At 42.6% G+C, this 70,305-nt stretch overlaps 4 protein-coding genes and 1 long non-coding RNA gene across 8 annotated transcripts in view; 3 read left to right on the top strand and 2 right to left on the bottom strand.

Moving 5' to 3' along the window:
• LOC123036324 overlaps positions 1 to 5,532 on the bottom strand; it is a 14,304-nt gene extending 8,772 nt beyond the window's left edge. Inside the window, exons 1-2 of the long non-coding RNA XR_006417115.1 lie at positions 5,465 to 5,532; positions 1,724 to 1,848 (exon numbers count right to left, since the gene is read on the bottom strand). This is a non-coding gene — a long non-coding RNA (uncharacterized LOC123036324). The remainder of the gene's footprint in view (positions 1 to 1,723; positions 1,849 to 5,464) is intronic.
• Positions 5,533 to 5,650: 118 nt separating this feature from the next.
• Positions 5,651 to 7,460, top strand: LOC123036296 (MIEF1 upstream open reading frame protein-like). 2 transcript variants are annotated; one of them, XM_044455442.1, is made up of 2 exons: positions 5,651 to 5,774; positions 7,223 to 7,460. In XM_044455442.1, exon 2 carries the CDS (start codon positions 7,248 to 7,250, stop codon positions 7,458 to 7,460), a length of 213 nt encoding a protein of 70 aa, XP_044311377.1. In that variant the 5' UTR covers positions 5,651 to 5,774; positions 7,223 to 7,247. The 2 variants fall into 2 exon arrangements, with proteins under 2 accessions (XP_044311377.1, XP_044311376.1); XM_044455441.1 differs by lacking the exon at positions 5,651 to 5,774 and adding an exon at positions 5,790 to 5,942.
• Positions 7,461 to 7,485: 25 nt separating this feature from the next.
• On the top strand, positions 7,486 to 17,137 carry LOC123036295 (mitochondrial dynamics protein MID51). 3 transcript variants are annotated; one of them, XM_044455440.1, is made up of 6 exons: positions 7,486 to 7,619; positions 8,850 to 8,998; positions 9,122 to 9,302; positions 11,538 to 11,800; positions 13,251 to 13,361; positions 13,621 to 13,770. In XM_044455440.1, the coding sequence occupies exons 2-6, from the start codon at positions 8,855 to 8,857 to the stop codon at positions 13,633 to 13,635; spliced, it is 714 nt and encodes a 237-aa protein (XP_044311375.1). In that variant the 5' UTR covers positions 7,486 to 7,619; positions 8,850 to 8,854; the 3' UTR covers positions 13,636 to 13,770. The 3 variants fall into 3 exon arrangements, with proteins under 3 accessions (XP_044311375.1, XP_044311372.1, XP_044311374.1); XM_044455437.1 differs by having other exon boundaries at positions 13,251 to 17,137; XM_044455439.1 differs by lacking the exon at positions 8,850 to 8,998 and having other exon boundaries at positions 7,519 to 7,619; positions 13,251 to 17,137.
• A 9,824-nt stretch (positions 17,138 to 26,961) lies between these two features.
• Positions 26,962 to 30,084, top strand: ATF4 (activating transcription factor 4). The gene is made up of 3 exons (XM_044455205.1): positions 26,962 to 27,325; positions 28,697 to 29,002; positions 29,172 to 30,084. Exons 2-3 carry the CDS (start codon positions 28,795 to 28,797, stop codon positions 30,011 to 30,013), a joined length of 1,050 nt encoding a protein of 349 aa, XP_044311140.1. The 5' UTR covers positions 26,962 to 27,325; positions 28,697 to 28,794; the 3' UTR covers positions 30,014 to 30,084.
• Positions 30,085 to 32,128: 2,044 nt separating this feature from the next.
• Positions 32,129 to 37,503, bottom strand: RPS19BP1 (ribosomal protein S19 binding protein 1). The gene is made up of 4 exons (XM_044455206.1): positions 37,317 to 37,503; positions 36,816 to 36,959; positions 35,137 to 35,234; positions 32,129 to 33,179 (listed from the first exon to the last, which is right to left on the bottom strand). The coding sequence occupies exons 1-4, from the start codon at positions 37,366 to 37,368 to the stop codon at positions 33,039 to 33,041; spliced, it is 435 nt and encodes a 144-aa protein (XP_044311141.1). The 5' UTR covers positions 37,369 to 37,503; the 3' UTR covers positions 32,129 to 33,038.
• Between the last annotated feature and the right edge of the window lie 32,802 nt (positions 37,504 to 70,305).

Genomic DNA, 70,305 nt, shown 5'->3' on the forward strand with positions numbered 1-70,305 from the left:
GTAAAAGATTTTCATGATATAGAAATATTTATCATTATCACCTGCTAAAGCAGCTCTCCCCAACCTAGCACCCTCCAGATGTAGGATTCTAATTCCTATCTAGACATTAAAAGATCTCAAATGTGAAATTACAATCCACCAACAAAAAATATGTAGCATGTCTCAAAATCAGTCTCTATATTGGAGGATTGGAGAATAGCCAGTGTAACACACATTTTTGAAAAATGGATCCAAATAAATTGATTGAAAGCATTATGAAAGAGGAAATTAGCAGACATACAGAAGGACAAGACTTGCTGAAATTATAATCAACATGGCTTGCACAAGCATAGATCCTGTCTCATTAACCGTTTAGGGTTCTTTTAAAGTGTGTGAATAGGCACGATCCAATAGACATTGTTTGGACTTCCAAAAGGCTTTTCTTTTAAGTGAAGTCCCTCACCAAAATCTGCTAACTAAATTAGCAGTTACAGAATAAAAGGAAAGGTTCTCTTATCTATCAGTAACTGGTTAAAGAAGAGAAAGCAAAGAAAGGGAATGAACAGCAAATTCTCCAGATGGATGGATGTAAACAACAGGGACCCACAGGAATCTGTACTGGGCCAATGCTTTTCAACATACTCAAAAACAACCTGGAATTTGGAGTGAACAGTGAAGTGGCCAGGTTTGCCAGTGACACCAAATGATTTAGGGAGGTTAAAGGGGTGGGGGGATTGCAGGGAGCTCTAAAAGGCTCTCTCCAAACTATAAGAATGGGCATCAAAATAGCAGGTGCAGTTTAATGTAAGCAAGTATAAAGTGTTACACATTCAGGCAAAAAAAAAATAAAAATAAAAATCTTTTTTAGTATAAACTGATGGGTTCTAAGCTAGCAGTGACTGACCAAGAAAGGGATTTGGGGGTCATGGTGGACATCTCAATGAAAATGTTGATCCAATGTCTGGCTGTTGTAAAAAGGGCGAAGTCCATGGCAAGTGTAATTAAAAAGGGAATTGAAAATGTAACTACTGAGATCATACTCCCATTACAGTGTGACCATACTTAGACCATAGTGTACAGTTTGGGTCAATGAACCCAAAAAAGGATATTACAGAGTTGGAAAAAGTGCAGAAAAGCGCAATTAAAAAGATGAAGGGGTGGAGAAACTCCCCTAAGAGGAAAGTTTGGGACAGCCGAAAGTGTTTAGCTTAGAAAAAGTTGAGCAAGGGGAAACATGATCGAGGTGTATAAAATTATGCAAGCTGTGGAGAAAGTGGAGAGGGAGACTTTCCCCCCTCTCATACAATGCTAGAGCCCAGGCTCATCCCATGAAGCTGATTGGTGAGAGATTCAGGACAGATAAAAGGAACTAGTTCTTCATACAGTGGGACTATGGAATTCACTTTCACAAGATGCAATGATAGTCACCATTCTGAATGGCTTTACAGAGGACTGGTGAATAAGGAGGCTATCAATAGCTACTAATCCTGATAAGTATATGTTACCCCCAATATCAGAGGCAGTATGCCTATGGACATCTGTTGCTGGGGTACATGGGCAGGAGGGTGCTGTTGCTCTCATGTCCTGCTTGTGGGTGTCCTGTGGGCAGCTGGTTGGCCACTGGGAGAACAGATTGCTGGACAAGATGGATCTTAGTCTGATCCAACACAGCTCCTCTTATATTTTATACCCCAGCTTTCTTTCTTTTCTTCAACCATACAGTTGGGCAGAAGGAGGGACATACTATTCTTGCTGTGATCCCCTCTTCCAGAAGCCACGCTGGCCAGGATTTATAAGAGCTGCAGTCCAACATATCTGGAGGGCACCAGGTTAGAGAATACTGTGGTAAAGTGAACAACTGAACACCAGCTGAAAAAAGAAAGTTAAGAAACCTAATTAGAGAAAATTAATGTACCCAAACTGCAAACACAAAGCATACCTTCACCCCTTGGCCAAAACTTCATTTATTGGTTTGGGATATCAAAATACAAACATGGTTCAAACTATACATCAGAAAGATCAGTAGACTTTTCAGTTATTTACCTGCTTCTTGGAACTTAACGCAAGGTAAGTGTAAATAGATTCTATGCATCCTTTTGACAGTTAAAAGGCTAATATTAGCAAATTGGAAGGACAACTTTGACAACATTTTACTGAAGATTTAAAATTTTGAATGAGATAATAATGGACAAATAGGCATAATGGACAAATATATCTTGTGTGGTTTTTTTGAACTTTATGCATAATTATACCCAATAATAGTTTATATTGTCATATATAAATGCATGGCAGTACATTGTATTGGTATCTGTTGCAATAAATATATTCAAACCTTATGCTACAGAACTGTAAATTTTAGTTGTATGTTTTTAAAATTTTAAAATTTTTGTTTCAATTTATTGAGATTCTTAATAAAAATTAATGGGGAAAAGAGAGAAAATGAGCAAAAGGCGTCTTTACATGAGGTTTTTAGAAGCCACTTTACCAAGGCTTCTTGTTCTGGAGTCTTTGTGGGATTAAAATCAGTTCCTTTACGTGTGTTTTCCCTTCTTTTTCTACATTTCATTACATATTTACAAGGTGGCAGCGTGATGCAGTGATACTGCACACATAAACAAGGACCTCATTCCAGTTCCTTTTACCATTTCCAAATGATGCATGTTCCTCAACTGAAAAAAAAGCAGTGAAATGGTCACAAAGAATGGGAGAAGTACTGGAAGATGGCAATGTCATATAAAGTACCTGCAAACTGCCTTGATGAGGAATCGGGAGCCCACAATAAATCCTTGGGCGGAGAAGCTCAAAAAAACTCTGTGTTTTCAGTCGTGTACAGTGTAGCACTGGTACACAGAGGAAAAAAAAATCTGTTGCATATGCTTGAAATGTATTTACATGAGCCATGATCCAGGAATTAGATGCTGTATTTTGGGAGTTCTGATTCCTACAAGCTACAAAATGCTTACATTGAGGCAACATACTCTCCTCCACCCATCCCTTTAGCCTACACTGCAGATGGGGAAAACAAATACAGTGTTTCTTTTTAACTTCCTGACATAATGTGCATTTGAACCACTTTGAACATTATTGTTAATGATGCATTATTTTAAGGTCAGCTCAAGAGTTTCTTCATTCTAAACTCCTTCCTATACCTCCTACTCAGCGCTAAAGCAGGAGCACTAGCATTTGTCATGAAAGATGCTCTCATTAGCCTGGGAAAGTGTGTTGTGTTATAAAACACAGGAAGCCATGAACCTGAAACTATCTCTCAGAAAGGCAAATGAAGCTGCCTACACTTTGTTCCTTTACATACTTTTTTTGTAAATTATGTTTTATAGATCTTTGATACTAGTTAAATCTTGTATATCATTCATTAAAAACCTCTTGCATATCATTAATAATTCAGAATATGCAAGCATGGAGGAGACCAGGATACACACCAGACTTCTCTACATGAGGCTTTTAGCCATCACTTTACCAAGGTCTCTTCTTCCAGATTCTTTGCAGGATTATGGTTGGCTCCTACATATTTTCTCCTCATCCCCATTTTTTATTTCCCTTTCTATATGTTCCATTATACAAGCAGAAGGTGGTGGTGCAGCATAGTGGAACTAGAAAAATACACATGCTTCTAGTTGCAGTTCATTCCATCATTTTCAGATAATACTACACTTTCCTTGCACTAAAAAGCCATGAAAATGTTTGGAAAGCATGAGAGAGGCCCTGGAAGATGACAATGCTGTGTAAAGAACCTGCAGATTACCATGGGTGAAGAATCACAAATGTAAGGATAAATACCTTCTTACATGAAGAAGCCCTTTGACTCTGGCACTGTTTCGTATGAACTTGAGTTTGTCCTATCAACACTGGAAATACTTTTAATTGCTTAGTGTTTCAGTCCTAAACACAGAAACTGGAACTGAGTTCCGTTAAACTGAATGAAATTTATTCCCATGTATACATGATTGTGACAGAGCTATGTGCTCACATGAACAAGCAGCATTAACTACTTTTTTCTAAGAGGAGCGCCTCCTGCAAGCTCCATACACCCCTTGTGTTGAATAACACATTCCCTTCAAAGGTATCATGCTTGATTCTGGATTCCAAGCAAAACTTTCAGAGGCGATGGGCTATTTCAGATTTTCCATAAGCCTGCACTCTATAAAACGATGTAATTTTCCTCTCTAGGGAACTCACAAACAAGCCCTGGAAAGGGTTTGGAGGTGGGCAAAGACTGGCTCATGCTCTGGCAAAATTGGCATTTAAGAAACTTGGAGTAGGGTGAGATATACATTCTTTTAAAGAAAGGAAATCTATTAATTCCATTTTCTCAGTGAAACAAGCTGGAATTCAACCATGTTCAAGGTATGTTATTCTGAGCTGTTTGCATGAACATGACCTTTCCCATAAACTAAAGGGCCAGCAAATATACAAGAGTATAACCAAGGCAGGTTTACAAGAATTGAGTGCAATCCTATGACTTTAGACAGAAAATGTGCAGCTCCCAGCATGCCCCAGGCAGCATGACTGGGAATGGTAGGATTTCCTAACATGCACAGAGCTGAACTCTTTTCTAGATTAGTTCCGGGATTGTCCACAACAATTGCCACCGTCACCACTTTATTTTCTTTATTTAAAAATCTGTATGCCATCCATTACTGTTGTCTCTGGACAGCTTACAACATTATTTCAGACTACAATAAAATAAGATAATTAACTATTCCACACTGAGCATCATTTAAAATAAATTAAATTACTATGTGTTAAAATATTGGGCAAATAAAAAGGTACCAATGTAAATTATAACTCCTGTGAAATGAGCACTGAGAAAGGCGAGCAGCCTTTGGTTTCTTGAATCAGCCAGAACTTGGATGCCCTGTCAGCCTCTCGTTCATTTCCAGAAGGAGTGTACGAGACGGTTCCGCTAAACTACTTCTCCCAACAGGCTACAGAAAAGATGGGGCTCCTCTAGAAGGGACGCGTCGCTATCCTGTGGATTTCCATTGTGCTTCTTCTTTTCCGTTCCTTTCAGGTCAGAAAACGAGAAGTTGCCTTAAAACAGACAGGAGGAGGCGCCATTCCTCTGTCTCATCTATCTGTCAACTCCTTGCAATCCAAAGTACTGCCATCTCTATCTCTGTGGCTTCCGTTCCAGCGGCTTCAAAGAAGGCGAGGATTCTCTACAACAAATGTGACGGCCGGCTTACATTTGAAGCTAACAGAATCCGCCATATGCGGGGCGATCTCAGTGGAATTACTTAGCAAGTATAAAAGACTGAAGTACAAAGTAGGGAACTAAAGGTTTTCTGGTGCTTCGTAATAATTATGCCTTCAATCCAAAAAAATCAGGTAGACAAAGATGCACGTGGCAGGTTATAGTCCCCCTCCCCTGCCCTCAAGGGTCCTACGGTTTAAATCTTCATAACAAGCAGAAATTCAATAGCAAAGGCGCCATTATGAAAAAAAAATCTTGTCATTGAATTTCTACCTGTTAATTACGCTCTATATGCAGAAATTCAGGAGCCGCTGCCAACCCCGTTCATATGCTGGTAAAGGATCCTGGAGATAGAGCACTTCCTCTCCCCCACTTGACACCCTCAACACCTTCTCTACTAGTAACCATAGTGATTGAAGAGCTGACCCGGAAGTGAAGAGGCCATGTTGCGAGTGACCGCGGGAGCTGCACCAGGAGCGGGAAGAGGTGGGGTTGAAGCCCCCGGAGCGCAGCGCACCAGCCGCCTCTGTGAAGGAATTGAGAGCGGCAGCCGCCGAGCATCTGTCCCTGAGCCCTCCCGCCGGTGAGTCCCTAGAGCTGCGGGACTGTCCCTTCCCCGGGAGCCCCCAGCTCGGAACGCTGAGGCGGGCAGAGGCGATGGAGGGGACTTGAGTCCCCGCTGGCTTCAGCTCCGCTCCGGCCCTCTCCTCTTTCTCCTCATGGTTTCGCGTCCACTCGTTTCCTCGTTAGGGTACGTGTGGAGAGGACAGAGATACTGACTTGCTGAATGCTGCTTATGGTCTCATACACCAAAATGTAGAGGCTCCCGAGGCTTAAAAAATGCTGTGATGGAGCCCATGACCTTTTTTGTCTTCCAAAGGAACTTCCGTGACTGGAAGGAAATACATCTGCCTCAAGCTAACCAGTCATGCGATACTTTTGAGAAGATGTGTTGAGGTTTTGTATTTAGTTCTGTGGGAGATGTGTTTCTATGCTGTACAAAAAGATGCCCTTTTTGGAGCTCTAGTTTTGGGAAAGCCTTTCTTACAGTTTGTTAAACGTTCTGATATGTCAGCTGGGGTGTTCTAACCTTTGTTTTGGAGAACAAATGGTGCTTAGTTTTGCTAGAAGATGTAGTGGAAGCATAAGAACAGACTTATACTTGGCCAGGCCATTGGTCTGGCTAGCCCAATAACCAGTGGAAGTTTTTCCAGCCTGACCTTGATACCTTCTGGGTGCAAAGTAAATGCTGTTCCATTGAGTCATGATTTTCCCCTGAGACCATCATGAGAGTAAAGAAACAGCTGTGAGGCACCATTCATGATAGGAGCTAAGTGCAGCTCTCAGGTGAAAGGCTCACTTTCTCCAGGTAGTAACTCCTGGTGTGGAGGCCACCTGAGGGGGAGAGAGGAAACCACAGCCACACATTCTGTTAAGACTCTAGCTTCATGAACTGTAGAATTGCTGCCTGTAGTGCAGATATAAAGATTTTTGAGAACAGAAATTCAGGACCATGTCAACCGTATCTGAAAGGGAATTCTGCAAAAACTTTCCATTGATGGAACAGAGTTTCACCAGTTGAGATACAGAATTGCTGGGAATGTAGAACTAGGGAAGGCATAAGGGCTGGGAATAACTATGGTAGAGAAAGATAACTGAATGAATTAGAGGTGGGTAGTTAGAAGAAAGATCCAGGATTTGAAGCACTGCAAGTTGATTGGCTTGTACATAATTTGGAAACATTTGTATTTAGTATATTTCTAATCTGCTCAGTAACTAATGTTCTTTACCATAGTCAGAAAGCTGCAAAACTAATTAGCTTCTTTAAGCTGCCCTGAGATGGCTTTGTCTTGAGAGGCAACATAAAAGCACTTCTAGTAAATAAATTCGTAATTACCAGAAGTTTACATGGATATATTTCTCTTAGTAGTTACTGCACTACTCTGTGTCAGTTAAGACACAGTTTGGCCCCAATTAAGACATACATACACTATCTATTTGTATTCATCTTCTCTTTCTGTATGTCTTCAGTTCAACCTTCTTCCACATATCCTCCATGGCAGCGTGGACCCGTGAAGCAGTGCTGAACCTTTATCGCACTCTATTGCGTCAGGGAAGAGGCCTACGCTATACCGATCGTGATTTCTACTTCAGAACAATCCGGCAAGAGTTTCGCAAGAACCTGCACCTTGAGAATCTTGAAGATAAGGAGAGACAGCTGGAAAAGGGCCAGGCTTTCTTGCACAGCAAACTTGGGGGGTTGATTTAGAGGTTGCCCATTTTCTTTTGGGGCCCCAGTCTTGTTCCTTATTCTCTCTTGACTTTTGGTCCAAATGGTTAATGTCTCTGAAAGAAGGATCTTGAAAGTGCCCTCCCTACATCCCTGAAAGTATTTCCCTGTCTCCTTCACAGATGAATTAGGCTGTAGGTAGGTTACTTTTAGTTACATATGTTCTTCTAATTATTAAGTACCTTTACAAGGAGTCCTCAGATGGCCATAGCAAATGGTCATATCATTTGCCCAACTTCTGATCATCTAGTGATGCCTTAGCTTTTGTACTTTTTTTGGTAAAAAGCTGATATTTTATTATATATAAACATTTATAAACATGTATATACCCGCTGAAAAGCCATAAAGATAGTATACAACTATTTAAACCACAATCAAAATATTAAAACAGAAGAAAATTCTGTATTAAAACAGAATAGTGATAGAAACAGTGGTTTGTCAGCCAAGGTAGGCCTCCTGAAATATGGATGCTTTCAGGAGGTGCTGGAAAGTACGTGATGTTGATGCCTGCCTGACCTTTAGAATTGCATAGAAATTGTGCTGCCACACTTAAAGGCTTTTCTCTGTGTGGGCTTCAGTTGGGCCATGGGCCCATGTGGAACCAGCAGAAGCATGCCATCTTATTATGTTTCCTAAGGATTTTCCAAGGTTTAGTTACTGGTAATAAAAGTTTTATGCTAAAGTATTCTTACTTTTGATATGTTGGACCTGCCCTTTCTGTCCCCATGTTTTGTTTTTGTCCCAGTCTGGCCCTTCAATGCAGCCCCCGATGAATTCTCTCAAATGAACTGGGCACCTCTGGTGCCCTAATTTAAGCATCTAAAAGTAACTGGCCTTGCAAAGAATTATTTGCATGTGGAGAGTGTAAGAAATGAAAAATATATGTGCTGTAGAGGATGAGAAACTTCTCACTAGCTTTTGATGGAATGATTTCATTTTACACAGTCCTGTCAATTCTCATTCTGATTCCTTTTAGGCCTTGAAAATCAGTTCACCAATATGAGGTCATTCCACTTAAAACCTCAGATTATTTTGTCTTTACAAGAACATATGTTGCATTTTCCTTGGGAATTTAGTTTAGCAGTATGCAGGGCAGTGTAATGTGAAAGAGAGACTTGGCTTTGGGTGTTGCAGAGCTAGCTTCAGATCCTTATCAACCATGAAGTTCAGTGGAAGGCCTTGGGCAAATCTCAACCCAAGCTATTTCAGGTGTCTTCTAACAAATGACATAGTAATGTGTGATAATTGCTTCAGTTAATTAATTACCTTTAGTAACAACCTATAGGGAAGAGTGAGATTCAAGCTCATATCAGGAAGCACTGGCAAAAGTAATTGTGTTAATTGTGTTGTTATTCTCTTCCTATGAAGGAGCAATGGCTGGCGCTGGAGAGCGCAAAGGAAAGAAGGATGACAATGGCATTGGCACAGCCATTGATTTTGTATTGTCTAATGCCCGACTTGTACTGGGCGTGGGAGGTGCTGCCATGCTGGGTATTGCCACCTTGGCTGTGAAACGGGTAAGAGTGAACACAGTGGATGAAAGGCATAATTATGAGTATCCAAAGGTACAACAGAAGGATGCAGAAACAGAAGCTTTTGAGTGCATCCCACAGTAATTTTTCTGTTTCCTTATACTTCAGATGTATGACCGGGCAATCAGTGCTCCTGCCAGCCCCACCCGTTTGAGCCAGTCAGGAAAGAGAAGCTGGGAGGAACCAAGCTGGCTTGGATCATCATCACGGTTACTGAACCAAGATATGAAAACTAATATTAGTCGTTCTCTACAGACACTTCCCACTGATCCTTCAGCCTTTGAAACAGGTGATCCATAACCCTAATCTAACATCTCTATTTATGTAACTGGTTTTTAGAACCTAGTAAACGTGTCTTCTTAAGGACTAACACAGTTAATGAAAGGATTTTGTGTCTGGAAGAGATTCTTTAATGATAAATACTTTGTACCCAATGTATTTGTGACAAGTGCTTTTTTAGTATCTTGTTTAAAAATATTCAAGTAATGAGAGTATCTTCTTCTGAATTGCTCCCAAGGGCGTTAAAGTTCTTTTTAATACCCATTTAATATTCACCTAAATCATTCAGTTGAAACCAATTGATTTCTATTTCATTCTTCCACATTTGGAAAATAACTTAATTAGGATGAAAAAATGGCACAGAAGGGTGTGCAAACTTTCAAATTTTGGAGAGCTCTTCATTGGACTAGATGGTGTAAAAAAAAGTGGGTAGGAGAAAAGTAAATTACAGCAGGACCCCCATATCCACAGGGTTAGGTTCCAAGTCCCCCATCAGCTATAGTAGGAAATGCTGCATTTTCAGGGGTTAAGGGCCCAGGATCCGTGCAGAAGTGGAAAACCTGAAAATGTTTCTAGTTTCTTTCTGCCATTGAGAGACAACACATGAGTGAAGTTGGCTAGTATCGAGTTAAACAGTGTGATGTCCCCAAACAGAGTGTGTAGTTCTCTAGAGACATCTGCAGGATTCCCCTATAGATATTCATGGTTTTTCCACTTTCATGGGGGGTCCTGCAGCCCTAACCCCGCAAATGTGGAGAACTGGAGGTCAGCCTCAGTTAAGTGAAACTGCAATAACCGAGGCAGTGGATACTGGTCTTCAGCTTTGGTCTCAGTGACAGCAGACAGAATGAATTATTCAGATTATACCTAGTATTCAGGGACAAAAATCAGTGGCTGGCCCCGTTTTTCAAAACAGACCATCTGTAACTCAGAACTGTCTGTCTGCTTTAGGCATGATCAGAGAGAAGTAGAGAAAAATAACACTTTTTATCATGGTACAAACAGCAATTAATCTAGGTAAATTAGTCAAAAACAACTGTGCAGCATTACCACTAATACTTACTTGGTACTATTCATATCTTGGTTCCTTATATATGTTTTTCATGAGATCCCCGCATTTCATACTTCCCCATTCAGAACTATTCACCTTTGCTTTCATACCATTTTATAACATAAACCACTCTCTTAAGATTCTATTTGTCCTGGGAAGAAAAACATGTTTGCTTGGATATTTTTATCCGAAGGCAAATAGCAGCTGCGGTAGGAAAGTTTTTGTGATGAAATAGTGTAAGAGAGGGTTAACCCTCATGCGGTAGTCTGGATCAAGGCCCCAAATGCAGTCAAGCATTTTTCATTTCATCTAATTTGACTTGTAGCCTCTTTTAAAACTAGGCCAACTGCAGGAAGATGCTTTATTTGCTGTTGGAGGATAAATAGCAACAGTTTTTAATTACTACATCTATTGTATTTATTACAAAATGGGTTACTGCAAAACGTCTAGATCAGTGATAGCGAACCTTTTAGAGACCGAGTGCCCAAACTGCAACCCAAAACCCAATTATTTATCACAAAGTGCCGACACTGCAATAAAACTTGAAAACTGAGTTTTTAGTTTAGAAAAAACAACTCGCAGCCAGTCCAAGGAGAGAGAGAGCGCGAGCGCGCGCGCGTGAGCGAGCTTTGGCAGTTCACTGACTGGCCGTGCGAAAGCTCAGACAAGTCGCGACTAATGTTGTGGCTCATGACGTCATTGCCTGGCACCACTACTCCTTTCCAAGCATGCACGTGGCCTCTGTGTGCGCTGTTATCCGATGCTCGGCTTCTGGGGTGATGGTGGGGCGACTTGGCTCGCATGCTGACAGAGAGGGCTCTGCATGCATGCCATAGGTTCGCCACCACTTATCTAGATTATGGCCCCAAATATACAACCTTGGACATAGATTCAGCCAATATCATTGACATCTGCTTCCTCAAATTAAAACAAACCAAACAATCAGGATTAAGGTGTTAATGGGCTCTATTGACCCCTAAATGTTGAATAACTTGTCCTGCTTGAATTTCAGCTATGGTGTTGTACGAAATGTTTGTGTTTGTTTACATAGTTGCCAAAGTCCACTTTTCCCCCATTTCCTTCTGCTCAAAGCAGATTCAATTGAGTGCATCTGAATTGTACCTAACAAGTCATTTGCAGTGAAATATTGGGTTCTCTCTTTCTCTCTTTCACTCACTAACCCTATCCTTGTAGATTCAATAAAATCCATGAAACACAAATCATCTGCCAAGAAAAGCCAGGTGGAGCTCAAGAAGTCTCGCCTCCGGGTGTCTTTACAAGAGAAGCTGTTTGCCTATTACCGAAGAAAGGTGGCCATCCCAACAGAAGAGCAGGCCAGAGCCAAGCAGGCTGCTGTGGATATCTGTGCTGAACTACGTGGTTTCCTCCGTGCCAAGTTGCCAGACATGCCTCTGCGTGAAATGTATTTAAGTGGTAGCCTCTATGATGATTTGCAGGTAACTTGGATGGATAAGGATTCTTCTTTAGTAAGCATAATGGAGGCAGAGAATCTTTAGGCTTTCTTAACCCCTGTGATGTCCCACCATCATGCTGTTGTGGTTACACTTGTCCTGTGTTTCTCTTGTTTTCTTGAGTGATTTGCATAAGAAATTATCTACACACCCTTCCCCCACCTTTCTTTTTCAATTTTCTGTTCTTTGTGACCAGCTTCTTCATCTGTCCTTTGTCTCTTATCTTTGTTCCAGGGAAATCCAGAATCCTTTCATATGTGCACTCTCTTCCATTGTTCTGAGTATATGATGATAAGCATGGGAGCCATCCTGCATGCTACCTAGATGACCGGATGGCTTCTAGGCAAGCCATTTAGAATGGACACGTTACACTTGAATTAATCACATCATGATTATATATAACATTTTGTCTTCATAAAAGTTACATTTGAGACTGTCACTGAACACTAGTATTTCAATGCTGGTTATGCTTACTTCAGAAAAATAGGGTACTAGTTTTTGCCAAAGTCTCTCTTAAAATCATTTAAATCATCCTCTGGTTTTAGACAATTAAAACTTGTGGGAGATACATAACTAAGTGATGGCTTTGCATGCAAAAGATCCCAGATTCAATTCCTGGCATCTTCAGGTAGGGCTGCTGCAGTTACCTGGTTGCTGCTACTGGTTAGTGTAGACTGGGGGTAGAAAATGTGGCCCTCTAGATAATGTTGGACTGCAGTTTCCATCAGCCCAAGTCAGCATAACTAGTTGTGAGGGTTGATGGGAACTGCAGTCTAACAATATCTGTAGGACTACATGTTCCGTCTCTCTGGGGAAGACAATACTAAGTCAGATGAATCAGTGGTCTGACTCAGTAAAAAGACAGCTTTCTATATTCTTCCATGAAATGCCCTGAGTTACTGTGCTGCTATTAATATGAGTTCGAGCAGTTGCATATTTTTCAGTGCAGCAATTCTGGTGGGCAGCCTATGTGTTCATCAAGTTCTTAGGATTGTTCTTGACCTTTAGATAATGCTGAATATAGCGATGAACTGGAAAGAGCCTCAGAACAAGAAATACCAGGCAACCTCTCAGAGTGTAAAATCTCAGGTAAACCTCACCTACACGCAAGCTTACTCCAATCCACTAAAAACCAGGCAAAGAACACCTTGGTTCCAATTTAACAAGATGGAGCTGCTGAACTGTGGCTGCCTGTCATTATAGGCTTGTGAATGCAATGATGAACATGAGTTTATAAAAGTATAAACTGCTTTTATTTCCTATTTTTCAGTGATTTATAAGAAACAATCATATCTTTGGTACAAGCATGCTATAACAGGGCATGGAGCATCAGAGATGTTTCAGCTGAGTTTTTCTTTGCCGTCTGGTCATGGTTGGTTGGTATAATCTTTAAGGACCTTGGATGTTTAACCCCTTGCTTTTCTTTCCATGACAGGTTGTGACAGCTGATCACATCCAGCTCATTGTTCCTCTGGTACTGGAACAAAACTTGTGGTCATGCATTCCAGGGGAAGAGACTATTATGAACATCCCTGGCTTCTGCCTGGTACGTCGGGAAAATCCAGAATATTTCCCTCGTGGTAGCAGTTATTGGGATCGCTGTGTGGTGGGGGGTTACCTCTCACCCAGGGCTGTGTCTGACACCTTTGAAAAAGTAGTGGCAGGCTCCATCAACTGGCCAGCTATTGGGAGCCTCCTAGACTATGTGATCCGTCCAGCAGCACCCTTGGAATCTCTAACTTTAGAGGTCCAATATGAAAGAGACCGACACCTTCTAATAGAGTTCTTACCATCTGTGACACTAGGTGACACTGTCTTAGTGGCCAAGCCACACCGTCTGGCTCAGTATGATAATTTGTGGCGACTCAGCCTTCGGCCAGCAGAAACAGCTCGCCTGCGGGCCTTAGACCAGGCTGATTCTGGCTGCCGTTCCTTGTGCCTCAAGATCCTCAAGGCCATATGCAAGCTGAATCCTGCACTGGATCATCTTTCTGCCAGCCAGCTCACCAATGTCATACTACACCTGACTCAGGAGGAGACTGACTGGTCACAAGATGTGCTCGCAGACCGTTTTCTTCAGGCGTTAAGAGGATTGATTGGTTATTTGGAAGCGGGAGTTCTTCCCAGTGCTTTAAATCCCAAGGTGAACTTATTTTCAGAGCTTACTCCTGAAGAGGTGGATGAATTGGGCTATACCTTGTACTGTTCCCTTTCAGAACCAGAGGTCCTCCTGCGGACATAATAGCTGCCTTATGTGTGAGAATAGGGTTAGAGCTACTATCCATGACAGGTTCTCTGACACCTGCGTGAGAGATGCACACCCTGCCCCATTATTTTGGCAAGTCCGCCTCTGCTTTCCTTCATTCTTATAGAGGGGTGGGGAGGTTTTTCAGATTTCTTGGTGCTTCTGGTTCCGTTCCACTATGCTCATAGGAGCAGTCTCAAGTGGGAAGGATGATGTGAAACTGCTGCTTGGTCTAGTAAAATATTTTTGCTGGTATCCCACTGCCTATACAAACCTATTCCTTGCTTCAGCAAAAACTCACTCCCACTTTGCCAAGTGTGCAATTGGGTCAGTACATTACTGGCAATTCTTGGAATCAGTTAACTGAGTTGATTTTTCTCCACTAGTGCTCTGCCCTTGATTGACCCTTTCCTACAAAGAGATGTATGGCAGCCTGAAATAAATGTTTTAGTAGAAATATTTATAGCAGAGAATGTATGAAATCCACACATGGATTACATTTATATTATTTAGAAGAATGGGGTATGTGGGGAGTGGTCCTGAGGAGCGGGGAGAATGCGAGAGCACTTGCTTGCATATTGCACAAATTTTCATTGCAGCTGAGCTTAAGTGCAATTCCTTTGTTGGGAAACCGAGTCTGTATTATCCAGGGTATACTCTGCCAATTTGGGCTCCTTACTATGCACATGTGTCTCTTGTTGCACCCATGTTTGAAAAACTGCTAGTGCATCCCTAATATGTCTAGATGAATGTAGGAAGAGTCTGTTGCTATTGTGATTGCTTGGTCCTGTGGTAACAGCCTGAAAAAGCAGGAACTGCTAGAGTAGTGCCCTTCCTTTGATCTTTTTTGTAACACTGAGTAGGAAATCTTAGGGAATCATCTTCTCAAATATTCCAATTTTGAGCACTCTAACACTTGATGAAAATACCGTGACTGAAAAGTTTCACAAAAGATCCTTGTGGGTTAGACCTTGATTTCCTGTTTGTTGGCCAGTCAGGAATGGAAGCGTTTCCTAGGGATTAACAAAGGCAAATGTTTGGTGGGGGAAGCAAAAAAACAACAACTTTGAATGCAATATTAAAATTATGCTCTTTAAACACTTAAGGTGGTATGTTTTACACTTAATCAGTTCGACCCTGCTGCTTTTAAGGAGTCATCAGCAACAACTTTTTCTTGTTAAGTTTTATCCTTTTTATAACTGCCTGCTCCTTGAGATGGTGATACTGCCCTTAGGGAGTGGCCACTTACTCTATCTCCTGCTTTGCATGAAATTGGCAACGACTGTGAATGTGTTATCTCTCAGGAATACTTCTTTCTGTTACTTCTGCCATCACCAAAAGAAAAAGTTGTGTTCTGAGTGGTTTGATTCTGTCTAACCTGTACAACAAGTATTGCTATGTTTATATAGGTGTAGTTCTTCAAATAATGGTTCCTCTGTTTTCACATACACAATACTCACCTTTACCATTAAAGTGAAATATGGCTAATGGGATAATTTGCAGGTGTGCAGAGTCAGGAACATGTGCCCTTCCCTGCTTCTTTTCAAGGTGGTACTTATGTTAACAAGGTAAACTTTCAGCCTAGTTCCAGAGAAGAGACTTTAATCAATTTTCCTTGCTTATACAATGATCTCCTTTCACATTATCTCTCCTCACATTCTCTTACCTACTGAATGGGATTTGTTTGCACAGTAATGAAACAGTGTTGTAGTTATTTAAGGCACATCAGACTTTTAGCCAAAGACTTGGAAAGTTTTATGTGGGTGCCTGGTAATTTGTAGCCTGGAAAAACATCAGGTTTATCCCTCTAACAAAAGAGCTGAACTTTTCCAGTGCTCTTGAATTATTCTTTCTCTCTTCTCAGCCATTCTTCTAGCAGGAGTCTTCCTGCTGCCCATGCTGTCAAGCAAGTATGCAGAATATAAATGGACAGAGATCTAGTTCCAAATACATAACATAGGAGTTTTAGGAAACCTCATTTTCACCTCTTCTGTGTTCTTTCTTTTCCTCTTTTTCCATCATTCTGCAGCATGTAGAATCATACAGTATGCTAGGTGATTCTGAAATGGCATCTTAGAGTAGAAGGGGATCTAGCATTCTTGTGCCCTTCTACTTGGCATATCATTACATGTTTGTTTTAAAAACAGACCCTTTGTTATAGAAATGTATTTAATTAAAATTGTGACCATTTCTTGTTGCAATCAAGCTGCATATGTACTGAATGTATTCTTAGGCCAGTGGTTCCCAGCAGGACATTATTTTGTGTGCTTCATCTTCATCACTACAACTGTTCCTTCTAAAAAAGCAATGAACTGTCATCCTTTGAAGTTCCTTGAAAAAGGAAGCGGGCTTTCAGCATATTTCATAATAAGACAGGTGCTTGTAATTGTACAAGCAGCAGAGACATTGCCATTGGCACTGAACACAAAGTCCAAAGTTGTAATGGTTGAGTGAAACCTATGTGGGTTATCCCTCATTTCTGTGTGTGTGGGGGTGCATCTTTCACAAGTGTTCAGACACCAGGTTGTGTGGGACAACAATAGCAATCTTGCATTAATGCTACTGCGTGAGTAGAAAATCTGCTTTGAAGCATTGTTACACTGACACCCATCAGTATTCACTAAAACGCATGAGAATATATTTGGTAGTTATTGCTAGAGGGTTCAGTCATTTCAGAAACATAAGAACAAAGTAGTTCATGGCTGCTCTTCCTGACATCATATGACTGTCACAGGCCCAAAAGCACAGGGCTACTCTTGCCCCTTAAGCCTTGACAAAGCTTTGGGCTGCACAGACCGATGTGATTCTTCCCTCCACTGCAAGATGGGGACCAACTAGCTCAGTGGCCCATTTCTGTTGCTCTCCATTCATCTCCCAAATCCTATGAAATTCTTAACATGAGAATTGTGTAAATGATGATGGTTTTTCCCCAGTGTGTGTATACCCATGTTATTGAAGGAAAAGGAATGAAATGTTAAAGACTCCAGCTCTAATGTTATGTAAGGGAAGAGGAGAGTCTAGTGCATGGTCTGTGGCAGTATGTGGAAATGGTGAAATAATAAAAACTTTCCACAACAGTGTGGCTGTTTTTCGGTGTGTTCAAGGTATACAGTGATTTTTTTTTACATTCTCTGTCGGCTGGAGGGGATGTGGAATTCTCTTGTGTGCCAGTTAGATGGACTAAAATGGTGTAATTTCCTTGCTTGGTCTGCTGTTAATGTCCAGGGGAACATTCCAAGCCTTAACATGGAAAAGGCTTAAGCAGTGCTTTGGTCCATCTGCAATTACTGTATTTTTCGCTCTATAAGACGCACCTGACCATAAGACACAGCTAGTTTTTAGAGGAGGGATCCATGGAAAACTTCCTGATAATCACAGGCACATTCCCCATCACTTCCCCATGGGCTTCATTAAAAGACAGGTTGCCATTTGAAAGCACACACTGACCTGTGATTAACAGCTCTCACCTGCGCCAGAGGAGGGGGGTGGAGCAGGGCGCACCGAGCATGCGCCGGCCAGGTGTGGTGCAGCCGGGCCGGCAGCGTGTCGGCGGTGGTCTTCTGGGCGGCAGCGGCAGGTCTTCCCGGGCGGTGGGGGTGAGCAATCCGTCTCTCCGTGCAGCTGGCGGGTTAAAGCCCGCGGCTGCTGCTCCTCTGCACCGCTCCCCCTGAGTGGCACAGCTCTCACCTGCGCCGGGGGGGGGGGGGGCGGGGCAGGGGGGGGCCGAGGGTGTGCCACCCAGGTGGTGCCAATGGTGGAGGCGGGCTGGCAGCGACCCGGGTGTTGGGCGCACACACATTCTATAAGATGCACAGACATTTCCCCTTACTTTTGGGGGGGGGGAGTGCGTCTTACAGAGCGAAAAATACGGTACCAGTAAAAATTGGCAAGTTCCAAGGGGAAACTGTGGCCCCATGCTGCCACCTGTGGCTGTTGGCTTTATACCAGCATTTCACTTAGTGAAAGCCAAAACTAGAGTGACATTTCTCCTTCATGGCACTTCCATATTTCCTTTATAGAGAACTTATGTACGTTGACTCATAACATTCTTTTCTTTAATGTGGAGGCCTTTGTGTATGCTGTTCCTCCTTTCTTAGGATGCTGTACCTCCTGTAGATTTGCATTGTTACGGAATTCCCGCACCATTTCCATTGAATAGCAACCAGTTGCAAATCAAGAGACATGACATGGTATTACTGCTGTCCCAGGGGGACTGTTTATTATTTCTCTTGCTAGAATGTAGCCACCTGCCTTCTCCCTACCTTCAGGTATTCTGGGTGGATTTCTGTAGAATATCCTTACATATGCACTATGGGATTTCTATCCTGAATGTTTTCTGGGAACATGCCATATACTGATTTCATTCCCTTTCCACTTAGAGCTTTTGCCTTAAATTAACTGAAGCTCCAAGAGGGCATTTTGGTAGTTCCTATGGCAAAATACTGGTCTTAGGAGTTCTATATGCCTGCAGTTTCTTTGGAGGCTTCTAAATCTTCCTTTCTTTTTTGTGGGAATAGCTAAGGGCCATCAAAAAATTCTGGCTGGCAACATCCCTTCATGGTCCTGACAATGTTCTTTCTGGGATGAGAACATTTTTACTAGAGCAACATTCCTCAGCCTAGTACCTTCCACTTGTTTTAATTTATTAGATTTATATCCCACTTTTTACTTAAAATGAAATTAAAATGGTTTACATTATTCTCCTCTCAATCTTATCCCTACAAGAAGACCCCTGTGAAGTAGGTTGGGCTAAGAGTCTGTGACTGGCCCAGAATCACCCCATTGGCTCCATGGCCAAGCAGGGACTCTAGAACCCAGATCACCTGAGTCCCAGTCTCATCCTCTTAAACACTGGCTCTCAGTTTTGGACTTTTGCTCCCACCAGCTTCAGCTAACATGTTTCGGAATGCTAGGAGTTCCTATCCAATCATCTGGAGAGGAAGATTGAACAACTAGCAACCCTGACAAATGAGCTATGCCTCTTTCCTCTGGAAATACAAACTTGAGAATTCTTACATCAGTTGAAGGATTTGTGCTTGTACCGAGAGAAAGAAAACCTGCTATGAGAAGTGGAGAGAAAAATACATTTATTGTTGAACGAATTAGATAAAAATAGATTTCTTGAATCAGAAAAATGTGAAAGTATGTCTCAATATTTGAGTAACACTTCTGCTTTATACCATAACCTAGTTTCATGATAAACATTTGTGATGAGTATTGTTATAAAGGTGCTTCATTGATGGGATTCAATTTCCTGGAAATACCAGATTTTTAACAGTGCTCTTCTATGCCTATCTATTTAGTAGTAAATGCCTTTAATTCCAATGGGTCTTGCTCTCAGAAAAATGTACATAGGATTGCAGCTTAAAGCAAGTTTCTAGCTCTTGTTACAAAGCATGCAAAATAAATGGAAGTTGCTTACTCAAGGCTTGTATGACATGTTGCAGTTTTGCCTATGCACCTGTAGAATAGGGGAAAGGAACAACACGGCCATCCCAGGCAACTTGACAATCTGCTAGAACTGCTGTTCCCAGGGTTGTATGGACACACGTGGGCACTCAAAATTGCTACCAAAAGAAGCTAAATGATTCAGTGAGTACAGTGGTTAGAAGGCTGTGTTTGGACATAAGGCTCATCATCAAATAAACCCTGACTGCTTGCTTCCATTGGTGTGAGCCTATGACAAGCAGTAATGAAAACTGATCTCAGTTACCTGGTGCATCAAGGGTACACCTGATTGGTCACCTGTAATGACTGTATGTTCTTAAAACATAGCGTAATTTTCATTCTCCAAGGAATAGATGGGCTGCTGAGTTGGGCATCAGTAGGTTAGTAATTTCTGTCTAATAATGAAAGGCAAAGTAAGAGTGCCTTTGGGTTCAAGTGAGCTCACTTACAGCACAAGACAGAGCCTAGACCTGTAATAACAGTATTCATGACGCCTCAAAATGAAACAAAATGAGACCTAAAACAGGAAATGAAAGTCACTGCAATTTTAGGAATCCTATCACATGGATATTGTGTTAAAATGTAGAAATGTACTCAGTTGTCTCTGGGAGAGTAAGAAATAAGTTCCTGCAGAATTAGATAGCAATTGTTTCTTTGGCTGAATTTTTTCTTACCATATTCATGTTCTTAGATGATATAATTGTATGACTTACTGCCCCTTGCACTCAAATCTTTTATACTATTCTACAGTACTATATTGTATACTATTTTACAGTATTGTAGCATGCTATGCTACAAGAGGATCGAATGTTCACACCTTCTGTAGTATGAAGCACAAAATAAAAACATGGGTTGTGAAACGAAATATAGTCAGGATGTTTAGAGTTCCTCTCCACTGATCAAGAGCAAAAGATTCTAGAAGCAATACTACTCTGTTTTGCTACCATCTAGCAAAGTAGAGAGTATGGTGAAGAGAGACAGTTGATTACCTGCATATTAGAGTAATCATGTGCAGTGTGATTCTGTTCTTCAGTTTGGTTCTCAGATCCAAGCCTCTGTTCCAGTTTAGGTCAGCTGTTCATCTGACCCTAGGTTTCTTCTCGATTTGGGGCCTCTTTTCTAAACTTTTGATGAATGATATGCTATGATATCACAGTGGCCAAAGAATTTGTCACTTCACTCTTACTGCTACTGGATTCCGCACTCCTGTATCATAGAGCAGCTTTGGCCTGAAGCAGTTTAGTGCAGAGCCACCTGCTCCCAATTTGGTACTCTCCAGATGCATTGGACTACAACTCTTATCACCCTAATCCAGCAGGTCCAGGCTAGAAAGGGACGATGGGAGTTAAATTTGGAGGACAAAGCTTGGAGAACACTGCTTTGGAATCTGAATTCTGTAGTTGATGCGCGCACACAACCTTTGTGAAACTGTGTCAGCGTTCTGTAGCATGTTAAATGTTGTGCCAGTTCAGTCATGTGGGTCTTGCAAATGTGAAAAGCAACTCAATGTTTATGTATTTGGCAGGCGTGAGGGGTAGAAAAAAATGTTAAGTTGTGGGGCTAATGTTGGGCATAGAATTGGGGAGCCTCTGTTAAAATGCCTCAATTGCTTGGAGCAGCTCACTGCCTTCCTGCGTCCTGTGAAATAGTAATGCTGATGCCAAATAAATTAGGGAAATGTAACTACCCTCCCAGATTAGCTAGGAAAGTAGGTTCTCTATGGAATAATACTCAAGTAACATTTCATTTTTGTTTTTTAAATGAAAGATAGCAAAGGTATCAAAGCTGAGGTTGAATTAACTCATATTGGATGCTAATAGGGAATTTGTGTCTAGAGACTTTATGCAGTGCAAATACTAAGGCTTTATTTGCTTTGTAATACAGGACAAACCAGCTCATTTTACTTCTCCCTCTTGTGTCCAGAGCCACAATGAGCTCTTTCAAAGAGATTTATTTACTTGTGGATTGGGGGGGGGGGGGGGGGGGCAGCTGTGTGGAGAGCTACAGTTCACATTTTTATTTGCAAGTCTGGGTGTGAGGTAGGAGCCTGTTATGGCCCCTTTTATGCCAGCCAGGCACTGCTCAGTGATAACGTCCACCAGACTGCCTAGTCGATTACACATGTAGCTGTTTCTACAATCATGCACTGAACTTTTATGACACAAGCCTATGTAGGTTTGGACATTAAAAGGGCCTAAAACACACAGCACGCCCTAGCCATTTGTAGGACTTTTTCTGTTTAAATCTGTATAGAATTGTTACCTTAGTTTTTTAGATATTTTAAAATGCTTTGATTGTAGAAAGCAAATGCTTTCTGGATTATGGAAGTGCTTTGTGGAGTCTTTTTGTGGAAGAACAAATGACAAAACTGAAATAGGATGTATTTCTTAGAGTGAAAATTTTTGCACCTTTATTCCAAAGTATTTTTCTGCCTTCAAATATTGCAGATACTGACTTAAGTGGTGATAGAGGCTTGATTGCATTGTTTGATGTGTTTGAAAACCTGTGTCGGTAAAATGTGCAAAATATTCCCAATATCCTCCTGTGGCTATTTAAACTATGGGTTTGTTGATTTTTGGAGGTACAGTCATTCTTTGATTACCTAGACCAGGGGTTGGCAACCCGCGGCTCTGGAGCCGCATGTGGCTCTTGAATGCCTCTGCTGCGGCTCTGTCGATCGCATCACAGCCGCCGCAGCTCCATAGCCCGTGCTGGCACAGCGGTGCGGTGGCTAATACCGCCAATCCACGGCCCATGCCAGCGACCGCCGCTGATCTGAGGCCCGGGCTGGCAACCGCCGCCAATCCGAGGCCCATGCTGGCACAGCACTTGGATTAATTGAAGAAAAGTTTCTGAAGAAAACCAAATGTTTAATGATACTTGGGTAGATTCATTTGCTTTTACTGCTGACGAACTTATGGGGTTTGCTGTTTAATGCATGCAGTCCTTTAGCACTGACTTTGACTCTTCAGGAAGCTGTTCTATTCAAAATATATGAAAGGAGTCCTACTAGTTTAAAAATAACAGTTTTTAGTGACTGAACAAGAGCTGCAGCTAAATCATAATGAAGATATACATAGCATTAAGGTAAAAAACAATATATGCAGTGTTATCTTCATTTTAGATGTGAAAAGGGTTTTACAGCTCCCAGTGTTTTCTTATATGTGGGAAACGGGTCCAAATAGCTCTTTGAGTGTTAAAGTTTGCTGACCCCTGACCTAGACAAACCTAGTAAAGCTGCAGAGCTAAACAAATATTAATAAACTGGTAAGTCAAGGTGACTAAAACTATGGGCACAGATGTAATACAGAACATGTGATTTGATTAGGCAAAATATATTTTGGAACAGATGTGCTTGACTCTTGATGTTACTTGTCTTCTGGTACTCAGACCAAAGTTGTAGAAGTAGCAATAGGAAGAAAATTAAATCTGTCAAATTCCCACATTTGCTACAAGGCATTGATACATATGATAGTTGTGTGCTAAATAGTGTATTTCAAAACAATTACTGTAACAGGATATATGTTGCAACTGACATCTGAAGCAAACAGAACTGCTCCTTTGTCAATCTGGTACACAGACGCTGATGTAGCCATCTGGTGACCATTTTTTCCCTCTTCACTCTTGGGCAATGAGGTTCCTCTTTCTATACCTGGCTGAAGATTATATCTCACAAAGGGGAAACAGAGAATGAATAGGATTTATTAGGCAGGAAATATATGTGGCCTTAGAGATTGGGAAAGTATTTCTAATGAGCAATACTGCTCCATGGACTATGCTCCTGGCAAATGCTTAGCTGCAGTGAGCTCTGTACAGGCCAAAAGATCCAGAAGACAACTTTGAAGATTTTCATTTAGGAGCTTGTTAATTTTGAAACATCAATGTTTTTAGAATCTGCATGATTTTAATACATTATTAACAGCATGACAAAATATAACTGCAAGGAGCTTTGGTATACAGCAAGAGGTACGTCATGTCCACCAGATGTTCTGGCCACTTCTTGTAATCCTTCACAATTGGCTATGTTGGCTAGAGCTGATGGAAGTTGTAGTCCAAAATACCTGAAGGGCACCAAGTTGCATACCCTTGGTGTACACTCTTGTAAAAGTGATTCTGCCTTTTAAAATGGCAACTCATAAGAGCAATAGAACAGCTCTTTATATGTAATATAAATCAAAGGATTTTCATCCATGCCTATCCAAAGGGATTTTTAATGAGAGACTAACAAATTCTAGTCTTTGGCCTGCAACTCCCAGGTTCCCTCATCTAAACAAGCATAGGTTTGCATCCTTGCGTAAGAACTGCTAAAGGTTTTATTAGGCCTCATCTTCCCCCTCTGGCTTAACAGTCCTACTGCTTAGCCCAGCTATAATTCCAAAATGATTTTTGATAAAGATTAGGGCAGAAGCAAAGAACTGTAGAGTTGTGAGTGTGACCAGAAAGGGTAGCTTGAATCAAGAGCTGTGTTGCTAGTGATAACAAGCTTGGGACCTGGTTATCTAAAGGAATGTCTGTGTCGATATATGCCCTCCCACCCCCTGTGATCGGCAGCAGATGCCCTTCTCCGGGAACCCTCTGTGAATGTTATTAGGAGGGTGAGTACCCGGAGGAGGGCCTTCTTTGTGGTGGCGCCCCATCTATGGAAGGTGCTCCCCAGAGAGGTCCGCCTGGTGCCGTCATTATTTGCTTTTCAACACCAGGAGAAGACCTTTTTATTTAAAAGTTATTTTAACTGTTAATTTATTATTATTGTATTTATAGATTTTAATATATATAGCCAAGATGGTACCAGTTTTTAAATTATTAATTTTTTTATGAATGTTGTGAGCTGCCCTGAGGCTTTGTTGCGATGGGGGTGGCATAGAAATGTTTTAAATAAATAAATAAATAAAATAAACAGTAGAACAGGAGAGGTCAGAGGCTTGAGCCAACTTTTCCTGCCAACCATAAAGTTATCATGTTTTATTGTACCAATCAACATAGATCCTAGCATCACGAATCACTCTGCGCATGCTTAATTATAACTATTTGGTAGTGGTTTCCAAAAAACAAACCCAAGACAGCCTCTCTTGTTCATTTTTTATGGCAAACCATTTTACTGGATCATAAACTGAACAGTATGGGCTTCCTTGTTGATCCTGATTGGGAGGGTTCTCAACTAAATGTCATCTTTGCTTCATGGTAGGAAATGCAGCTGTGAATCTGTGTAGAGAACACTGGCAGAATGGGGATGGATTGCCTAACCCATAAGAGGATCAAACTTACCTTCAAGCATGCTGTTTTAGAAAGGTTTAACAATGCTTTTATTTTGAAGGAAAAGCAGCCTATCAGTAGCTGCAGTTAGGAAAAGAGAAAAAAGCTCTGTCCCCCTAACTTTGTACTATATATGATGCTGAAAAGGGGTATGTTTTGTAGAGGAAGAGTTCTCCCAGCTACGAAACTCCAAACACGTACTGAAGTGGTGCCTCCTCCAAGCTCTGTCACTTTGGGGTGGGGAAAAGTATGAAAGCAACAGAAGACAGATGACCGGGGCTATGGTGCTGTATAGACTGTAGTGAAATGCCACATGGAACAACCTCTGCTTGCTTGCTCGCTCATCCACCCTCTCAAGCCAGTCACCTTCTATTACTTGTTTGAATTCTCTTTCTGGGTGGCAGTAAAATGGTGGGCATTCACCCTACTGCACTGAATCCCAGTCAGGCATGCTGTCCAGAAAGATAGAAAGTGGGGACTGAGAGAAGGCAGCAGGTGAAGGCCATCCAAGCCTTTCTTTATCTCAGTGGCATGAACTAGGGAAATGATGGTTGCTGCTGCCCTGCCCTCTTCTTCCAAAAAACTTAGACACCCTCAGCCCTTGGGCAGTATAGAAAGGAGGTCTGGGCTCAGCAGAACCATCCAAGGAGAGAAAGAGAGCAAAAGGAGACAATAGCCACTCCTTGGCTGGAGCAGCCAGCTTATCCTTTGGTGGGTGGTGTAATGGTGAAGATAGGGCTTGTTGACCAAATGGTCCATGTCCTGGTATGCGTATGGCCAAAATACACAACAGGGGAAGCTTTTCCTTTAAAAGATTTATCATCAAGAACAACCAGCTGCCAATGAATCATTCCAGATGGCACACCTGAGCAGCCCTCAGTTGGCTCTTTTATACATTGAGAGTTGAAAGGTTACATGTAACACAGTTGACACTTTCCAATAGGTTACAGAAGTGAAAAGTTACAATGGTGTGATCTTTCCCACTTTTTGGTGTGAATTGCCCCTTGTTTGTGCTGTTATCTGTCAAGAGTCAACTAGCCTTCTCTGTAATGGTGCCTGTTTAAGTTCAAATACATTTAAGGATGCACACATGTGGATTTCTAGAAAAGAGGATTTGTGTCAATGATTGTATTATTTAACCAATGAAAGATCCCTATTGAATCCGCAAATGGAAGCCACATTTCACAGGGGAAGCAGTGATTTTATCTGCTACCATACAGAGGCCCAAAGGTGATGACAGGCAGGAACCCCAGAATTTATACTTGGAAACAAGTTGCTGCATTTGGGCAGGAATGACAGCCGCAAGTACGGTGTGGTGGCTCAGACTAGGCCCCAGGAAAGTCACTTACTTAGTCTAGCCTACTTCACAGGGTTGTTGTCAGGATAAAATGGGGAGGAAGAAGACCATGTAAATCACTTTGGCTCTCTTGTGAGATGAATGTAGTCATCTTGTATATCCCCCCCAAACCTCTTGATGGTTGATAAAAGTGGGTGATCCCTGAGGACTGCTGGTACTCATGCAGAGATGCAACTAAACAGTAGTTGTACTTGCTGCTTGACACCCACAAGCGCCACAAGTTGTGCCATCTGAATTTGATTATTGTCTGTGAGAACAGAGTTCCCACCGTTCCACTTCTAGAGTTCCCTTCGTGGACCTCAGCAGCGGACAGTGGGGAGAAGAAACTGATAAGGGAAAAAAAAAACAGCAAAATAGAAGAGAGCCTTCCCTACATTCACCCCTTACAATAATGGCGTCTTCGGGAAATGCGACCAAACAGCTCCCCGCCACCTGAGGCGGCTGCCTTTTTTAAGCAGCGTGGACGTCGCCAGTAAAATACCGCTCCACCCTTTCCATTCCTAAACAGCCTACCTACTGGAAGTGTCGCCGTCTTCGCTTTTCTAAGCCAATGGAAGCTCGCAGTCCACGTGCACAGGGAACTATCAGCCAATCGCAATGCTGATGTTCACGTGCCTCCAGTGCCGGAATCCACCGATTCTGCCTGCCGGCTTCGCAGTAATCTCAAGAAGCCAATAGGAAGCCAGACGGCCGTTTCTGCATCACGTGGCGTGACCTTAATTGAAGCGCCGAAGATCGTTTTAAGGGAAAATAACACAGTATAGTGCGTTGGATTCTTCCGCGGTCCTCTGAGTTGGATTAAGCGAATCGAGACACAAAACTCTGCGTAACTGTTCACTTGCTCTCCAGAGTTTTAGAAGTGTGTACGAGGAAATCCAATTGCTTGAATGAAACTGTTTTAATCCAGGAGATGACTGGCGGAAGGATTTCTTTCTGTGAGAAGATGGTTTTGCCGGATCTTGCTGACTATATAAAGTGAAAACACGATAGGCGACGCCCTTATTGTCTGGATACAAAAAGTGGTTGTTATAGTTGTCTGGGTTCGGTTTGCTGGGTGCGCTCTGACCGACCAAGCAGGGAGTGATTTTGACTACTGCGGCCGCCGCCATGGCATGGTAGGGGCGGTAGCGCAAGCGGCACTGGCCATTGCAGAGGCGCAGCAGCAGCGGCCGCGGCCTCGGCACCTCCAGGCATCTGCAACCATGGCGTGAGTATCGAGGAGGGCTGGGGGACAGGTATTGGACAGGGTGGATTGGGGGGGGGGGGTAAAAAACTTTTAAACAAGCTGTAGAAGCAGAAACGACAGTACGACCATATCTAGTGGTTAATGCGCTTGAGGGAAAATATACTTTGTACCCCACGTATCTATGAGGAAATTTTAAGTGTCTAAGCAGAACTGTATAGTAAGAGGGACGTGATAGCATCGGCCTGGGATGGTTCGTTTTCACCGCAGCAGGGCTACTTGGAGGAAGGGGGGCAATCAGGGCGTGGGTGTCGCAGTAGATGTGGGACTCCTCTTGGGAAAACTGGGGGCAAATTTGTTTGCTAAAGCAGATGCTCGATTAATGCGCTTCTGGGTTTCCCAGGCTAATTAGGAGGTAGACTGAATTCCCTCCATGTCTAAGACGATCCGCTGGGATTTAAAACTATTAGCCCTGTGTGCTTTTCTAGGTATAATTTAAGCAATTATTTAAGCAAAATTGTTCCTTTTTTAAAGACAGCAACTATTTTTAGTAGCAGCTTGTCAGGCGGAATTGGTCAACTAAAGCTTTTTTTTTTTTTAAAGTACAGGTTAAGTGTTAGGGAAACTACTAGATGCTAATAAAGTGATATATAGTGGCTTTAAGTTTCAGACACAGCGGGTAGGGAACACAACAGTGTGGCTACTTTTCTTATATATCTTTTTTCTGTGTTAACCGATGTGACCTAGATTGGAAGCCTTTTTTTTTTTTTTTATTTTGAGCTTCCAGGGAAGGGCTGAGAGGGCAGACCTGAGGACAGACCTTCAGGAAAACCTGGAGCTGGTTTTCTGTATAGCCACTTCTGGAATTCATTCGCTTTTATCACTGGATGTGAATTCAAGTGCTTTGGTACCCGTGTGTCTGGTGGTCAGCCTTGATTAGAAAGAGATCCTGATCATCAAGCTTAGTCTGAGTAACTGAAATGGAAACGTGGCAGGAAACAAAATGGTGGCCTGTTTATAGAGTGGAGACGTGTGGAGTGGGTAGCTCATGAAATGGCTGCTTCTGTTACTGCTAGTGAATCAGACTGACAGTGGGTGGAGCTGTAACTGGCTTTGACCATGTATGGTTCTGAGTAACTGAGTGGGTTGCCTTACGGAATTTTTCATGAAGAAGTCCTAGTTGGCGCTGTTGCACAAGAGAGCTTGTTGGCTATCATAGGCCATATCCTTTGATAGGATCTAGATGTTGTGGCAATAACTCCCTTTAAAAGATGTATCAATTTCTTGCGTTATCACCATGTATAGTCTCTCTTGTCCTGTTGTGGGGATGATCTGAATTATTGCAAAAATTACCATTTAAAATGTAACTAAAAAAATGTTTTGGTTTTTCTCCAGGTTTTTCAAGGAATCACACAGCAGCTTTGCTGTAATTGACAAAGACACCATCTATTTGTCCACACTTTTTGACGACAAAGTACTAAAACTTGGCAAAAATGAGCATCTCAAACACAAGGATGTTGTTGGGGGATATTCAGTTCCCCTTCAACCAGCCGTGCTTGGTGGCTGAGGACAGTCTGCGGCTCCTAGATGACTACCTGGAGGTGGCCGAGAACCATGGGTTCTCCAGCGAAAAGGCTAAAGTGGGCTTCTCCGATTGGCTGGCTGTGGATAGCTTAAGTAATGCCACAGACGACAGCCAGGGTAAGACTGAAGGACTTAAGAGTATTGTTTGAACTTGTGTTGCAGGGATGCAATTCTATGAAAGTAAATGTTAAGCATTAAGATAGTAAAGTGATGCATTACTAAAAGCAACATAACTTTTGAAGGGAATATAACAGGTATTTTTTCACGTGTTTTCTTTTTGTAACAGAGGATGCCTTCTCTGGCATGGATTGGATGGTGGAGAAGATGGATCTGAAGGAGTTTGACTTCGATGCACTGTTAGGCATCGATGACCTGGAAGCCACCGTCTCCCCAGATGAGCTCATGGCCACATTTGCAGACACTAGTGATCTGTTTGACACTACTATTCAACAAATTCCCAACAAAGCAACTCTGATATCAGAACCGATTATTCATTCCCCTGAGTCTCCCCCTGGGGCAGACCAGGTAGCCCCACTAACCCCTTTGTTACCACTTCCCTTCTCCCCAGGGTCACCCATCTCCTCTGCAGACCATTCTTTAAGCTTAGAACTAGGCAGTGAAGTAGATGTTCTTGAAGGAGATAGGAAAAATGAAGCCCCCTTTGACCTGATTTCCAAGTGTAAGAGGGAGGATGATGCACACTCTGACAATGATAGTGGAATATGCCTGAGCCCAGAATCTTATCCAGAGTCACCCCAGCAAAGTCCTATCGCTTCTGTTAGTTCCCTCAGTGATGGCCAGTCAGTTAATCCCTTGCATGATAGTTTCGTGCGGCCCAAACCTTACGATCGGCCTACTGAGAATGTAGTGACATTAAAAATGAAGGGAGAAAAGAGAATAGACAAGAAATTGAAGAAGATGGAGCAAAACAAGACAGCTGCTACAAGGTATCGACAGAAGAAAAGAGCAGAGCAAGAGGCTTTATCAGGGGAGTGTAGAGAACTTGAACAGAAAAATGAGACCCTGAGGGAGAAAGCAGATTCCCTGAGCAAAGAAATTCAATATTTGAAAGATCTGATTGAAGAGGTTCGCAAGGCCAAGGGTAAAAAAGTCAAAGTCTCAGAATAGGCTAGCTGCATGCATGTATATAAGAGCCAGTGCAAATTATGTATTGCTGCATAATAAATTATTTTCTAGTATTTGTGAATCCGGAGCAGTTTTTCTTTCACGTATTCAACCAAACTGTATTGTAACATCTGAAATTCAAGTAAAAATTACAGACATAAGCCATTCTGGGGCAAAACCAAGCAATGACATTTTACAAGCTTAGGAATAGTACTTCCAGACACGTTATTTCTCATTTTATGTAAGTTGCACCACAGTTCCAGATCAGCAAACTGCTTGGGGCTGGATCTGGTGAACTTCAAAGTAAATTAGAGGTACAGCCAATAGTTTGGAGAACAGACCTCCTCAAGCAGTTTCTTAAGTGTGTTCCTGGAGCTAATGACCGCATTGTAATGGAAACCTGAATCTTGGCTATGCTTTCTCTTGTTTTTTTTGTATGAACAGGTAAAAATTTTCAAGGACTTGTACTGGCTGTTAGCCCAACCAGTATGCATTTTGCAAGGCAAAGTTTTCATGCTTGGTTAAACTTAAGTCCAAATTGAGCACACACACTTCCAAATAGGTTTCCTACGGAGCTTTCACGATTTCCACTAATCTAGTGTGACAAATTAAGACTGTAGGGTCTATGTGTGAGATGTCTTTGAATTCACAAATCCTTCAGAGAATTCCATGGCCCCATGTCTAGAATGAGATTCACAAGTAAATCTAGCAGACTTGATCGGAATAGAAATGCTGGCTTTGTCACTGCACCTTCAGACTTGCAGTGTACATAATTTTCTTACGATAGAGATTTCTCAATGTACTATCTACTGCTAGTTATGGAGAAATTGGACAAGAAGCTGACATGGGATTGAAGATGACTATACTCCATGGAAATTTCAAAGTGTTAGTATGTTAAGATGTGTTTAAAAGACTCCCATATAGACTTAAAGCTCACCTAAAACTGATTGATCATTTTTGTCAGGCATCTGGTAAATGCAATTTTTAAGAATTCCCAGATACCGTGCACTGCACACTAGCAGATACGCTTTTGAAAAAACTTTAATCTTGTTGAAACCTCTACTAGTGGAAGTCCTTTTTTTCTTTCTTCAGCCTCTATTACAAAGACTACACAAAATAGGATATTCAGTGTAAAAGTAGCACCATAATTAAGGTAACATTTACACAGGCACAACTAAGTACACGAACAGGTCAACAACCACTGTGGATACATAATGTCCTTTATCTTGTGGAATGGCTTAGAAGAAAATCTTCCCACAAATTGGCTTTACAATATTTAAGTACCTCTAGATTGAAAAACATTAAAGGACAACTTGGAGCCCAAAAGATGTCAAACCATGTGAGAAACAGTTGATGCTACCAGTGATGTCTTGGTGGCATTACACCTTCAGGCACCTATAGCTTACAAAGCAGCTAGGCTCCAAACTGATTAGAAAACTGATAGCTTTATCAAAACCAGATAAATTCTTCTGGCAGAACTAAAAAGGTCAATAAAGTGAAAAAAAGATAAGCATTTATGAACTTTTATTTGCATAATAGTTTGGGAATGGTGCTGCCTTGTCCTGTGTATGCAACAGCCAAGGTCCAGCATTCCAACAGAACATTTGCCTCTGCTCCTTGTCACTCCCATCCATGCTCTCCAAATTAGTATTTTTGAGGTTGCATAGGGGGCTACTGGAGAAGAGCCTAATGCTGGGAACAATAGATGGCAAAAGAAGGAGGGGACGGCAGAGCATGAGGTGGCTGGATGGGAGTCAATGAAGCAGTCGGTGTGAGCTTAAGTGGACTCCGGGGATGGTGGAGGACAGGAAGGCCTGGAGGAATGTTGTCCATGGGGTTGCGATGGGTCGGACACGACTTCGCGACTAAGAACAAGGGGGCTACAGATGACAGAGAAATCCCATTCCACCAGTGAAAATGCATTCTGCTACAATGCACTAACAAGAAAACCTTCCCTTGAATAAGGCACACAACAATTTACTTTGCTATGGAATAGGTGGACTGCAGGAGGTACAGATGCACATATTCTAATGATCAGCTTAGTATCAGCAAGGGCCAAGAAGAAAGACTGAAATAGCTGCAAAATGTTCACATGGATTTGTTTTAGCAAAACATAGGTTAGGTTGGTGTAACTATTTTAATAATTAAATGGTACATAGTTCTACTATACCTTCTAGAAAGGACATTATAAAGGAAATTTATCCACCACCATTCAAGTACTTAATTTCTAGTAACTGCCAAAATAAACCTTGCATGTTGTCTTTAAATTGTTTGTTACAGAACAGTACACAGTGCTTTAAAAAAAATCTTGCATCTGTGCAAGAGTCAACAGTGTCCTTCCCAAGTTGCCTCAATCTGTTCACCTTCAGAAGTACTGCAGCATCAGTTCCTCCACGTACAGAAACTTGGTAAGTTTTTGAGACATTTTTTCAGATATAGTGGGGAATTATATGAAATTTTTAGATAATACCTATTTACAAACGGTACAATTGTGGAAGACAACTTCCATAGAGTCATCAATAAACTTCAGATTCCCATGTTATTTTGGCTAGTGTCATGCTATTCATTGTATACAAATGATGACTGAGGCAGAAAGATACCTGGCTTTGAATTAACCTAGTTTTCCCTCTTTTCCAGAAGGTAGGTCTGTTGCAGCAAAAGCAGTCCTATGCTTGTCCTAAGCAGCACTTTACCCCAACCCAGTATTTACAGTTGGTTCCCTTCCCCATGCCTGTAAGACCTATCCATTTACGTCATCATAATTCCTGGTGAAGTGGAAATGACTTTTACACTAGACTTTCTCTCACACAACAGAAGTATTAAAGTGGCAGAGTGTCAGTGAGCTTTCACTGTGTTTGAGAGCTCTAGACTTTCTGTCTGAAGTACAGCCTAAAATGCTGCATAAAATGAAGCAACACATGTTAAGCGGCTGCAGCTTCTTACAGTGAATGTGACTTCCAACAACTTGGAGAAAGGAAGCATTCTGATCTTTGATGCTTTCTGTATAACAAAGAGGCAGTTCCCTTGCTCAGGATCTTCCAGCTCCACCAAAATATTCTCTCTCAAATTTCTTGAAGTCTTCCTCGGTGAACACAGTACTTTCAGGCTTCTTCTTAGCTTTCTCTTGAGGATTGTCTATTGCTTTCCTCCCTCTGTTTTGAGCTAAAATCTTTAGACAAAATATAAAAGCAAATGAAACATTACACCTAAGCAGTTATACCTATCAAATCTCAATCCAACTTCTTCCAGCTCAAACATCTGTGCATACATTGCTGAAAGAACCAGGGACCAGGGTTTGTACGCAGTGCTGAAAATGGCAAGGAAGTCCTCATTTTGATCAGAGTGAGTCCCCCGGGAGTCTACACTCTATACAACTGCAAAACTTCATTTATGGTCCAGTTTTCAAAAGGGCTTCGGATTGCACCCCCAAATCTATAGCATGTCTTTGTCATGCACTCTGAAATTGGCTATGGACAGAATCACTGGGAATGGAAGAGCAAGTGGCAGTTAGCAATGCTACACTGTGTGTTGGGAGAAACATGTTGGAGGATCCCATGATTCTGCACAAGCACCATGGAAGTATGGAATCTGGTGCTGGGTGCAGAATTCAGCACCCCGAAATATGATACTTTTCCATTTTACCTGTCTAGCTGTCAAAGGAAACTTGCATGTGGATGGTTAATGCCCACCAAGATTTCAAAAGCTAGAGTAGGAGCTGGATAGATGTCAGGATCATCATCTATTATCAGATGGGACTGCCTTTCAGAACTGACCAGAGTTTACTTCTAGCAGGGTAACAATATTTAGCAAATATTTCTAAAGCCTTGATAGGCTCCATTATTGTAAAAGCAGTACGATCTGTCTACAAATGTGATTCCACTGCATTGATAATCTTTATGGGTGAAAATTAGTATACTACTACTACTACTAATATAAACCTCTGAATTCAGAGGATTTCAGCCTTCCTATAGAGTGCAGGAAAAGCACAGGGGTCAAGGTTACCTCAGTGTTTCTTCCAACCAGCCAAAGACTTAGACAGCTGATTTGGGCTGTCCAAATCTTCTGCAGCAGCTCATGAAGTACCCAGGCTGAGGTGCTGCCAGGACACATCATATTCTGCAAGAGTTTCACTCTTTCCCTCCCCCTCCACATCTCCCAGAATGCCTAAGCAGTGGAGGTTCTTTCTATACCTGCTGTGAGATTGGAAGATGGTACTCTGAATTTGGAGTTCCAGCTCCAATCTTGGGAGTGCATTTCTGAGATCTGAGCTGAGATTTCCAATTTTCCTATGGGTATATAGACTGTCTAGCTGCCATAGGATGGCACCCTTAGTTCCCTAGATTGTAGAATTTGAGTTACCTTTCTACTTATATAAGTTTTTTTTAAGTGCAATGTAAACACAGCCCTGTATTTCCAATGGGTTTCTATCAAAATATATCAATGTCCTGTTTTCATAGAAGCAGTAGTCACTTTAAGGGCTAAAGGAACCATACAGTGGGTAAGACTCTTCACAGTAATGAAGATATATCATCTTTAATATACATGGTGGTCCAAAAGTAGATAAACTGTACGGACTGGGTCATGTTTTGTCTCTTAGGTGCTCAAAATGTGCTCCATCAACATTGCAACACTTTGACACAAATTCCAGTTAGCACCAGTGCTTGCAAGAGGAACTCCTTCAGTTTGTCCACAGTGTGAGTCCTTCCATCAGTATTGTATACCTACTTTTTTGATGGTACTTTTTGGCCCACCCTGTATAAGGCAGCACAATTACCACAAGGGTTTTGCATTTAGATTATTTCCAAAGAGACAGTGATCTTAAATATTTTATCTGAAGATACCATTTGATAGTTGAGAGTTTGAAATAGTTTGGAAAGAATGGTAAAGAAAAAGGCAGTAGGAATTGCGACGTGCAGAAGAACATGGAGTCATACGAAGAACATTGTCCCTTCTCTATACACTCAAACATGTGGTCTAACCTTTTGAGGCGTCATTTGATAGCATAAGTAGAACTGCAGAACTTTCCTAGTTTTCCACATGTACCTGTGTTCACCCCACTGCCAAATATAGCAGTAGTATGCTATATTTCCCATTGTAAACTATAAAGAAATAGAAAACAGGCCCACCTTTTGAGTGATAGTGCTGTCTGCAACAAACTGATTATTCATCATGTACAGCATGTTCTCCTGAAAGTGGTCAATAGCTTGACATTTCCTATACTCCTCTGGGAAAGAACCAAAATGAAAGTGTGTGATTATGCACAAGGTGTGTTTGGGAATATTCGTTCTGGGTAAGATTCAACATTATCCCATTAATTTTTTCTGCCTTCACCAGGCCTGGCATATATACTGCCAGGCAAAATTCTTGCCCTTTAAATGGTACAGTGTGGGTTATATTCTGAATACTACACACAATTCTGTTAAGATAGTACTTTGCTGGCTGAACTAGAATTGTTTATGAGACATAATCAACTAGCTAGTTAACTCCATGCTGAGAATAAATGCAAAGTAATAATAAAACCATCTAATGTGGATAATTATTTTAGGCCTATAATGGGCTAATCACAAATTCTGTGATACAGTGTGTTGAGCAAAGGGATCAGGACAGCCATTCCCCACCTGAGGCCCTCTAGATATACTGAACTACAACTCCTACCATACCCTCCATATGGGAGTTCAAGTCCAACACATCTGGAGGGTGTCCGGTAGGGCTGCACTAGGGAATGGAGAATTACAGTTGTGAAGGAACTGACTATGCCAGATTCAGAATTGGCATAATTTGGGAGACTTTCTGGGGAACAATTGGTCCTGAATTGCGAAAGCCCATAATATGACCCAGAACAGCCTGTTTTCTCCTCACCTAATCTATGGAACAGCTGGGTCAATAATGGTGGTAGAGTTTTCTTCTGTCATACTATGGCTCTCTCCATCCACCAGCTTCCCTTTTTTACTCACACAGAAAGAAATAGAAAGTTTCCTATGGCTCCTCAGCCGTCCCTCCCTGAAACACACTTATCTAGGAGTACATCATAGGAATGCCTACTTAGAAATACAGTGCAACCCTGTGGCAGGCAAATGGAAAACACAGACAGGTGCCTGGAGATTCAATATAACCTCTTGGTATGTTAACACATACCATTCACATTTTCTTCATATATATGAAATGGAATTTTATACCAGCACTGGCTGTAGAAAAATACTATTTATGTTTTGCCTGAGGATATAGACTTCCAGTCGGATTTCTGTATCCCCAATTTGTAAGATAAGATACATTCACTGTTTATATAAACTGAGTTGCTCAAGGACAGCTGGACCTTACCACAAATGATATAGGCATCAGGGGCTTGTTGTATGCCTGAACATGAGCCCATGGGCCTGGCAGTGGCCAAAGAAAAGTATTGCTGATTGACAATACTGCACTGTTTGCTCAGAAGATTGCTTTACATGACTATGCTAACATCCAGGTGGTTGTGTGTGTGATGTCCAATATTTTGCAGTTACATTGGAATAATTCAGAATGGGTAACACTAAGGTAAGTTGCCTCTAGTGGAATTATTTACTCGTTTATACCTTTTTTGAATAATTACTTTTTTGCTTCAAACACTTCTTTGAATTGCCATTTAGAAAGCATTTTTATCTCATATACAGAAAATCAGAGCATGAAATTGTGCATCACAGAAATCTAACTACACCATATCATAAAAGAATGTTAAAATGTACACCAATGATATCTTACAATGCTGCAAATAATACTGCTGCATCTTAACTGGTGCTTTGCAGCACAATGGTACCTCCGCAACTCTCACCTAATGCAGACTTGGTGACTTTGCCTTTGACTGTGGATGTCTCTCTTTTGGACTGTGAGAACAATTTCTTCTTTTTCGTCCGTTTCAGCAACTGCTTGTTGGATTGGGCAGTGGTGGCTGCTCTTTTGGGCTGGGAAGAGGACACTGTAGTAGAGACAGAGAAGTGAGGTGAGGAGAGAGCAACTTAAAGCACAATTCTGTACATAATAAGACAGAAAAAGGCCCTGCAGCTCCCTGAATTTCCCAGTCAGCTATCTGAAAGTGCTGGAAGCTGTAGGGCTTTTTTTACGTCTCCACCTGCATAGAACTGCGTCATAAATGCATAATCCTATACATGTTTAGACAGAAGGAGGGCTAGCACCAACTGGCTGGGGAATGCTAGCAATTATAGGGCTTTTTTCTGACTACATGTGCACAGGATAGCTTCCTAATGGGTTCATCAAACTAAAAAACCACAGGATTTCGTCCCCTTTCAACCTCTCCTCCAATGCTTTCCGTTACCTCCTGTCGTCTCCAGTAGCTCGAGACCCTTTCTCAGCAGCGAAGCCGACATATTCCACGCCTCTTTTCTTTCATCCACGTGAACCTCTTTCCAGTTTCAGCTCTATGGCCCCTTCCGTGACGACCGGCACTTACGTGTCTGGTTCTCCCACACTTCCGGCGGCTAATGGAACCTCCGCTCTAGCAGTTCCGTTCCCACTCAGCGTGCCCCGTGTGTTTGAGTTGCGCGACTGAGAAGCTGCGCTGGGGAAATGAGGGCGCGATTGGCTGCCTGGTTTCTAGGAGGAGAGCGGTTGCGTCTCCGTGACTGAGGGTGCAATCCTGTGGAAGCTCACGCAGCACTTACTTGGAAGCAGATTCAGGATTGCTCTCTCAGTCAAGGCTAGCGACCTCTGGACTAAAGCTGACCGTTGGTTTTTATTTGTTTAGTAATTCCTAATTTAACCTAGTTTAAGTAAAAATCGCTTTAGAAAACCTAACATCTTCAATTAAAAAAGGGCAAAATTGATAATTAATGCTTTCTAGTGAAACCACAAATTGCATTACTCTAATCCGCAAGTGCCTCCTAATATGATAAATTTTCTAACAATGACACAATCCTATACATTTCTACTGGAAAGTTTGTGTTCAGTGGGGCTTTCCACAGTTAAGTGGGCACAGGATTACAACCTAAGACTGCAATTTTAAGCACAAAGGAGGCAAGCCCTATGCAGTACAGGAGGAGTTTCTTTTGAGCTGGCATGTATAAAATTTGCTTCCAGTTTCATATATTGGAAAGCCAATAGGACTTTAATGTGTTTTGAAATGGGACCTGTAGGTGGTGTGGATCCTCTGATAGGTGCCCCCAAGTGTCATTTGGGTGCTTTGGAGGTGTCTTTAGAGGTGCTTGCCCTGTAGCCACTTGGCTTACTCTTGGGCTGGTTTATAAACACAGAAGCCTAAAGGCGATACAATTTTGGGAAAGAACAGCTGGAAAGAGGATAATTAATACTCCCTAGTTGTGCCCCCCACCACACCAACAGTTAGGTTTTAAAAATACATTTGTATTGTGAATTTCAATATGTTACAACAAAACCCAAAATATAAATAGTCAAATTATGTAAAGGTTAGGTATGTGCTTGTAATAAACAAATCCATATATGTATATAAGGAAGTATAATTGTAAGTAAAATAAGCTTCTACTTACTTGTGCATAAGCTTCAGCAAAGGAAAGCTGAATGTCCCCATCTTTATGTGTACACAGTGTCTAAATATATCCATGTGTACATAGTGTCTAACCATCCATTCACTGATTGTAAGAGTTAAAATATCCATAATTCATTGCCTCATCGTGTGTTTATTCTTCCAATGTTGTAATACCAACTATTTAGTTGCCACAAGGACACAGAAAATCCATTTACATTGACCTTGTGTTAGATTCCAAGAAGTTAAATAAGAGTTTTCTAATATGAAATGTATCTGTATTATAACATCGCAAAGGGAAGCAGCTGTTGGGCATTGCCAAAATCAATGGATGAAAGAAACATTTGCTGTATCACACATCCAGCAGTTGGCAGACTTATGTAACAATTCATCTTGAAAAAAGCCATTTTCCAATCTCATTTGCTGTCCAAGAAACCACAGGCTGGATAGTGAAGCTCCCTGCTCCTGACTTATAATAAGGAAGTGGGGTGTTGTCTTTTAAAGGGGTCTCACAACAATAATGGTTATTGCCAACTTGGTGAAAGAAAAAAGCCTCTGGAAATTAAAACAAAGCAAAGCAAGACTTTAAGCATCCCAGTCAGGAACAGAGTGAAATCCACAGCTTGAGTACTGGGTAATGGAGTGTGCACATTTTATATTACCTCCCAAAGTGGGGGACAGAGACAGCAACACATTTATAAAAGAAGGATTGGTTATTTGTTAAAACGGGACAAAGTGTGACAGCAGGGCTGAGCATGGTTTTCAAGAGTCTGGCATATTTTATGGATGGTCCTTATGGAACAGTTCTGCTTGGGTAGCTGATCCCAAAGCTCAGTATTTACAACTGTCATTAGAGTATGATTTTTAAAAATTTCAAAAACAAGAACTTGTTGGAGTTTTGGGGTTTTCAAATGATCAAATGATTGTCTGGGAAAGATAGCAACCAAGTCCTTCCTTTAACTTGCATTAATAATGTCTTCCACAGATAAGAAATTGGGCTATTACTAGCCATAAATCCAAAGCAATGCTCTAAATGGCACCCTTGCATAGTATTAAGGTGTGCAACAATACTTTTATATGCTTAGCAGTGCAAGCCTGGATACGGTTTAGCAGAACTAAACTCTATTGTATTCACTAGCTATGCCATGTTTAGGGTGACAACCATAATCCTCTGTACTGTACCTACCAGTAGTGCTGAACCAACTGCATTTAGTACATTTTGCATGGTCTAGATCTTTTAATTGGCTGTGACAAACACAGATCATTTACCCTATCCTTCATGACTATGAGTCAGACCAGGCTTTTAGAATCAAGTACTTGAAAGCAAATGTGCTGCAGCTGCTTCCTTAACCATGTTTTTTTGGTAAATAGCTACCATTGGTTTTAATAGACGCTATTGTATGTAAATATGTGGAGAGTTACAGCATTTATGTAGTAACTTGGCCTAGAAGAGCCAAACCATATGGGGCTGCAAACCATTATTGTTTAAATGTTTATTGTTGATCAATATTTTAATTTTTTCAATTAAACTCCCCTCAAAACTGAAAAGAAACAAAAGATATGGGTACAGATGTTCATAAAATGGTTCTTTTATCATTAGTACTGAGACAGACAAGCTATTAAACTAGTTTAGCTCTTGATCTTTTCATAGCTGGGGTGATGAACCATGGGAATCTGGCCCTCCAGGTGTCACTGACAGTCACCCCCTATATAATTGCATGGTTTCCCAGCTTTTGATCAGTTTCTTCTCTATTCTAAAAGGTTTAAGTGCCTTTCTAGGCCTTGATTACTAACAATAAGGGCATTAATCTAGTTTATGCTGGTATGTTTGGTTTGTTAGCAGTCTTTTGATTTGTCTTTTGATCCTGGATCTGCCCAGAACAAGAATGTTGCCCCTGGGAACCTCTTCAAAAATGGATATGGCTTTTGATCTGAAAGAGGCTCTGTACCCATTTCATGTGTTCTTAAAAGGGTTTCCAGAAGGTAGCTATGTTAGTCTGTTGCAGCAAAAGCATCTTAAAAGTTAACAAATATATTCTTGCATAATGTTTTGTGAATAAAGTTGGCCACAAACCATGAAAGTCCTTAATCTTTAGCATTTGTGGAAACACAAGACTACTGTCTTTGTTAAAAAGTTAATCCCTTCTTAGGAAAATTTACTAAATTTTTGCAAGAAATACCAAAGAGAGTAATGAACAACTCTAGTAAATACATTCCATTGTAATTTAGACTGCGATTTTGCAATTTCCTAGGACAATAATACCTAACACCACCTCATTTTAGTTTCTGTTCCATTCCTCATTTGTTTGGTTCCAGCAAACTTGGCAGGCATATCACAGTAAACAATTGCAATAAATGGGTGACTTTGGTAGCCCTTGTCCTTAAAATGCTAATACTATCACTGTTAAGATGCTTTCTCATTGCAGTTTCTGTTCCTTAAGGAATCAATTTTATCTCAGCCTTGCTAGTGCCAGACAACATAATTTTGTGCCAGTTCTATTAAGAGTTTATTGACCAATGAGTTTGAACTAATTTTGCTAGGTAGTTTATGATTCCTTTAAATGAAAGCAGGAATGTATTTTAAACAGAGCAGAATACTTTTCAGCTCTCATGATACTTTACATGAATCAGCAGTTTAAAACAATAGCACTGCCCAAATTAGATTTAGTACTTGGAACACCTTGTAAAACTCCTCTACTTTTTCACTTCAAAGTCTTCCTCTTCTAAGCTTCATTACATTCAGTGGTGCAGCTAGCTAATTTTAGAAACTTGTAATGAAAACACAAGCCTATGCATGCTTAGACTGAAAAATGAGCTACAATTCCCACTACACCTCTGTGAGCTATGCTGGCTGGGGAATGCTGCTTGTTTTAGGCTGTTTTATGTCAATTCATGCATAGAATTTGCTCTCGAGCAGAACCTTCTACTGCCTCCATTCCATGAGTGGAAACCTGTTGATTATCTTCTGCTTGCAGAATAGAGAGTTATCATTTCTACGAAGAGGCCCTGAAATGAGTGCGAATGCTCATTTCTGAAACAGGGCAGGTCTGCAAAGCTCCCTTATGTGGATTCTGCTGGCTTGGCCGGTAAATTTCTATTTTGGTATTGATGGGTACATTGGCCATTCACAGGCAGTCTCCATTAAGCCTGACCTTAATGATATTGTGGGGAAAGGGGACTTTGGATGGCCATGTGTAGTATTTCATTTATGAAGCAAATAATTAGCAGTTCTCCTCTCCTTGTCATTCCATATTTCACAACTGATTCTACATTCTTGAAATGTTACTGCAAAGCCAACCAACCATATGCCAAAAAGAAATGCTTATTGATTGATTGTTTTAAACTCATTTGAATATAATGCTATAACTAGAAGAATAAAATGGTTTGTTTCCTCTTCCATGTTGCTAATTAACTCCCACATTAATTGGAAATAATAAATGCCATTTTGTTATAAGAAAATAATATATATGTATATACTGAAGTAAAAATAATCAACTGAACTTCTGTAGGCATGTTTATGGCTAGCTGACCTCTAACTCCAAAATGCTTAAAGTAAGAAAGGATTCAGCAATGAGCCATATCAATCCAGGTGGGCCCAGGTAGCAGACACAGGGCTGCTCAGCCAGTACCTTCACCACTTACCTTTCTCTGAAATGGCCAAGGGTGGCCCAAAAGGACCAAAGGCACAACCTATCTGCACCACTGGTAAGTGCTGACATTTCTGATATGGCTGTTTTGTTTTCCTTTCAACTTGTAGGCCTTGAAAAATGATTGAGAAATCTCTTTTTGTATGAGTTTTTTCTCCTTGTATTTCTGTGCCAAATGCAGTCAAGTTTTTTTTCAAAAAGTAATAATCTTTTAATAATTTCTTAGCATTTATGAAAGTCAGATATGCTGTTGTTTTAAATCAATTTGCATTTAAACTGCTTAAAATAAAATACAGCTACTTAGTTCCTTCATCCCTCTCATAGGTGCTGCAGAGCCTGAATAAGAAACCCAATTTACTCTGGAATCTGTACTTACAGCATTAGTTACAGTCTTACACATTTTCAGTGAAATAACATTACATTGTGTATCAACATGCAGCTCTGTCATTACTCATATTTATCTGTATTGCCAACCTGAGGCAATTTGTTCTGCAGTCGCTCTACCTATAAAGAGATATGGATCGTTGCCTTGCTGTTGTGCAGCCGTGCGCTGTAGACACTTTTGGCTTTTAACTGGTGGCATTGCTTTGAAAAATGATGCTTTCCTCCCTTGTGTTTATGGCTGGGTGGATGCAAGCAAATAGGAGGCAATTCCTTGGCTTTTGCTTTCAAATGTATCTAGCACATGGTTACTTCTGACTGTCAAGGGAAAAACCCTCTCCTGTTTATTCCAACAGTTCCTTAATTCTTATCTGGTGTTTAATTTGATCTCTATTTTCTTTAGGATTGTTTATAAATAATGAAAACTCATTAAAATGGAAGCAATCAGGCAAACCACGTAGAGTTCATGTTCATTTCTTAATATTTCTGTGTTCTGTGGAGGTAATAACACATTTAACCTATTCTCCTCTCCTGAATTAAGTTTTCTGTGTCACAACACACTGGGAAATTATTTTGTAAAAGTTACATTCAAATAAATGAGAGCTTGTGCAGGTGAACTTCTTGACTGATTGTGTCACAACTAGGCCTGTTTTCTGGTGACCCAGCCTGTTGCCTTCAGTGCCTAGTAAACGCCTTTTATTCTCCCAGGCCTTAAAATGGTTGCTGCTTATTTTATTTTTAGCAATATGTCTAAAGGTGCATTTTAATATTATGTGTTTCTATGTTTCAGCTGCTTCCTTTTAAAATTATTGTTGCTGCTGCTTTTAATTTTCATTGTTTTGTGTTTTGTCACTGATATTTTTGCATTTGGTTTTATTATGTAGCCCTGAAAGCTTCAGCTGGAGAAAGACTCATACATTGCAGACATAATAATAGCTGTCTTAATTGTTTAAAAGCATGTCACATTAACTTTTTATTCCCTTTGGCTTCTCATATGTAATATATAACCACGTGGCCCAGATTTATTTGCTGAGGATATAGGATAGGGGCCCCTAACCCCTTGCAGTCTATGGACACATTTGGAATTTCCAGAGATTCAAAAAATGGCTGTCATGGAAGAGACTTGCCCATGCATAAAAATGGCTGCTGTGGTGGGTGTAGCCAGTGTCACAAAACATTTGTTTCCCAGAAGGCAAATCAGGAAGGCTATAAGAAAAGTAACTTCCCCAAGAACCTAAGTGCAAGGCAGGGGTGGAGTCCTTTGAATCCACAGCTTTCTGCTTCAGCTTCAGTTTTCAAGAAAGGAAACCAACCAGGTTTCGAGATTAGTAACTTCATCATGATACTGAGAGAGTCTGAGGCCCAAAGGTCATGTTGCGTTCTTGTCCCCACAAAGCACAACAAAATATCCATTTTACAGCTGGCATAATGGTGATAAGAGGGACACCCACTCATGCCATTCAGAAAAATACCAAAAAAAAAAAAAAACCAGACACACACCACAAACAACCCAGCTAAGATATGTACCCCAGACAGAACACCCTGCTTTTCCCCATTAGACCCTTAGGTCGTTCCAAATTGTAGGACATACCTGGCTGGCCAGCATTAAGTGTGGGTAGGCTAATACACCCCCCCCACACACACACACACCCCAATAGCCCAGAGGGCTCTCTTGGGGCTAGTCATGCCCCAAGTGTTATCTATGTAACCAGAGCTGTCCACAGGGTCAGGAATTGAGAAATCCCTTGCCAGAGCTCCCAACCCAACCCCCAGGTAGCCCAGCCATCCAGGTAAGCATGGGAACTACCTGAACTCAAGTGTCTCAAACCCAGCCAGCCATATATCAAATTGTACCTTAAAAATATTTTTAGCTTTGTGTTCTTCTGCAATCCCATCACTGGATCGCCCATCCAGGCATTGTTGTGGGCTTTAAAAATAAAAGAACAAAAAAACTTGAGAGCAATGAGGTAACTATCATTTAATCCCTATCAGCCCACAACTCTGTTTATCATTTGTAAATAATTTAGAATTCGTTTAATAGGTTATTTCAAGACTGTGCATATTCTCCATCCTGCCATTGCAGTGCATGTGCAACCTGTGAGTTTAAGGGAACAGCATATGTTTGAGTTATTCACAGGTGGAAGATTTCCTGTTATGGACTGGAACAAACATTAAACAAAATGTAAAGTGCTGTACCTGGGAGCCCCTTTTTCTGATGGAATGTTAAAAACCCTCAATGCCAAAATAAGCCAGTCTAGTTCCAACAGCTTCTTTAAGGTTTCACACTTGTATACAAACTGAGCTGAACACCAATCTCATTGAATTAATTGGAACAAACTTCTGAATAGATATATGGGGATTTACACTGTCAATCTCTAATGATCAAGTAAGTAAAGTTCCTGGGCTTAAGTACAGCTGATCAAAAGTGGCAGATAAAGGGATCACCCAGAGCTAGGAATGTGAGAATGGAGAAGGAATGTTGAAGGCCACAGAAAGCAGACTAGGAAGCCCCACACTAAGTACCACCTCTGTGCATCACAATACAGGACAAGGAGGCACACATATTGCTGTAGAAGTTCTCCCATGGTTAATTTGTTTTCCCCTCTACATTTGGTTTTAATATGAGACCAATGGTTTATAGCAGATGTGGGCCAGATGTTCTCAACTTCAACTCCCAGGAGCCACTTCCAGCATGTCCAATGCTGGGAGCTGAAGTCCAAAGCATCTGGATTAATTCATTCAAATTTTTCAGCTAAACTTTGATTTATAGTCCTCTAAAAGAACACCTACCTGAAAGACCCTTAACTAAATCAAAATATGTGTGCACAGCCATCCCAGGTGGGGACCCTTAAGTTAGGCTCTCAGGATGGCTGTCTGGACAATGCTTGGGGTTGTAGAACTTACGAGATCTGTCAAGATACACAAAGGATGGCGCTGGACTGGTCCATGTTGTCGTTGCTTTCTTTCATCACAAGATGTCGCCATCCCATGCTAGACCAAGTATTTTACAGTTGGCCTTTCAAAAGACAAGAGAAGAGAAGAGAAGGGTGGTGGTGGAGGAGGAGGAGGACTAGGAGCATTGCCCTGTGATGGCTTCTGTGCCAGCTTGAACTGAGTGAGGATTATGGGTTGTTGTTGTTTTTGCAAATTGATGGTTATTTCTTTTAATTTTTATAGCAATTATCTCCATCCTACAGCAGTGCTGTAAAATCAGTCATGAATACTCCCATAATTCTAACTGAGGACTGTGGCCAAGATAGCTTGAGCAGACATTTGAATTCAGGCCTTGTACATTCAGATTCTGCCCTGTATCCATGCTGATGGTTTGTGCTGATGTTTGGATAGAATTGTGGCTCCTGTATCTTTGTCTTGTGTTGAAGAGGGAACATGTACAGCTTCTGTACATCTAAAAATATGGGTGAAGAAAATGACACTGGCTGAAATCTGCTGTTCTCCATGCCTTACAGGTACAGATGCTTGCACAGGATACTGATTGATAGCCACCTGTGTTTTTCCAAACCTGTCTGTAACCCAGTCTGTAAGATACACCTGAGCAATGTCTATCTTGCATAGACTATTCCGTAGCACCAACCCTTCAGTTGCAGCTCTTCTGTCAGTCATAGCAGCATCAAGAAGTGATGCTCTCCATCCTCCCATCTGACATGCAGCTCAATTTGACTTATGCTGTATTCACATGCTTTCATATTTCTTGGCTGCATTGTAATGGCTGTTTCATATGATCTGTTGAATGAGTTCTCACAGTCGTTCACTTGCAAGCTGCTAGAGTTGTGGTGCTAGGATTTGCTATCCACACGCCTTCAGGTTTAATGTGTTGTCAAGCCTTTCTTTCTCAGGTATTTATTGTGCACTCATCAATCCTTACACCCAGTTGTTCGTTGGTTCTTTAGATGACCTTATGAACTTCCAGTTTTGCTTCTGTTTTTAACAGCACTTTCAGCAAGGTGTTTTTTTTTTTTTTTTTTAAGGGCAGGGAAAATGTATTATTTCTGAAAGTGAAATACCTTTTCCACGTGTATAATTACATTCTTCCACTACAGCCCAGTGCAACCTAAAGGTTATGTAGCAGAAAACCAGGAAAGGAGACACTCTTCAAGCAGTGGTTGAATGAAACTGAGAGTAGACAAAAAGGATTAATACCTTTGTGAAAAAAAATCCTACAGTATTAGGCTCATTTGCTTCTTTTCCATAATGCAATGGCTCTACTATCAGGAAAAGTGAAGCAGTCACCTCAGGTAGCAGACGCCAGGAGAAGAATAGCACTTTGCATCTTGTGCCCTCTATCTACCAGACCGCTTGCCCTACATGTGGTAGAGCTGGAGTTGTAGCTTAGAGGTGGAGCACCTGCTTAACATGCCGAATGCCCCAGCTTTGAGCCATAGCACCTATAGGTAGGGATGGAAAATACTGAAGAGCTGCTGCCAGTCAGTGTTGGCAGTACTGGGCTAGATGGATCAAAGGTCCATCTCAGCATAAAGAGTTAGGAAGTATAAGGCATCTTGTGAGAATGCTGATCCACCCCCAGTGCTGAACAAAGGTCTGACAGCCAGTTCAATTAACTTTTGTATATAGATTGGACGAATTACTATCTTGTTCATTGTCTTGGGCAGCAAAATGTCTTGGGCCAGTTTTGTTTCCATAATGTTGAAATAATAATGACATTAAACAGGCACAATTGTGTTCTTTATCTTGCTACAAGGGCACTTCTGGTGGCCTGTGTTGCCTCTTCCCTGCTGCTTCAATTATAACAAATCCTGTTGCTCATTAAGACTAATTTAACTGGCCTGATTTGCTTTCCTATTTTTCTTCTTCTCCACCATTATCTATTGGGAGAGCAAGGGTGATGTAGTGATTGCAGCGTTTGACTAGGAATGGGGGAACCTGCGTTCTAGTCCCTGCTGTGCTATGATTTTCAATGGATGACTTTGGGCTGGTCACTGACTCTCAGCCTCACTCACCTCATCAAGTTGTTATGAGAATAAAATGGAGAGGACGAGGGTCATGTATGGTGTTTTGGGCTCTTGGAGGAAAGACAGGATAAACATGTAACAAATATGTTAAAATAAATTAAAAACACAGCATGCCAATTAAACAGAACAGCTCTACTGAGTGTGTTCAGCACCCACATAATGTTGAGTGTCTGTCGCTGCAGCATTGGAAAACCAGGAATGGGGAAAGAAGGATCAGTAGAATGGAGTTTCCTGAAAAGAAGGCATGGCTGGCTGGAGCATGGAACAGGAGCACTCCAAGAGCCACTTGTTTATTTCAAACACAGTTTATCTTTTATTCCAGGGTGGGTGTTTTGGATGGGCCCTATTAGAAAAATAGCCAGGAGGTTATTAACGTTTAACAGGTAGTTTAGAAAACTTACCCAGTGTCCAAAAGAGAGGATAGATTTTTGGAGTCATGCAAAACCCTTATGGCCTTCAGCTTATTAGGAGCAGCAGCAAAGATTGTTGCCTTAAAGTTAATTTCCCCAAGTATATTCCTTATGAAAGAGCTGCTTTTGCTTTGAGAATGAAAATCATTTGCTTTGCTGAAGCAGTTTCATCTCTCCCTGTCTCCGAGGAAGGGGAGTTAAAGTCTGTTTGTATTGACAGCATCTGAAAAGGGGAGAGGAAAATGTTATCCAATTCATGGCAAGAGGTGTTGACTTTTGTTTTGAGCTTGGGGAGAGGACTTGGCACTTCACTCATGCAGACAACCTTGGAGACGCATGGAGGATCCTGTGGCCCGTCCAGCGAACTAACACAGCCAAAGATATGAGGAGTGTAAGCTTTCTTTTCTCGTTTTAGTTCTGCATCTGTATTTCATCACTGTATTCAATAAACTGTTTGTTTGTTTATTTATTATTTATATCCTTCCTTTCTCCTACAAAGGGCTCAAGGCAGCTTACATCTCCTCTTCCATCTTATCCCCACAACAACAACCCTCTGAGGTAGGTTGGGCTGAGAGTCTGTGACTGGCCCAAAGTCACCCAGTTGGCTCTATGGTTGAGCGGGTATTTATTTATTTATTTAAAATATTTCTGTGCCGCCCCCATTGCAACAAAGCCTTGGGGCGGCTCACAAAGAATACATAAATAATGATAATATAACAATAAAAAAAAACATTTAAAAACCCCCGGCGCATTCTCGGCTAAAAATTTTAAAATCCTAATTAATTCAATAATTTAGCAATTAAAATAAATTTTAAATAAAAAGGTCTTAACCTGGCGCCAAAAAACAAATAATGATGGCGCCAGGTGGTCCTCTCTGGGGAGCGCATTCCATAGATGGGGCGCCACTGCAGAGAAAGCCCTCCTCTGGGTACTCGCCCTCCTAATATCATTCACAGAGGGTTCCCGGAGAAGGGCATCCGTTGCTGATCTCAAGGGGCAGGAGGGCATATATGGGCGCAAACGTTCCTTTAGATATTCAGGTCCCAAGCCATTTAGGGCTTTATAGGTCATAACCAACACCTTGAATTGGGCCCGGACTTCAATCGGGAGCCAGTGGAGCTCACGGAGAATTGGGGATATATGAGAACGACGCCCAGTCCCCGTCAGCAGCCTGGCAGCTCTATTCTGCACCAATTGAAGTATCCGGACCGTCTTCAAGGGTAGCCCCACGTAGAGCGCATTACAGGAATCTAATCGGGAAGTCACCAACGCGTGTGTCACTGTTGCCAGGCAGTTGTTCTCCAGGAAGGGACGCAGCTGATGTATCAGCTGAAGCCGAAGCAAGGCGCTCCTCGCACTGCCGTCACCTGAGCTTCTAGAGACAGCTCAGGGTCGAGCAGCACTCCTAAGCTGCGAACACTGTCCCTCAGAAGGAGTGCAACCCCATTTAGGACAAGGCCCAAGTGCCCCATACTGAGGCCCAAGCCACCCACCAACAGGACCTCCGTCTTGTCTGGATTGAGCTTCAGTTTATTGGCCCTCATCCAGCCCATTACCTTGGCCAGGCACCAGTTCAGCACAGCCACTGCCTCACCTGGACTGGTGGAAAACGAGAGGTAGAGCTGGGTACCATCAGCGTACTGATGATTCCGCAGCCCACACCTCCTGATGACCTCTCCCAGTGGTTTCATGTAGATGTTAAATAGCAAAGGGGACAAAATGGACCCCTGCGGAACTCCATGGCATAACTGCCATGGCGCAGAGCCATAGTCCCCCAGCACCACCTTCTGAAATCAGCCATTGAGATAGGAGCGGAACTACTGCCACGCGGTGCCTCCAACTCCCAATCCCACTAGCCTATTCAGAAGGATACCATGGTCGATGGTATCGAAAGCCGCTGAGAGGTCCAGGAGAATTAACAGGGATGCATTCCCCCTGTCTTTCTCCCTGCACAGGTCATCGTACAGGGTGACCAAGGCAGATTCAGTGCCATACCCAGGTCTGAAGCCAGACTGAAATGGGTCCAGATAATCAGTTTCATCCAAGAGTGCTTGGAGTTGTCCCGCCACCACCCACTCTAGCACCTTGCCCAGGAACGGGATGTTGGCTACCGGTCTATAATTGGTGGCCACCTCTGGATCCAGGGATGCCTTCTTTAGGACTGGCCGGACTACTGCCTCCTTTAAAGGGGCAGGTACCCAGCCATCTCTTAAAGAGGCGTTGACCACCTGCAGGATCCAGGTCCCAATCCCGTCCTTGGCTTTCTTAAGTAGCCAAGATGGGCATGGGTCTAGTAAGCAAGTAGTAGGATGTACTTGTCCAAGCACCTTGTCCACATCATCAGGCCGCAACAACTGAAATTCATCCATTAATTGTGGACTCGACAGCGTCGATGGCGGCTCCCCAGTAGAATCTGATTCAATAGCAGAGTCAAGCTCGTGGCAAATCTGAGCGATTTTCTCCCTGAAATGCTTGGCAGAGTCATCACAGCGGGCCTTCGAGGGTGGCACAAGATCTTTCTTCGGGCTCAGATGTATCAGCCCTTGCACCACCCAAAAAAGCTCCGCCGGACGGAATTGTGAGGAGGCAATGGAAACGGAGAAGAATTTCTTCTTCGCCATCCTCATCACCACAGCATAGGCCCGATAATGGGCTCTTAAGTGTGTTTGGTCAGAATCACCCCGTGATCTCCTCCACCTACGCTCTAGACGTCTCCCAACCTGCTTCATCGCCTGTAATTCAGGTGTATACCAAGGAGATGAACGGGCTCTGCCAGGTGGGAGAGGACGCTTGGGAGCGATCGTGTCAATAGCCCTGGTCATCTCCTCATTCCACAGTTCAACCAGGGCATCGACAGGATCACCAGCCTTGTCAACCGGAAAATCCCCCAGAGCTTCCAGGGTATATCATCCTTGACACAAGCAGGATTATTTCATCCTGCATATCCTTAAATCTGAAGTGTGCCTTGACTGGATCCAGGCCCCTAAGGATTGTTACTTGGGGAGCCTTGGCTGATGCCTCCCTTTCTGCAACCACCAGGGACTGCACAGCTCCCCACCACAACCACCATCACTGTGCTGTGAAATTTCCCACTAGTGTCCAGCAGCGTGGCACCCAACATGCAGCATGAAGGCATGTTTCAAAAAGAAATCACAGTGTTTTCCCTGCTTGCACCAAGCTCCTGAATTCCAGCAGCAAATCTGGTGGTGTGACAGAAGGGAGGGGGGCATGATATGCATGCTGTTACCAAGCTGTAGTCACTGGAGTTGTGCAACGATGTGCACCAGCTGCTCTTCGTCCACAATAGCACTCTGTGCTCCAGAACTGTTGGCTTGAGGGTCTCCTGTGTGGGTGTAGCACTTTCCCTTTCCCGGTGTTGATGTTGTCTTTTCATTGATGCCAATGTATAAAATGGCATTGGGAGGTAGAAGGTGTTGCGGGAGAGGTCCCAGGTGCTGTGAGGAGTTCCAAAAGGTGTGGTGCTATTAGTCCTGTCAGAGTTTACACACCGGTATAAGGAACCAGGGAAACTTTTTAGGCAGGTATACAAGTGGTGTACCTCGTAATTCTGGGATGCTCTGGTAAATTGGATATGTCTAAGGATCAGAGGTGGAAGGAAGGAAGGGTAAAATGTTATAATAATAATAATAATAATAATAATAATAATAAATAAAAGTAATGGCTTATTACAGAGGGTGATTATATTCAGAGCCTCAGCTGAATGTTCTGAATATTGGGAGGGCTCAGGCACTTCCAGGATTCCAGCCCCTAATGTCTGGGAAGGCCCTGATGCACACAGCTTTTCCTCTGTGTCATGTTTTTTGGCTAAAGTAGCAGGCTTGGGGAAAGGAAGCGAAGCATCCAGCAAGCAAAGAAGTGGCTCTTGTGCTTGTGACTTGGCAGTGTGCTCTGAGCCTGAGCTGGTCTTGCCCTGCTGCATTGCTGAAGCTGGTGCCAAGCATAAAGCGTGATACTCTGTCTCTATTAGCAAACAAACAGTGTGTGATTAGAAGGATCCAATGCACAGAACCAACCATCCATTTGTATTCTTTCTCACACACAAGCACAGAAGGGCGACTGCCCAATTAAATGGATAAAAATGCTGGAGATGATCCGGCTGAGTGGGAGAGATGATCTGTGCCTCACTCCTGCCTTGCTGCTTTCACTGACACAGTCAGTAGTTCAACACCATTTCTCCCTGTCTCTCAGGGTTCTTTTTTATTATTCCTTTTACTTCCCTCTGTCTGACTTTTCATTGTTCCCCTCTGCCTCAAGTCCATCTCTTTGAATGTCACTGTTTTCTTCTTCAGCTCTTCTTCCCACCTTTTGTTAGTAACAATTGTATAGGGTCCCACAGTTGTGTTTGCATACAGGAGCCCATTTGATTTGACTTTCCAATTTCTTGGAAACAAGGCTGGCCCAAGATGCTTTGGCTCAGGCAGCAAAGGAAGTGCTCACCCACAGTTCCATGTCCAGAAGCTGATTGGATTGGCAAGGGGAGAGCAGCTTCCGCCACATCGGAGTGTACGAAACTAGCTTAGGATTGCATAGCTCTGCTCTCCGATATCTTGCTGCTGCTCCCTTCCCCAAAAATTTGCCACCTGAAACAGCTGTGTCACTTTGCCTAAAGGTGGGGTTTGCCATGCTTTGAAAAGGGCTGGAGCAGGAGCAATGGCATTGTCCTCACTTTTGTTGTCACCCCTTCTTTGTTTTGGTTCTTTCACCACTAAATAGAATGTTTTTGCCCGTGGAATTCAGATTAACACATGCTGGGGAGCAAGTATCTAGCTAGGAGTCGTTTTGCACACACATGCTCAGATGCATCGGTGGGCACTGGAAGGGCATGACTGAGTCTTTTCTCTGTCCTTTTTCTGTTTTTGCCAGCAGAGGGCCCAAACCAAGTGCCTGAGAGATTCAACTATTGTGATATGTTATTGCTGCAAGGAAGTGGGAGAAATGGCAGGGTCTCTCTGAACAGCTAGCCCAGGGTGTCTAGATCTGAATGAAGGGCTGAGGAGGAGAAGCTGGATTTGTAGGAATGAAGACCCTATTGGTGTTGTCATTGTCATCATCATCCCACTGGATTTATATCTTGCCTTTTTCCTTTGATGAGGAGCCCAGGTGGCTTGCATAGTTCTTCTCTATCCTCACAATGACAACCCTGTGAGGTCAGTTAGGTGAAAGCAAGTGGCTGTTGCAAAGCCACCCAGTGGGACATTTGGAGGCTAGAACCCAGATCTCTCCAGTCCCTGGTCCAACACTCTAAATGTCATACTGTGCTAGACGTATCTCAGGAGTCTTTTAAGGCTATGTGTCTTCAAACAGCATTTCCAATAATGTATGAATCATGGGAGCCACTGGGATATGGCCTTCATCAAGGGTAGGCATCACTGGGCATCTGCAAAGGGTCTTTACCCCAGCAGGGGCCCAACGAAAACCCCTAGAGTTTTTCACTCTAGCAACCTGCTTGGTCACCTGGTTCTCATTCCAGCCCGGAGAATGGTGGTGGTGAGAAGAAGCAGAAGCAGGTGCCACTGCTTCTTTGCTGATTGGTTCTCTCTCTGTCAAGCAAGGACACAAGAAGAGGATATGTAGCAAGAGTAGCAGGTGACAATTGAGGTGAAGCAGTAGACCGGGCCTTGGAGAGGATGAAAATGGGCATGCCAGGGAGCAGAGAAGGTGAGGGTTGGTGGCTTATGCCAGTTCCTAGTGGAGCTCTGGCTGACCTCCTCCCTCCCTCCCTCCCTCCCTGGTATTTGATCTAGACAGTTGAAAATGGCTGTCTAGTCTAAATCCGTGGAATGAGGCAGCAGCATTCGTCACTGCTACATCCATGCACTTGGATGTACATAAGCTTCCAAGTTCTGAGGCTTAAATGCATTTAAGGCAGAGGGCACCAATTTGCACCCTAAAAGTGCAATCCTATGCAAAAACTAAAAGCCCTAAAAACTCACAGGATGCTTTTTATTTTTCTCTCTCTAAATGTGCATGGAATTATACCCTAAAATTCAAAACCATGTGCAGGCCTTGCAAGTCTACACACGTAGATATTTAATAACAGATTTGAACAGCCATTTCTGAACTATACTGATATGTACTTTAGTCCTTCTGATTTAACCCCAGCTCAGTGCAAGATCCTGCGAATGGTTCTGCACTTAGTTTTGCCCAGGGTGTGCAGAAGGAGTTTTCCTAAGCCACTTAGCTGTACAAGAATGTGTGGGTTCCCTACCTCTTGGCACTTGTAGGCTTTCTGCATAAAGAGGGAAATTGAAAAGCTTCATAGAATCTTAGTATCTTCGGAAACTGTGGGAAAGCATAAGCTTAGCTCCTTGTGTGTTTTTTTCACACTTACCTTGAAGGCATGCCAAGGCCTAGGTCTAGAAAAGCCCCCCTTCCCTGCCTGTGCTTCAAGTCAACTGTGCTGCCTTCTTTAAATCCCACAAGATTCTGTGCAGAGATTGGCTGTTAATATCATTAACCTTTCTTACTTTTGTTGTTTTTTTGTGCCTCCTTTAGGAAAGCCAGATTTGATTTTGGAGCAGTGTTGGTGGTAGAAAGGTGCTCCTAAGGGCTTCTTTGTAAAAGGCCAAGTCAAAAAATACATTATCACACTCTGTGGCTGAGTTGTCTCTTAGATTATGCATGAAAGTATACAGGAAGGCAAGAGAGGCATATGGAAGGGAAGAGAAGGGAAGCCTCTCCAGGGGAACTTTGCAGGCAGGGATATCCATGAAGTGCCACCCTTTGTGAATGGGGCCGGCTCCTTGACAGCATCCACTCCCCCCAGATTCTGGGCCGTGACTGTCCTTTCTGCTTTGCTAGGCAGGGGGCTTGGATGTGACTGCGCTTGATAAAATGCCAGGGTGCATTAAAGTCCACTCCATCATGGTGCTATTCAATTAATATTTGATTCCAGCAAATGAAGAAGGGCAGGGGGGTTAAATGGGGTCAGCCGTGTCGAATGGGGCAGGGGGAGATATTCCCCAGAAGCCTTCATTGGCAGCACAAGTCTTACTCAAGGGGAATTTCCAGCTGCCTAAGGCCACTCTTCTTCCTTCCCAGCAACCCCCCCTCCAAGTGATCGGTGCTGCTATGGAAACGGCCCTAAATGTTCTGCACGGCTCTTTTACTGATGCAAGTGCAGTGGGGAGCAGGGCAACAGTGGGGTAAGCCACACGCCACCTCACCATAATATCACCCAGAGGGTTATTTGATGTAGCTACTTAAGAAATAAAATAAATTCTGAGACCAAGAAACAGGGACTATAGCATCAGAGCAAAACATGCTGCTCGTGTCTCAGGCTCAAATCCTCCATTTATTCCAGTTCTGAATTTTGCTTCTTGGCCTGTTCCGGAACCATTTAACAGATTCTCAGAAGTACTGAATGCATGCATGCATGAGTAATGCAGGGATGAAAGCAACAGGGGTGAGGGAGTGCTCAAAAGGGGACAGGAAAGTTTGCGGTGTGCCATGATCACACATCGTGGTCTTCCTCACAAAATATTACTTTAAATCCTGACCTTTAGCACACAGGTGGGCGATGTGTGACCCTACATGTTTCTAAACATTCCTTCCCAAGGGTGAGATATTGGATGCTTCCAGACAAGACTTTCATGACACCATCATCCCACTTTTTTGAGGAATTTTATCAGTCCAGACTTCATCCTCTTCCACTTCTAACACTCCTGTGATTTCTCCCTGCATGCCTTGTTTAAGACAAAATCAACCCCTTCTTTCCTGCTGCCATGCAGCCCTATTTCTGTGATGAGTTCTACAGGTGGTGCCAGGGAGCTGGGTGCAGACCCTTGGTCCTTAGAGGTTCCTCACTCACTGTCCAGGCATTTATAGGTCCTAAACAGCATTTTGGGTTGGGCCCAAAGATGGACCCGCAGACATTGCACCTGCTGTCCTCTAGGAGCTGCTCACTCCTTACAACTGTTCAAGGTCAACAGCTTGGCTGAGGCACTCGGAATGGACTAAAGTTTCCAAACAGTCTTTAATGGCAGCCCTGTACAGAACATCTTGCAGTAATCCAAACCTGATGTGTGTTCTCCAGCATTATTAGTTGAGGAAAGCATATCACATGTTTGCAGCAAAGATTTTTCTTTTCCCTATTGTGCCACTTTCACATCTTAGAATTGTTTATGTTTATATCTCTTCTTATCAACCAAATGCCCCAGGCAGCTTGCCGTTGCAAATATTCTAACTCATGCTACTTCAACAGTATAAAATTCAATTTAACAACACAACACAAAACCAATTGCCATAATCAAACCAGCCTAAAGCTTGGGATATATGGGCCTAGAAATACTTTTTGAATGGATTTATACTCCTTTCTAAAAATCTATAGCTTTAAGCTGCATTGCTTTTCTTGGGTAATTTTCCAGAATACCAGGCATGCAACTGGGAGGGTTTTTTGGCATCCCTTTACACAGATGTTATCCTCTTGATGGTTGTCAGTGTAATCTAAGCAAGAGGATTTGTCCTGCTGATTTAAAACCAGGGCGGAGAAGGTACAGCTGGATCTACTAGTGTTTGCCAGGAGATCAGCAAGGACTCAACATTGTTAACAACAGCAATACCAAAATGACTTCCCCCTCTTACAATAAATATGTATTATTGAAATGAAGAAAGCTGGAGGTAACCAGGAATTATTTTTTGTGGGGACAGCTAAGAACTCCATTCAGTTTTGGTGCTCAAAAGAGATTTCTGGGTTCAGAAGTCTTTAATTGTAGTTGCATGTCTTTTTCTCAGGGTCCAGTTAGCAAATTTGGGGGTTCTAGGAAAGGAAAGGAAAGGAAAGGAAAGGAAAGGAAAGGAAAGGAGTAGATCCTGCAAGGTTAAAGTCTGCCCATTCCTGGCCTAATTGCAAAGACTGGATTTACATGGAAAAGGGATTTGTGCCTATTACTATCAGATGCTCCTAGTCATGTGCTTTCTTGCTAAATCAGAACTGCAAAAAGTATACACAATGAAAATGAACTTTGATGTCTCTACAGAGAGTAGAGTATGGGAAACAAACAAGCTGAAGTTGAGCTCATAGAATACAAGGACAATTACAATCTTATAGGAATAACTGAAACTTGGTGGGATGACTCACATGACTGGAACTCTACAATTGATAGATACAATATGTTCGAGAAAAATATAAAGGACAAGAGAGGTGGAGTTGTACTTTATGTAAGAGACACATATATCTGCACAGAAATATAAAAAGAGGAACTCAGTAGCCCTGTTGAAAGCATCTGGTTTAATTTAAGGGGAGCAAAAAATACGAAAAACATTGATGTCTATTACTGACCACCCAGTCAAAAAGAGGACAAGGCTGCAACCTTTGAAAAGCAACTTGCCAGCATTTCCAAGAAGAATGAGGACTTCACTTTCTCTGATATATGCTGGGAGACAAGACTTTCATGACATGTGTTGCTGACAACTCCCTCCAGCAGAAGGTAGAGGAAGGAAAGAGATCAGCTATCCTCCTTTTAATACTAACAAGAATGACCTAGTGGCCAAAATAGTAGCCACAGGAACTCTAGGGGAAAGTGACCATGTGATACTTGAATTCTCAATTATAAAGGAGACAAAGGTTAACTGCAGTCAAACACATACCCTGGACTTCAAGAAAGCCAAGTTTTCCACTAATCCAGGTGAGGCAGTGGCTGTGCTGAACCGGTGCTTGGCCAAGGTAATGGGCTGGATGAGAGCCAATAAACTGAAGCTCAATCCAGACAAGACGGAGGTCCTGTTGGTTGGCGGATCGGGCTTCGGAGAGGGTGGATTTGACCTGGTCCTGAATGGGGTTGCACTCCCTCTTAGGGACAAGGCCCGCAGCTTAGGAGTACTCCTCGACGCGGAGCTTTCATTGGAAGCTCAGGTGACAGCGGTGGCGAGGAGCGCTTTCCTTCAGCTTTGGCTGATTAATCAGCTGCGCCCCTACCTGGAGTACGACTGCCTGGCGACGGTGACACACGCGCTGGTGACTTCCCGCCTTGACTTCTGTAATGCGCTTTACGTGGGGCTTCCCTTGAAGACGGTCCGGATACTTCAATTGGTTCAAAATAGAGCTGCCAGGGTGCTGACGGGGACGGGGCGTTATGTTCACATGACTCCAGTCCTCCGTCAGCTTCACTGGCTTCCCATTGAAGTCCGGGCCCAATTCAAGATGTTGGTTATGACCTATAAAGCCCTAAACGGCTTGGGTCCTGGTTACCTGAAGGAGCGCTTACATCCATATATGCCCGACCGCCCCTTGAGATCTGCGGGAGAGGCCCTTCTCCGGGAACCCTCCGTGAAAGAAATTAGGAGGGTAGGTACTCGGAGGAGGGCTTTCTCTGCGGTGGCGTCCAATCTATGGAATGCGCTCCCCAGAGAGGTCCGCCTGATGCTGTCGTTATTTGTTTTTTGGCGCCAGGTGAAGACCTTTTTATTTAAACGTCATTTTAATTGTTAACAATATTTACTTATTTATCTGGCCAGGGCGACTTCTTTTCTTTTATAACTTCTTTTATATCTTTTACATTTTTATTTATTTTATATTGTCAATTTTAATTTTATATTGTTATTTTTGTATTGTATTGTATTTTATTGTGTTGTAAGCCACCCCGAGGCTTCGGCAAGGGGCGGCATAGAAATGTTCTAATAAATAATAAATAAATAAATAAAGTTTAACAAACACAGAACAATGATAAGCAAGGTACCCTGGCAACTCATTCTTAAGGGAAAAGAAGTTGCAGTGATCTGCAGCTGAGATGGGAGAAACTACCCATGGGATAACTCTGACTGGATGCTCCTCAAAGCTGGGCTTTATGGAAGAGTGGTGAGAAGAAAGCCATTGCTGGAACAAATCCGTATCAACTCCCATTTGGAGTTTACAAAAAGACCAGTGGGAGGCACAGCAGATATGGAAAAAGATGTTCTAGTCTGATGAGACCAAAACTGAAACTTTTGGCCTTGCTCCAAATTCCTGTGCAAGGTAAAAGCCAACAGTGCTTATTGTCCTGAGAACACCATTCCTACAGCAAAGCATGGTGCTGGCACAGCATCTGTGGATGCTCTTTCCTTGCAGGGACCGATTGAGAGCAAATTGGATGGAATTCAATGCAGAACAATTCTGGAGGAAAATCTGTTACAGCCTTCAAGGGACTGGTGACTGGGGCAGAGGCTCACCTGCCAGCAGGACAGAGACCCCAAACGTGCAGCTGGAGTAACACTGGTGTGGTTTGAAAACAAGAACTTGAATGTCTTTGAGTGGCTCCATCAGAGATCTGTCAGTTCTGTCAGGAAGAATGGGCAAACTCTGCAGGATCTAGATGTCAAGTTTTATTGTGAGTCGTCCCGAGATGCCAAGGCATGTGGTGATGACATACAAGAGTTTTAAATAAATGGATAAATAAATAGGTAAAATAAAAACTAGTTTAATCGTTATCAATTAGCTACCTCCTTTGAGGCCACCTTTTGATCTTATCTGCCAAAGCAAACAAAGAGGCTCTATAGGATATGTAAGCATTATTATCTGACAACATAAAAACAACCTTCTAGGATCTAGATGCACAACGTTAATAAAGACTTAAGTAGGAAGACTCACAGCTGTCACTGTTGCCAGAGGAACTTCTACCAAACATTGATTCAATAAGTAAGTGGCAGTTTGTTTTTATTTACTTATCTTTTGTGTCACCATAAAATTCTTTCACACTTTCGTTGTGTGGAGTATCATGTTTGCATCAAGTGGCAACAATGTCAATTAAATCTATTTCATTCCCAGGCTGTAGCACAACAAAATGTGGAAAAGCCAGAGGGGTGTGTGCACATTAGCTATCTGAATTACATGCAAGGCCGTGCCATCTTTTGTTCCCATTCTTGGTGATTCCCAAGTGACCATCCAAGCTTGTGCGGTGCATGTATACAAGTGCACCCATGTGAAGTGCTTGATTTCCCAACACACAGAAGCTGTCCCATCTTTCAGGCCTGGTGCTCTTTGAAAGACATGACTCCCTTAGAGGCTGTCCCCTTGGGAATCTTTGCAGAAGCACCTTGTGTTCCCTCTGCTTCTGAACCAGCAACCCCTTCCATCAAAGAGATTGCAGTGGCATGGCGAAACTCTCCACAATAACTTGGGGAGCAACATAAAGTGAATCTTGTTCCATTAAGCAGTTACGCAGCCACCCCTGATTGCATGTGCGCCTAAAACCCAGTGTGGGATCCTGGTTTTGGAGGGCCTTGGGCAAGATCCCTGCCATGAGCCGTCAGTGAATCTACCTTCTCACTGCAGTTGTCACCAGCTGCTCTTGCTCCTCACTCCCTTTCTCTTCATTGCTACAGCCTGCTTGCTGGACAGGCCAAGAACCAGTGAGCAAGGAGGCAGCAGCATTTACTGCTGTTCAGCAAAAATCTGGAAAATAGTTGGGATGACACTGACCACAGCTGACTGAACAGTTTATCAACTGCACTTTATTTTGGAATGATTTTCTTTGGTGGAAGGAGAGGGTGCAGGCCTGATGGAAAGTTGCCTCCATTGCTGAGACTTTCTGTCTGTTTAGCATACAAGTGCAAACAGTCCTTATGGCCTCTTGAGTTCCACCTGAGTTAGAACTCAGATGTCGTAGGGGAAGGAATTAGCACAATACCTTTCACCCACCCTGGTACTCTCCAGACTGTCAGTCTGTCTGACTATTGTATGTCTGAGTGTTAGCTCTGCTGGCTGCAGCTCATCCGAAGTGGTTCAACGCAACTAGAGGGCAGGTCAGGGATGGTGGCAGGACCATCTTATACATATGGGCTTCTTCACTGTCATGCCATGCAAAAGGGAGAGATCTTGTGGAATGATAGAAGAGATTGGTCCATGCCTGACTACAAGTAATGTGAACCAAGCCTCTTTTAGAGCTTACACAAAGACTCTCTGGAATGATAAAAAGTGGCTTGTCTATCTGTGTCTTGCAACACGGGTCATCCAAACCATGTAATGATCTGAGCAAACCAATACGTAAGATCAGCTGACTGATGGATGAAATCTTGCCAACATGCTCACATAAGGTTCTCCTACATGTTCTGTGACCACAAATATATTTAGATCTTAAGCAACATCTTAACCTTTGTCTACCCCATTAGGAACGTCTCGTTCTGTTTTCTCATGGATTCTGTTCAACATACTAACCCCTATAGCCTCCTGCTAAGCTCACTGGTGATCAAAGTACATGTGTTTTTCTCATCCCATCCACTGATGTCCATGACTGGCCAATAAAGTCATTTTGCCACGGTACGTGCACAAAGAACTTTTGTTCAACAGTGCAAGTTCACAACCCCTTACAGCTATACCCTACTCAATCAGAGCCCTCTGTTTGTTGAAGGCCTAGACTTCTACTTTAATTTGGACATGTAAGCAAGCATATGTGGCTGTGAAACTTTTGCAGAATATGAGGTTTTTCTCCAGTCATGTTCTCAGTGTTCTCAGAAGGAAGCAGTTTGAAGAAAGTGTCATGATGGGCTGCGCAACATCTGAAGTAGGCAGGACATGGAACATCCCAGCAGTAATGCTACATCAGTCTGGTGTCCTCCGGATTCATTGGACTGCAGTTCCTATCATTCTCAGCCAGCATGGCCAATGGCTGCTCTGTTTTGATCATTTTGCTGCTGTATCATCCCATTGTTCAGCTGTCTGCTGGGAGACACATTGATCTATGAATGGGCAGTCCTTGTGTAGAAAAGCTCTGAGCTCCAAAATGCAAAACCCATTCTTTTGAACTGAAGTACAGACAGCGCTGGAGGCTAGTGCTTCATTCTGCAGCTCGCCAGCTCCCCAGTTCAATTTTTTAAAAATCATGAGGGCAGGGAGACTGATGAGTACTGAGTTGGTGGACACATTGGTGCTTATGGGCACCGTGAGGCCTGAAGTCTGTCATGTATTATGAAATTATAGCCATTAAGATTTGTATTAACCTGCCCCTCCCCCCAAACATTCCCCCCCCCTTTTTAGCCTCTAAGTTTTCAGTCTTACATACTTTGCCTTTTAGTGTCTCTACGCAGCCCCTGTCTCTGGCTGTTAACCTGCTCTGTCCATGTGCCCATGAAACACCGCTGGCTTCTTTCAAAGGCTGCCCTCCTGTGGGTCTTACCTTTCAAAGGACTGCTTAAGGAGTTCATAATCACTTCTCCAGAAAAGTTGGGTTTTCAGTAACTTTCCTGCAAGGAGGAGCCAATGACCTCCACTCAGGAACCATCCTTCCTTTTTTGCTTTTCAAAATTTTAAGGTGCCGTGATGGGGGGCAGGAGATATGTTTCAGCTGGGGTTCTTTTAATCCAGTCAAGTCCTTGGAAGGTCTCCAGTATGACTGGATTGTCTTTTCCCCTTTTTGCTTGGCAAGGTTTCCCCCCCTCCCCTCTTCTCCCACAACCCTGCCACCAACACTCCCGCTTAGGCGTCACATCACTTTCAAATTGAAAAGCCAAATGAAATTTCCAGGCGGTTTGTAGCTTTCATGATTCACTTGTTTGCTTTTCTCCCTAGCACTCGCCTTTCCAGCTTTTTATTAGCAATTTCTTACTTTCTCTTTCCCTCCATGTGCTCTCTCTCTCTTAATTCTTGCCAGCTGCCTGTTTTGAATTTGGTCTGCATGGGGGGCAGGAGACATTTGTTTTCTGTCTTTTAAAATGTTTATCTGGGGTGGATTGTGGGGTGAAGATGGGAATAGATGCTGCAGTAAATGGAAATGTCTTAAAAGTCTCTCTCCAAGTACAGTTAAAAAGATGTCACCCCTTTGCCCTCTCTAAATATCTGTCCATCTGCTGATAGTTATTCAACCGTATTTCTCTCCAATCTAGAAAACTGAAGGGAAATTAATAATTAGCCTGTTGCTGTGGCTTAGGCATTCTATCAGAGATAGGTAAGCTGGTGCCTTCCAGATTTTTTGGATGACAACTCTTACAAGGCCCAAATACTGGACATGCTGCTGGGGTGTATGGGAATTGTAGTCCAAAAGAATTGGAAGCCATCATTCATTAGATTGTAGGAAAGGAGGTGCAGTGAAATTTGGCTCCTGGGAGAAAGTGGCTTCTGACAGGAAAGTCTTTCCACCCTTTCCATAAAGGACAGTTTGACACATGCTGGTCAACTTTCTTCCCATCCCTCCTGATTTTTAAAGTTCTTTGGCAACTTACTTTTCCTATAGTGTCACCAGCATGACTTCTAGGAAACAAGTGTTATGTGGCACAGGGCAGGCCCTCACCCCACAGCAGCCATTGCATGAATGGGAAAAGTCCCTTGGCAAGCGCTTTGTAAGAGTGATCCTGCCCCAAAATTGCAGATATGCCCATTAGCCAAAAAGGCTGGAGAATGCCCTGCCTGCCTCAACAGGAGATAGTTGACTGTGTGCAGCCTTCCTTCCTTCCCAGCTGTTTCTTTGCCATTATTGACTTTGGCCCTGAGCAGAGTTGATGAAATCTCTTGACAAGCCCGGGGTTCCCTGGAGCACAGAATGGGCACCGCTGGTTTGGTGCATCCAGTCCCCTCTCAGGCCCTGATTTGCGCATGCCTCCCTAGACCCAATGCATCGGTGTTCACATGCCAGACTGAAGGGGCCATGCTCAGAGATGGTGTGCACTGGCTGGCACTCATCTCAGCCCTGCCTTTTGCTGTGAGTGCGATTCCAAGTCACTCTCACCCTTCCCAGAATACAACTTTTTCCAAATGCGTGTCATGTGATGTTTCTCTCTCTCTGTACCGTGCAGCACATTTTTGTGTTCTGTGATATGGGGCGTGCATATGTGTTTATTACCTTTTGGAGAGGACAAACCATTTGTCTCAACGTTATAATTGTGTCCCATTAAAATGCAAATTTGGTTTTATGGCTTGAAATTGTCAGCACCAGTGCCATGGCAACAGGAGTTTGAGGGTGGGGAATTGGAAGAGGTGGGCCCGGCGCATCTTTTCACAGAATCCCTACTGACTAATTCCAGGTAACTGAAATCTCCCATCTGTTGTAGTAGTAGTAGTAATAGTAGTTGTAGTAGTAGTCGTTGCTACTGTTTTCAAAAAAGGAGATCAAAATCAAATCAATTTCTGCAGGGAACAAAGGGCTGTGGATAAAGTTCTTCCAGTGCCCCTGCTGTCCTATCTATAGAACCTGTCAGTTATGCTTTCTTCTGCATTTGCATTATTTCAGTCTTGAGTTCCTTCCATCATGAATAGGAAGAAATGTGTAAATGTTGGCAAATTCTTATCAAAACACCGAAACAAAATTCTCAAGCATCCACAGTCCTAGCAGACCAAGGCATCCTTTTCACAAGTATCACACACTAGTAAACACTTTAACAAGAATGCTAGCACTCTGATTCCTGAAATTAAACACTGCCATGACATCTTTTAAAAACAGTCAGCACATCTTTTAAAAAAATGGTCTCAAACACTGAAACTTTAGGGCTGCAACTTATAAGCTCTTGCCTGAGAGTAAGACCCATTGAAATCAAGAAAGTTACTTCCGTTGTACCATCTTCCAGACTGGGGTGCTGAATACTGGTAGCGTGGCTGAATGATCTGTTGCTTCTTTGTGTACATGCCCTTATGTTTGTCCACTCAGTGCCCTTCTGTTGCAGAGAGTTCTGCAGACAAGCAGCATTTGACAAAAACTAAGTGTAGATTTTCTGCTGGCAGCTTACAAATGTGTCGCATTCTGTCATCAGCCAGAACACTGCAGAGCGCTTGTGGAGCTCAGCAGGTATCATGGTGGGAGTGATGGGCATGTGTCTGCTGTTTGCTCTTCCTTTGACTTGTCATCTTCTCCCTGTCTCTCTCTCTCTCTCTGTCTCTTGGCTTTAGAATATGCCCAGTCTTGTTTGTGTTTGCTGAGGGATCTCACTGAGCAGCAGGGAAAGGAGCTGTGGAGAGAAATGAGAGGAGTATATGATTTCACTTTCAAAAGAATTTGTGCATCTCTCTGGTTTGATTGTTGACTAAAAATCTAATAAATCTCCTGGCAATAAAGCATGAAGAATTGTAGGTCTTTTATAGTATCATAGTCACTGCTGTGTGCTCGCTTGCTCTGAGAGAAAGCTCTTTAACTCCCTCTTCCAGAAGACGTTTAAGTCTTTCTTGCCCCTCTTTCTACGGCTTCTCTATACAAGGGCTTTAACCTGCCATTCTACTGAGGATTAAGGTCAGTTCCTTTATGGCATGTGTCTCTCCCCACCCCCTTGTCACCAGGGTTTTCCATTCTCTACCTGTCTCTGTGTTGCATCATATAAGCACTAGGCAACATTGTGGTATAGCAGAATTGTGCATACACACCAGGGTTTCATACCATCAATAACAGGTAACACCAGACTTTCCTTGATCTAAAAGGGTCAAGAAATGGCTGCAGTGCATGGGGGAGGCTGTGGAGAATGACAACAGCATGCAAAGCACCCACAAACTAGTATGATTGTAGAATTGTGACCAGACAAGTGCCTTATGTAGAAAAACTATTAAAATTCAAACTATAATTTCTGCCAGTGGCCCAGAAATTGGTCTTACTTTTGGGTATGCATGAAAACATCTGTAAGTCTCTGGATTAATTGGCTGCAGTGAGATTGGAGTAAATTGCCTGTAGAATGTTGGGAGGGGGTCCCCCCCCCCAAAGCTTTACATCTTAGCAATGAGGGTTCCTTGATTTAGGAAGCGGGAAGTGAGGTTTTGTTCGAGTTGTAATCTTTGCATACTTGTTTTCCTCCTCAGATATTCCAGCCTTATGTCATGAAATGTCATTCATAAATTAGTTCCTGAATTCTGGGGCCTTTTCACTTATGTTTTATTTGTAGGGTTATACTAGCCCCAACCCACTCAGGGCTAGTGGTACAATATGACCTCCCAAACCAGCCATACCTAATTAGGGGTACGCCCAAAGTGTTGAACTTCAACTGCCATCAGCCCCAGCCAACATGGCCCTTAATCAGGAAGGCTGGGAATTATAGTCCAAAACAACTGGAGGGCATCTGGTTAAGATTAGCCTGTGTGATTTTGCTGGTGGGTTTGTTTTTGACATTGCATCTGAGGGCTTCCATGACATTCTGGAACTACAGAGGAGTGTTCAGCTGGACTAGCTTTAAAAATAAATAATTAAAACATCATAGCATGTTTAATGTATATGGTGAGTAGGAGAAGTTGTGTCCCTTGTTGCTGGTGTGATATGATGGGCTGTAGTCAATAGGCACCTGCGATATCAGAGATAGAGGACTAATCTCATTTTCCTGACAACCAACATTATGTGCTCTTGAATACAAGGACAGTGCAAAATCCCTTCATCAGAATTATTTTCAAGGGAAAACATCAGGATTCAGTAACGAATGAGTAACTTCCTATTTAATATGTTAGAAAAGATACCCTTGCCTATTTATCACACAAAAACCAACTAGATGACAACATGGAGAACTGACTGTGCTGTTTCCTGTTCCTTGCAGTTGCTTGCAGAAATATTTTCCCTAAGTCCTAATTCAGATCTTCATGATTGATTAACTCAGCAAGGATTGTGTCATAATGGCACTCAGAACAAACCCAATAGTTAGGAGAGGAAAAGTGGATCAGCTGAAGTCAGGAGCTGTGATGGTTACCAAAAAAATCTGCCTACAGGATTAAATGAAACAACTCACAATTTTGTGTATGCTAATTTGCATATTTCTAAAGTCTGTGTTAGTGACAGATTTTATTTTCTTGGGCTCCAAGATCACCACAGAAGGGGACTGCAGCCAAGAAATTAAAAGACACTTGCTCATGGGGAGAAAAGCTATGGCAAATCTAGACAGCATACCAAAAGGCAGAGACATCATCCTGCCGACAAAAGTGCATATAGTCAAGGCTATGGTTTTCCCAGCTGCAATGTATGGCTGTGAAAGCTGGACCATAAGGAAGGCTGAGTGCCGAAGAACTGAGGCCTTTGAATTGTGGTGCTGGAGGAGACTCCTGTGAGTCCCTTGGACTGCAAGGCGATCAAACTGGTCAGTCCTAGAGGAGATCAACCCTGACTGCTCTTTAGAAGGCCAGATCCTGAAGATGAAACTCAAATACTTTGGCCACCTAAAGAGAAGGAAGGACTCCCTGGAGAAGAGCCTAATGCTGGGAACAATAGACGGCAAAAGGAGGGGACGGCAGAGCATGAGGTGGCTGGATGGGAGTCACTGAAGCAGTTGGTGTGAGCTTAAGTGGACTCTGGGGATGGTGGAGGACAGGAAGACCTGGAGGAATGTTGTCCATGCGGTCGCGATGGGTCGGACACGACTTCGCGACTAACAACAACAACAAAGTCTGTGTATGGAAGGATCTGCTTCCTAAGGGCAACCCTGTTTCTGAAACAAGATGCATGGACAGGGGAGAGGAGGGCCTCTGATTTCAGGAAAAAACCTCAGGCAGAAAGATCCAAGTGTACGGACAATAGAAAGGGAAGCACATGCAGGAAAATAGCCAGCTAATCCAGGGGAATCAGATGCAACAGAAGTGATCAGGGCCCCTATCCCTTTCTTTCAGGAAATGTCCAAAAGACAGTGGATTGGTGGAGCCTTCTCAGAATTTTGTGGCTCCTATGGAAGATTCTGGGCTCCACCCCTAGTGAGTCAGGACCTAATACCACTTCTGGTGGAAATGGATGAAAAGGCAAATGTGCAGTCACTTTGGCTGGCACACTGTATTGCTTTGATGTGAAGCAGACCATGGTATGACACATGACCATCATCTCAAATGTGCTGCCACTGATGAAGCACCGGTACTGTATCTCTGTGAGCCCTGGCTCCACCACGGCACTGCTTACCTGGAACCTTGTCCCGAGGCCCCCCTTCTCAGACAGCTTCCTTCTCCTGTCACTCAAGGAATAGAATATTGCTCTCACAGCCTCAAAGGCCGTGCCCACAAACCTTTCAGCTTCTCCAGGTGAGCTACTTTGACTTCATGGGAACAGATTTGTTTCCCAAAAGCCAGGACCACATTAGACCAAGCACACACAAATAATTTCTCTCTAGAAGACCAGATAGCCCTCACACGTCTGGTTTTTTAAAAAAAAGTTCAGAATTTTTGCAGATTATTATACTTTTTATTTGCAAAATGGTCTTGAAGAAAAGAGATTTGAGAAGGAGCATCCATTTTAATATTTTTAGTGTATAATTTTTGTATGATTTTGTATGTTTTTGTTTTTGTTGTGAGGCTTTGTTGCGATGGGGGCGGCATAGAAATGTTTTAAATAAATAAATACAATTTTTTGAAATATCTAAATATAATGTATATGTTGATAGGGAACAGGTGATACTTTGCCTAGATCTCAGGGTTATGGTGGATAGCTTGATGGACCCAGTGAGTGTACAGCTCTTGTTAAAAAGGCAAATTCCAAGCTGGGGACTATCATGAAAGGAACTGAAAATAAAAGTATCAAAATGCTCTCATATAAATCTATGCTGCTACCACACTGTGCATTTCTGGCTACAGCACCTCCAGAAGAATATTGTAGAGCTGAAAAAGGTTCAGAAAAGGGCAACCAAGAAGATCAAGGGATAGGAGCAACTCTTGTGGGATAGAAAGTTACTGCATTTGGGACTTTTTTATCTAGAGAAAGTGGATGGGGATCTCCCCCACCCACTGTCAGTAATATTTGCTATCAGTTTGGATGGCTTTAAAAGGGAATTAGTGAAGTTCCAGAACTGTTGAGCTATTAATGGGCCACAATGTATATTCCGTGCAGGACATCTCTGCTTCCACATTGCTGGGAAACATGAAGAGGAGGATGTTATCATGCCTGGCCTCTGTGGGAACAGAATACTGGACTAAATAGGCCTTTGATGGATCAGAATGACCCTTTTAAAAAGCAGCAGGGAACCTGTTTGTCAGAGCTATGAAGGGACAGAGACCAATGGCAGTAATTTTCAAGGCGGCTGAGAACCAGTAGAAGAACAGGATGTGCCAGCAGAAAATGTCAGAGCTGAGATGTAAGTCATGTGAGAAAGAGGAGACCAGAGTGATAGTGACTGGAGTTGATCTCAGCACCTCCCTGCTAGCTTAATGTCGATATTTTGCTTCCCAGTATCTAGCCTGGCTAAGGAAATGGCAAAGGTATTGATTACATAATTGGGTGGGAAGGTAGGGGTGTGGATAGGCTTTGGCTGAAAGCAGACTGCAGATTTAAGTGTGAAATGGAAGGGAGTAGCCCTAGGTCAAGGACAAAGGCACTAAAAGGAAGGGAGCCCTTGCTTATGTAACCTAATTACACAGAAGGCCTCCAGTGAAGAGAAATTTCCTTATTTCTCATGTATTATTCCAGTGCTGTTCTTGTTTGCCTTAGTGATGGGCTGGGTATCTCCTCTCCAACACTGAGACTCTCTGTGGCATTATTGCTCATGATTCCTAGTGTGCACCCTCTCTCCATCCCACTCTTGAAATGATATTGCTTGTGACATATTATTTCCTCTGCATTGCACCGGGAAATTGCAAGGATTCCAGTGCTTAGCTGGTTGAGAATCTCTCTCTCTCTCTCTCTCTCTCTCTCTCTCTCTCTCTCTCTGTGTGTGTGTGTGTGTGTGTGTGAGAGAGAGAGAGAGAGAGAGAGAGAGAGAGAGAGAGAGTCTATGAGCATGAGCAAGCATGGGTTTTTTAACCATTTGCCTGCCAATTAAGGCTTTGCAGCAGTCTAACCTACATGCTGCACATTAATTGCCTGCCTCTGTTCAGAGGCATCTCAGACTTGGTGCCCCTCGGCATGCTGGAGCATTGTGTGGGGGCTCAGAAAGAGATGCCATATTCATTCCCAGGTGACTCATTTTGCATGAGTGAGTCAATCCCATTCCCAGCACATGGTCTCCAAAAATCTGACATTAGAACAAAGTGCTGCTGCTGCTGTCTCCTTTCTCTAGCAGCTTTGCTAATCATCTGAGAAGATCCATTGTTGGAGCCCTGTGTAGTCTTCTTTCATTCTAAGACTTCCAGGCAGGGAGCCTAGAGAATATTTCATTGATTTGATCAAGAGTCAGGGTGGTCTTATGGGCAGTATTTGACTTGGATCTGGAAGAGCAGAGCTTCTCAGTTCATTGCACAGCTTATGCAAGTTTTCTTCCTTCTCTGGTGAAAGAAAAAAAAAAGTGACCAACCTCATAGAGGGGATGAACACAAATGTAATAATAAAAAACATTTTGCAAGATTAAAGTGTCATATAAAAGGTGAATAGTAAAATAAGACAGGACTGCTGTGTGACTTCAGGTTGGTCCGGTAAGGTGGGCCAATGAGCAATCTGCCGGTGGCCCTTCGATTCCTTCTGACTTGTACCTCTAGTTCCATGCTGGAAATTGGGCATGGGCAAACTTTAACCTTTATTTTTCAATACAGCCCATCAGTTTACAAGCAGAACCAGGAACAAACATGAAGGCAGACAGAATTGCCAGGGGAGGT

This window comes from Varanus komodoensis, unplaced genomic scaffold (assembly GCF_004798865.1).
Source record: "Varanus komodoensis strain SLA01 unplaced genomic scaffold, ASM479886v1 scaffold8, whole genome shotgun sequence".
In the NCBI taxonomy this organism is placed as follows: Eukaryota; Metazoa; Chordata; class Lepidosauria; order Squamata; family Varanidae; genus Varanus; species Varanus komodoensis.

What these genes read in the sequence shown, in the direction of transcription:
- RPS19BP1 (XM_044455206.1), bottom strand. Translation starts at nt 37,368, where the DNA reads ATGTCGGCTTCGCTGCTGAGAAAGGGTCTCGAGCTACTGGAGACGACA. An exon ending in GCTACTGGAGACGACAGGAG is followed by an intron (nt 36,960 to 37,316) that starts GTAACGGAAAGC and finishes TCTCTACTACAG; the next exon opens with TGTCCTCTTCCCAGCCCAAA. An exon ending in ACAGCACTATCACTCAAAAG is followed by an intron (nt 33,180 to 35,136) that starts GTGGGCCTGTTT and finishes TTTTGTCTAAAG; the next exon opens with ATTTTAGCTCAAAACAGAGG.
- LOC123036296 (XM_044455441.1), top strand. Translation starts at nt 5,911, where the DNA reads ATGGTTTCGCGTCCACTCGTTTCCTCGTTAGG. An exon ending in CCACTCGTTTCCTCGTTAGG is followed by an intron (nt 5,943 to 7,222) that starts GTACGTGTGGAG and finishes GTATGTCTTCAG; the next exon opens with TTCAACCTTCTTCCACATAT.
- LOC123036295 (XM_044455437.1), top strand. Translation starts at nt 8,855, where the DNA reads ATGGCTGGCGCTGGAGAGCGCAAAGGAAAGAAGGATGACAATGGCATT. An exon ending in CCACCTTGGCTGTGAAACGG is followed by an intron (nt 8,999 to 9,121) that starts GTAAGAGTGAAC and finishes CTTATACTTCAG; the next exon opens with ATGTATGACCGGGCAATCAG. An exon ending in GCCTCTATGATGATTTGCAG is followed by an intron (nt 11,801 to 13,250) that starts GTAACTTGGATG and finishes TTTCCATGACAG; the next exon opens with GTTGTGACAGCTGATCACAT.
- ATF4 (XM_044455205.1), top strand. Translation starts at nt 28,795, where the DNA reads ATGAGCATCTCAAACACAAGGATGTTGTTGGGGGATATTCAGTTCCCC. An exon ending in TGCCACAGACGACAGCCAGG is followed by an intron (nt 29,003 to 29,171) that starts GTAAGACTGAAG and finishes TTTTTGTAACAG; the next exon opens with AGGATGCCTTCTCTGGCATG.